At 49.8% G+C, this 69,291-nt stretch overlaps 2 protein-coding genes and 1 long non-coding RNA gene across 5 annotated transcripts in view; 2 read left to right on the forward strand and 1 right to left on the reverse strand.

Moving 5' to 3' along the window:
- Nucleotides 1-1,659: 1,659 nt before the first annotated feature.
- LOC308353849 lies at nt 1,660-3,960 on the reverse strand. Its single transcript, XR_013967817.1, has 3 exons — nt 3,912-3,960; nt 2,494-2,561; nt 1,660-1,792 (listed from the first exon to the last, which is right to left on the reverse strand). It is a non-coding gene; the product is annotated as an uncharacterized lncRNA (long non-coding RNA).
- Nucleotides 3,961-4,382: 422 nt separating this feature from the next.
- Nucleotides 4,383-58,623, forward strand: AP1B1 (adaptor related protein complex 1 subunit beta 1). 3 transcript variants are annotated; one of them, XM_080820951.1, is made up of 22 exons: nt 4,383-4,539; nt 23,471-23,533; nt 26,716-26,821; nt 29,225-29,360; nt 30,115-30,360; nt 31,569-31,759; nt 32,554-32,775; nt 35,414-35,534; nt 35,993-36,088; nt 37,082-37,197; nt 37,530-37,695; nt 43,311-43,409; nt 43,929-44,188; nt 45,435-45,636; nt 46,385-46,405; nt 46,954-47,097; nt 52,497-52,642; nt 54,448-54,577; nt 54,874-54,958; nt 55,677-55,763; nt 55,872-56,026; nt 57,597-58,623. In XM_080820951.1, the coding sequence occupies exons 2-22, from the start codon at nt 23,497-23,499 to the stop codon at nt 57,669-57,671; spliced, it is 2,841 nt and encodes a 946-aa protein (XP_080677077.1). In that variant the 5' UTR covers nt 4,383-4,539; nt 23,471-23,496; the 3' UTR covers nt 57,672-58,623. The 3 variants fall into 3 exon arrangements, with proteins under 3 accessions (XP_080677077.1, XP_080677078.1, XP_080677079.1); XM_080820952.1 differs by lacking the exon at nt 46,385-46,405; XM_080820953.1 differs by lacking the exon at nt 46,385-46,405 and having other exon boundaries at nt 4,402-4,543.
- A 10,327-nt stretch (nt 58,624-68,950) lies between these two features.
- RASL10A (RAS like family 10 member A) overlaps nt 68,951-69,291 on the forward strand; it is a 2,919-nt gene continuing 2,578 nt past the window's right edge. The window contains exon 1 of the mRNA XM_080821725.1: nt 68,951-69,291. This exon is cut by the window's right edge and continues 478 nt beyond it. The gene's annotated coding sequence lies outside the window, so the exon portion shown is untranslated.

The raw sequence follows: 69,291 nt of genomic DNA on the forward strand, positions 1-69,291 counted from the left end.
AGGCGGGCAGAGAGAGGAAGGGAAGCAGGCTCCCTGCTGAGCAGAGGTCAGAGGTCAGAGGTCCTGGGATCGTGACCTGAGCCAAAGGCAGAGGCTTTAACCCACTGAGCCACCCAGGCGCCCCAGAACTGTGAATTTCTAATGAGATATGTTATAAGAGTTTGTTGTCTTGCTAGGTGCTGTTACAGGCGTGGGGAAGGAGCATTAAAGAACTGTTCTAATTGCTATTGGCCCCGCGCAGATTTCAGCCCAGAGGGATCCTATGCCAAATTAGGATTTAATTGTTCTTTAGCAGAAAGAGAAACCAAATGATGAAAATGTTCAAAACATTAGTGGATTATTTTAAGAAATGACATTCTAAAATGGGCCCGTGCACTGGTAAATTCCAGGTACATTTCAAGTTCTTGGATAAAAAAGACATACTGCTCTTTGCAATAATCATTCCAAATAAAAATGTTGGTGTTTTGAAACAGACTAAGAAACTAAGCACCTTCACACTTTCAGTATCATAATTCCTTAGAAGAGCATCAGGTAAATATATTTTTTTTCCTTTGGTAAATTAGGTACATCTAGGGGCGCCCGGGTGGCTCAGTGGGTTGGGCCTCTGCCTTCGGCTCGGGTCATGGTCCCGGGGTCCTGGGATCAGGCCCTGAGTCGGGCTCTCTGCTCGGCGGGGAGCCTGCTTCCCCCCCCCTCTCTGCCTGCCTCTCTGCCTGCTTGTGATCTCTGTCAAATAAATAAATAAAATATTTAAAAAAATTAGGTACATCTAAGAGAATATTAGAAATTATCGTATTCAATTGTACTTTGCTATCTACTGGAAGTGATCATTCTTTTTTATTATTTTATTTTTTAAAAAATATTTTATTTATTTATTTGCCAGAGAGAGACATAGTGAGAGGAGAACACAAGCAGGGGGAGTGGGAGAGGGAAAAGCAAGCTTCCCTCTGAGCAGGAAGCCCAATGTAGGACTAGAGCCCGACCTGAGACCACGACCTGGGCCGAAGGCAGATGCTTAAAGCCTGAGCCACCCAGGCACCCCGGAAGTGATAATTCTCAATTCTTAAGTAATGATTCAATTTACAAACAGGCCAATCAAATCATACAGAAGCAAACTATACACATATGCCATATACTTCTCTCTCATCTTGACAAAAGCTTCAGGTAACTTAACAGCTTGGGTTAGCAAAGCAGAGACTCAAAAGCCTTTATCTTACCATTTTAAAAAATCGTATCTTTGGTGCACCTGGCTGGCTTGGTTGGTGGAGCATGAGACTCTTGATCTCAGGGTTGTAAGTTTGAGTCCTACCTTGGGTGTAGAGATTACTTAAAAATAAAGTCTTAGGGGAGCCTGGGTGGCTCAGTCAGTTGAGCACCTGCCTTTGGCTCCGGTTGTGATCCCGGGGTACTGGGATTGAGCCCCACAGTGGGCTCCCTCCTCAGCAGAAGGTCTGCTTCTCCCTCTCCCGCTGCCTCTTCCTACTGCTTGTGCTCTCTCTCTCAAATAAATAGAGTTTGGGGAAGAAAAAAAGCTTAAAAATAAAATCTTAAAAAATGTATCTTTTACTATCACCTTGTTAATCAGACTACATGCCACAAAGATAAGCAAAATAAAGGTCAAACATACCTTAAGAAATCATGTCAGTCGAGGGACACCTGGATGGCTCAGTCGGTTAAGTGTCTGCCTTCCGCTCAGGTCATCATCCCAGGTCCTGGGAGCAAGCCCTGTATAGGGCTCCTTGCTCCATGGGGAGCCTGTTTCTCTCTCTGCTTGGGCTCTCCCTCTCTCTCTCTGGCAAATAAATAATTAAATCTTTTTTAAAATTATTTTTTAAATATCTTATTTATTTATTTGACACAGAGAGTGAGATCACAAGTAGGCAAAGAGGCAGGCAGAGAGAGAGGAGGAAACAGGCTCCCCGCTGAGCAGAGAGCCCAATGCAGGGCTCCATCCCAGGACCCTGAGATCATGACCTGGGCCAAAGGCAGAGGCTTAACCCACTGAGCCACCCAGGCGCCCCAATAATTAAATCTTTTAAAAAAAGAAAAGAAATGTCAATCACGATACAAAGGAACCCATGATTGGCTTTTTAATATCCAATATTTAAGCCATGTGAAAAACATAAGCAAAGGCAAAGCAAACAAGCATTGCCGTTACTCATGTTTCCATATTTTCTTTTTTTTTTTTTAATTTATTTGACAGATGGAGATCACAAGTAGGCAGAGAAGCAGGCTCCCCGCTGAGCAGAGAGCCCAACGTGGGGTTGATCCCAGGACCCTGGGATCATGACCTGAGCCAAAGGCAGAGGCTTTAACCCACTGAGCCACCTAGGCACCCTAATATTTTCTTTTTTTTTTTAAGATTTTATTTATTTATTTGAGAGTGAGAGAGCACAAGCTGGGGTGGGGGGAGTGGAGGAGCAAAGGGAGAGGGAGAAGCAGACTGCCCGCAGAGCAGAGAGCCTAATGCAGGGCTCAATCCCAGATCGTTACCTGAGCCAAAGGCGCACGATTAACCGACAGCCACCGAGGAACCCCATCATCAGGTTTTCATATTTTCACTAGCAAAAAATTTTCATTAGGTTAATGTTTAACTACATCCTTCCCCTGGAGTTGAATTAACACATATTTCAAATTTCATATTTACTTATATAATCTAGAGGATGAAACTATTTCTTTTTCTTATTTATATTTGACTTATAACCTGGTGATAGTGATAATATCTAAAAGCAATGGTTTCTGGGGCACCTGGGTGGCTCAGTGGGTTAAAGCCTCTGTCTTCGGCTGGGGTCCTGGTCTCAGGGTCCTGGGATTGAGCCCCGCATGGGGCTCTCTGCTCAGCGGGGAGCCTGCTTCCTCCTCTCTCTCTGCCTGACTCTGCCTATTTGTGATCTCTGTCAAATAAATAAATAAAATCTTAAAAAAATATTAAAAAAATAAAAGCAATGGTGTCTAATGCTTAGGTAAATAATGTAAGAAAGAGTGTGAAGCCCAAGCCAATTTTAAGAGTAGTGCCTTACACAAATGAAGCACTCACTAAATTTATAATTATAAAAAAACCCTGTACAAGTACTCAAAAACAACACAAATAGGTCTTTATCTAACCAGAGTGGTTTAAAACATTAGAAATAACACTTTCCAGCTATACATATTTATAGTTCATATATATATTTATAGTTCATAATTGAAATACTTCCTCCCCACATGCAAAAAGAAGATGTTCTTTACTTTTCCTGTAAAGAATTGAGGAAGCAGTAAAGTCACCTTTTACATAGAAGAAACGGGAAAATGTTTAGACTTCTAAATCATTTTTATTTTTTAAGTTTTTTTTTTTTTTTTTGGTCAGAGAGAGAGAGAGAGCGAGCACGCACAGCAGAGTGGCAGACAGAGGCAGAGAGGGAAGCAGGCTCCCTACTGAGGAAGGAGCTGGATGCGAAACTGGATCCCAGGGGATCCATGACCCCAGCCAAAGGCAGCAGCTCAACCGACTGAGCCAACCAGGCGTCCCTTAAGGAATTTATTTTTAAGTAATCTCTATACCCAAAAGTGGGGCTTGAATTCACTGCTCCAAGACAAAGAATTGCATGCTCTACTGGCTGAACCAGCCAGGGGCCCCTAGTAATAAGCAACTTTTTTAAAAAAATAGGCGTTCTTTTCTCAACCTGAAGTTTAGTTTACAAACTTTAATTATTATCTTTGCTGAAACACCTTTGACAGAGGTGACATTCATACCTGATTACAAATGTGTAATGAAATCACTATCAGAGCAAGAAGAAAAAGCCCTAAGAGTTAGAATATGAGCTTGTCATAGTTAAACTCATTCCCAGTAAGACCTTTTTAAAGAGCAGTGACGAAATACTGTTTTAAGGGGGATGATCAGAAATTATCTATAAGGAGAAAGTTAATAGTACCAGAGTCGGGAGTGAGGGGATTATAGGAATCAAAGACGTCCTGGCAGACCCAGCAAAAGGAAAATGGGATATTATGAAGTTCCTCTTGGATCAAAGTTCCTTGCAGGCACTTGGGTTTAACCCTTCCAGTCGGAATTTCCAAAGGGCAGCAAGTGCTAGACTGGATTTACAGTTCTGGTTTTGACTCTAACATTCATAAGGTAAGTGATCTTGAGCAAAACCCTGCCTTTCTCAGAGTCTCAGTTTTCCCGTCTGTAACACAGAAGGAAGAGATGGCCTTTAAAGTCATCATCTTAAGTTACTTAAATTACTTAGCTAATTTTTTAGCGCTCGGTAGGACGCAGCGGCGGGGTACGCCGCGGCTGGGGAGGGGTTAATTCCGTTTGCCCCGCCCCTTCCTGGCCCCGCCCCGCGGGCACCACCCCCGCCCGGTTTCCACCCTTGACCCCGCCCCCAGACCGTGCGTCCGCCGGAAGTGCCCGGGCAGCTCACTTCCGCCCGGCAGGTGACAGCCGCGGGGCTCCAAGCGGCCGGCAGCACGGACTCACCGGGGGAGCGGGAGGACGAGGCCGCGGACATTTTGCTGAGGAGCCGAGCCGCGCCGTGGCGCCGGGAGCCGTCCGGACCGGTGGGTGAGGAAGCGGGGAGTCCGGCGAGGCAGGAGAAGGAGTGGGGCCGGGAGGCGGTGGTCTGAGGTGAGAGGGGTTTGTGGGGTCAGAGGTCACAGAGAGGACGGGGCGCTAGAGGGGCGTGAGTGGCTTCCCAAGCCACGACGTGAGAGAAGGACTGCGGGTTCATTCATTCGTGCCCACTTGGCCGCCGGCCTGAATCCCAGCCACCCCAGCCCGCAGTCCCTCTTGGGGCGTCGTCCGGAGAGACTCCTAGACTTAGGCCCTGCGGAGTCCGTCCCTCGCCAGGGGGGAAACTCCTCTCCCCGTCCTGGTTTCCCCCTTCACATGCTGAGGCCTCCCAGTCATTCGGGGCCTTATCTCTTTGCCAAGGTTCAAAAAGAAAAAAAAAAAAAATCAAGAACCGGCCCTTTGCGCCTGCCCCGCGGTAGGCTTGGGCTTGGTCTATCCGTCCGGCGTTTCATGGACAGGTTATCTGGGGACACCTGGCTGTGATCATGCTAAAAATACTGACGAAATGCTAGCTACTAGTTATTGAGCTCCTACTGTGTGCTAGACACTGCCAAGCACCGCAGGTACAGTGCCGTATGTAAACTTCACAACAACCCTTGTGGGGTAGCTGTTGTTGATACCCTGTTTTATCTACAAGGAAACCAAGGCACAGAGAGGTTGAATCACGCATTAGGTAAGGTCAGTCTGTGATATAGGCAGAGGCAGGGTTCTTACCTAGGCTTTCAGGGGTCTACAAAGTGCAGAGACAGAAGAGGCTGGAGCAAGGTTGGGGTGTAGGGGCTGTTAGATTTCTTTAGCTGCTGTTGTATTTATTCAAAGCTATGTAAAGATGTAGCCTTATTACTTTGCGTCTGCTCCTCATAAGGGCCATTTAATTCACATGGTTAGGGTGAAACAATCCTGCAGGCTATTGTTAGAAGTAATTACCTTTCAGGGCAAAAGTGGAAGTTTTTCCTGACTATTGAGAACTGTGAGACACAAAACAGGCTATTCATGAAGCTAATTTAAGAATATTCAGACCCTCTTGGGGCGCCTGGGTGGCTCAGTGGGTTAAAGCCTCTGCCTTCGGCTCAGGTCATGATCCCAGGGTCCTGGGATCGAGCCCCGCATTGGGCTCTCTCTGCTCGGCAGGGAGCCTGCTTCCCCCTCTCTCTCTGCCTGCCTCTCTGCCTCTTGTAATCTCTGTCTGATTGTGATCTCTGTCTGTGAAATAAATTAAAAAAAAAAAAAGTGTTCAAGGAGGAAGGAGGCTTAATTTATCGTTCACTTTAAAAAAAAAAAAAAAAGAATATTCAGACCCTCACTTAAGAGTGGTTGAACTGCATTCCTTTTGGAATAAAGAGAGGAAGCACATGACCCCTAGGGGATCTTTTGGCCCTAGGTTCTTGAAGAACGTTCTCAAGGGAAGGGTCTCTGTCTCAGAAAAGTACAGGTCCCTTGGCTTCTTGGCTGGGGAGTGCACATCTCGCTTGGAAGAGGGTGAAGTCGTTTGATGGCTGGAGGACTAGACTCTGTGAGTCTGAGCCTTATTCCTTTGCAGACATTCACTTGCTCCAATTCTTCCTCAGTTTCCCTGGTAGCAGCAGGTGGAAGACGTGCTGCCTTCCTATCCAGTCCTGGGTGTTACAAGCCTTAAAGAACCCATGAAGGTTTTCACATGCGTCTGAAGAAAGCTGTGATATAAATATTACCATAGTACCTTTTTTTAAACTCTGTGATCTGTTCTCCTAGTTCCATTGAATTCACAGAAACTTAATATTGTCACCTTATCCCCATTCTTCCAAGGGAGGATTTGAGATGAAGTGACTTGTCAGACAGATGGTGGGAACATGAGCAAAACTCAGAGCATCTGGCTCCCTGTCCTGAGTTGAGCCCACCAGCCTCCTCCAGCCGCTTAAAAACTGTCATAAAGAGTAGCCTCAGTAGTTCTCAAAGAATCAGATCCCTCAGAGATTGTGGAGAGGTTATCTATTGAGGACAGGTTGAGCAGAGGCTTCATCCTGAGTGGCCTGAAGGGCTCAGAGGTATAGTGGAAAAAGCACTGCCGGACTCCCCACCAGTCAGCCCTGGGTTCTGACCCCAGCTCAGCACCTTCCTGGACAACTTACTTAGGCTTGGTCTCCTTTACTTCAGCTCTAAAATAATACTGACCCCCACCTCCTCCCCATCCCCCCCAACACTGGTGTGTGTGGGGATTAGATAAGGAAATTTGTGCAGAGACTGTTACTGTGGTTGGGTGCCTTGACCCTAGGCAGTTGATGCCTACCGGGAGCCTCTGAGGAAGGCTGTCCACCCTGGTTTGTGGGGTATTACTTCCTTCTGCAAACAGAGACTTTACATACACAGCACTGCTCCCACCCTTCTCGTTTCACTTCCCAAAAGTGTTTCAGAACAACTTTAATCTGTTGGTTCTACTGGCTTTGGGCTTGGACTTTCATGTATTTCTGGTCATCATCTGAAATTGTTGCATGTCTTGACTGCTCACTTCCCAGAAAACCTCCATGCCTGGCACCAGAGCCTGACATGCTGACAGTGAGCAAACATGGCTTAGGTATGGGTTCTACATTTTGGTATAATAATGAAAGCTTTAGAGGCATCTGTTACATGTAGGTGTTTCTTTTTCTGAACAGGTTTCTTCTGTCTGAGATAGGTTACTGATACATGATCACAGCCCAGAAATGGTTTTAGTGTTTTGTTTTTTCCTCTTCACACAGAGAAGGAACAATTAACACCAGAGAGAAAATATCACGTGAGCACTTGGGGAATCCTTTAAAAAAATAATCCTGCTTGAATATCCATCAGTGACTCCTTTTTGCCCTCAGGCTAAAATTCACATTCCTTATCATGGCCTTCAAGGCCTTTTGGGGTGACTCCTGCCTGGCTCTCCTGCCTTATCTCTCCTACTCCCCACTTCCATCTTTTCCCAACCACCAGTCAAACTCAGCTGATTGCCACTTCTGCAAACCCCAACTCTTTTTACCTCTGTGTCTTTGCTTTGTGATGTCCTCTGCCTGAACACTATTTCCTGTCACACATGACTCTTTCTTTGCTGGACCACTGCTTGGAGCTTCCCATCTAATTATCTCTCTCACCTTGTAGGCCTGAACCTCCTCAGTGTCCTGTGGCACTGCTCATAAGGGTTTGTCATTATTCACTTGGCTGTCTTCTAAGTAAACGGCTCTTAATCCTTGGGGAGGACTTGTCTTAACTGTGTCTCTAGCACTTAGTGAAATGTCTGGCACATAGGTGCCCAGTAAATGTTCAGTGAATGAAAGAATATTGCATTGACTTGTTAGGATTATTTGATTCCTAGGAAATTCAAAGCACTTTCCAAATGATCTCCTGTCCATCCTCGTTATCAGTCTGGCAGGATAGGGAGAAGTCTGACCAGTGATAGGATTAACTACTCCCCTGTTTTGTTGCTAACGCCCAGCCAGCCACCAGAGTGACATTGTCCCGGGAAAGAGCCTTCCAGGCCTAAGATAGTGAAGAGTAGGAGCGTCCCTGGCTTGTTTGAGAAACAGCAGGGAAGCTAAGTGAGCAATGAGCAGGCAGTGGGTTATGAGGTCAGAGGAGAATGGAGGGGGCTTCCAGGTCAAGGTGAGAACCCTGGCTTTTACTCTGAGGGAGGTGGGAGCTGGGAGCTGCTAGAGAGTTTTGAGCAGGAGTTCTGAGATCTGACTTACATTTCAACAGGCACCACCACAGTGCTTCAGAGCCTCCAGAGACCTGGGGTTGGGGAACAGCGAGGAGGTGCTGGTGGTAACCACTCTCCCTGTTTAGTAGTCATAGTGGCCAGCCTATAGCAATAGGCTACTTGGTGGGCTGGGCACTGCTGAAGACTTTGTATGTACTGACCTGTTTTTTGTTTTTTGTTTTTTAATTTTATTTATTTAAGAGAGTGAGAGAGAGAGAGCACAAGAGGGGGGAGGCTCAGAGGGAGAAGCAGACTCCTTGTTGAGCAGGGAGCCCGACTCGGGGCTCGATCCCAGGATTCCAGGATCATGACCTGAGTCAAAGGCAGAGCTTGACTGACTGAGCCATGCAGGTGCCCCTGTGTTGTCCTGATTTAGCCTCACAAATCCCTTAGGTATATGACATTGCAATTCTCATTTTATAGGCTTGTGCCTGTTAAGTTGTGTAGACCCTTGGAGAGCCCCTGTCACACATGCTGTGACCTCCTTCCCATTCCCAACCCCTCGTTCTTGGATTGTCTCGTTATTTAGTGTTGCTGAGGAGTGGCTTTGCTGTGGTTTTAGACTTTCAAGCCTCATGTTTTTTGGGTCTTTAGCCTTGGGCTTGACCTCTAACCTCCATTAAGAGGGTCTCCCCAAAGTTGGGAGACCTTTTCTTGATAAGGTAAGAAGCTGGTTGAGTCCAGAATGCCCAGAGTCCATCAGCAGCCAGAATGCCTGCCTCAGTGACTTTTTTCCCAGGTTTACCATCTCCTCTGTGGGCTTGAGCTGGAAGATAATAGGTTTGGAAGTCAGGTCTCAAAGCTTTAAAACCAGTCCTTCATTGTTCATTTTCAGTACTGAAAACATTTGTTAAAGCAGAGCTCTGTAAAGGAATAGACTTGGGTGACGTATAGTTTTTGCCACACCTAATTGTTTTTAGGGTCTTAAGCATATTGAGAGTGGAATGACAAAATTTAATTTGGGGTGAGTCGGCTTCTATGGCCTTCATTCTCTGAATGAAGCTGAGTGTGGCTAGACGTTGAGACAGTGCCACCTGTCACCCTCTCAAGGTGGCCACCTGGTTAAATTTTAACCTCCTTTCCTCCCCTCCTCCACATTCCCTAGCCTCCTTCCCTGTTTTCTCTTTCTCCATAGCATTGATCACCATCTCAGATAGTATATATTGTACTTATTTATCTTGCCTGTGGTCCCTGTCTGCCATTGGGATGTATGCTCCATGAAGGGAAGGATCTTTGTCTGGCTTGTTCACAGCTGCATCCCTAGCATGTAGACCTGTTTATGGCACACGGGAGGTGCTCAGCAAACATATGAATAGGAATGGGGGTGCGGGTGAGGACAGGAAAATATGTACTTAGTACAGGGATGGTATCTTTGTGGGTTGTTGTTGTTTTTTAAGATTTTATTTATTTGAGAGAGAGAGTACAGAAGAAAGCACGAGTTGGGGTGAAGTGCAAAAGCAGAGAAGAGCTTGACAAAGGAACACAGAAGACCTGTAGGTCTAGAGGATTATAGGCAGAGGGAAGAGCCTGCTTGTGTTCCCATCATAGCTGTGTCATAGCCCCTTGCCCCCAGCATTTGCATCCCCACCTTCCAGCAGCCCTAGTCTCTGAGCTGATGCCTGTGGGAGTAGGGGATGGTGATCTGGCCTCACTGAAGGAGGTGGCCTGGACCTTTCTCCCATCAGAGATGTTGCCATCTGACCTTCTGCCCTTTGCCGTTTTCTTTTTTCTTTATTTACTTGTCTTCCATTTATTTATTGGCTCTAAAATGGGCTAGGGGGTCTGATATTTTCAACTTCAGTTTTATCAAAATAGCTTGACAACCAGAGCAGATGCGTGTCTGATGCTAGGAAACCCTGTGAATGGAACATGGGGAAGCTGGTCTCCAGTTGAGGTTGGTTTACAAAACTTGAAATTTCCCCAGGAAGAGAGTTGAGCACTAATCGTTCAGACATTTATTGAGCACCTAGTATTTGTCAGGTAACAGTCTAGGAGCTAGGGATGCAGTACTAAATAAGATGGATAAAACCTTTGTCCTCATGGAGCACATTACAAAGGGAGAAAAAAATATACAATATAAGTATATTTTATAGTACGTTGGTGACAAGTACCTTGAAGGAATACAAAAGGAGAAGTAAAAGATAGGGAGTTGGGGGGATTGGTTGGAAATGTATAGAATTTTAAATGAAGTGGTCAGAAAAGGTGACATTTTAGTGAAATTTGAAAGAAGTGAGGGACTGAGCCATGACACTGTCTGGAGAAAGAGCCTCCCTGGCCATGTGAATAGCATGTGCAAAGGCCCTGAAGTGGAAACATGCCTGTTGTGTTCAAGGATCAGCAAAGAGGCTCCATATGGCTGGAACTGAGGGAATGATAGAGAAAACAGTGAGAGGAGAGTTTGAAGAAGTAACAGGTGGTGTGTATGTGTGTGAAAGACAGAAGGGGTATGTGTCTCATATGAGCCTGTAGTCCATGAGGCCCTGGTAGAGATTTTGGCTTTTATTCTGAGGTGAGACAGGGAACCATTGGACGATTTTGGACCAGAGTACCACTGTCTAACTTAGACTGTAATGGGATCATTCTGCCTGTTGCTGAATTGGGTTGTTGAGCGCAGTGTGGAAGCAGCATTGGTAGCAATTGCAATAAGAAGTGATAGTGGGGGGCACTTGGGTGGCTCAGTCGTGAAGTGTCTGCCTTCAGCTCAGGTCCTGCTGGGGATAGAGCCCCGCATCAGGCTCCCTGCTCAGCAGGAAGCTTGATTTCTCCCTCTCCCACTCCCCCTGCTTGTGTTCTCTCTCTCTTTCTCTCTCTCTCTCTCTGTCAAATTAAAAAAAAAAAAAGTGATGGTGGCTTGGGGCCTGGTGGAAGTGATGGCACTGGTGAATAGCCGCTTTATGAATTCTGGATTCATTTGGAAGGTAAATCCCATAGGATCTGCTGTTAGATTAGATGTGGAATATGAGTGTGTGTGTGTTGTCAAGAGTAACTGAGGTTTTGGGCCTGAAACCCTGTTAAAGATATTGATAATGAACTAGATAATGAAAACTGCAGATGAGTCAGTTGCAGGATGGGGGGAAACAGAAGGTCAGTTTTTATCATGTTAAGTTTGAGCTGCCTGTTAGGTGTATAGACATTCAAGTTCAGATATTGGTTAGGCATTTTGGATATATGAGCTGAGAGTTCACTGGAGAGGTTGAGCCTTGGGGGTATAAACTTGTGAGTTGTCAGCATGTAGATGGTACTTAAAGCCTTGAAACTGGATGAACTCACCAAAGAGGTGAGATAGCATGGGGAGGGGGAGGTACCAGGTCCAACCTTGGGGCCCCCCAGTCATAAAGGAAAGGGAGAGGAGGAAGAACCAACAAAGGAGACTGAGATGGAGCAGGCAGGGGAGTAGAGGGGAAAGCAGAGTGCATGGCATCCTGGAATCCAGGGGAAGAAAGTGTTTCAAGGAAGAGGGAGTGATGAACAGTATCAAATGCTTGTCAGAGTGAGACTTGTATTTGACAGCATCACTGCATCTTCTGCCAGCAGGACCTAACATGCTCAGGCATCCAAGACCATCGCTGAATCCCATCCTTCCTTGCCTAACTTCATCTGCTCCTTTCCCTTCCAAGTCCTTGCCTTTAGCCAGGTAGGGGTTCTTACAAACTCCTGAACACGCCTGCTTGTTTTGGCTTTGGGTAACTCACCCTTCTCTCAGCATCTTTAATTTCTTATTTATAAATGGATTACCTGGAGAATTAAATGAGGGGGGCTGTAAACCATTTAGCACAGAGCCTGCACCCCAGTCAGTGTTGCTGGTGATTTAGTCTCGATCTGCTCCCTGTTATGCTGGCATCTTGTGGGTCTTCTCCAGGTTACCCTCAGTCCTTCCTTTCCAAATGTGACCCATCTTTTCCCATCCAGAAAGCATTTCTTCATCTTCCCTATACGTTCCCCCAAGTCTCAGAACCCTCTTCTGAGCAGTGGTGGTACTTACGTGGAAGGCATGATTGCTCTGTTGTTCACCTGCCCTCCTTTACTTGGTCTCTGCGTCTGTGCAAGCCCAGCGGGAAGACTATCCTTTGTCTCCTGTGGGCATGCTGCTGTGGGGGCCACAGTCCCGGTCCCAGAGTTGACGGTTCCTCACATTGTTACACATGATGAATGGATGACTCCAACACTTGACAGAGCTTCAGAAAGTGTTTCCATGGTATAGATGGGAAAACTGAGATCTCAGGGGGCCTCGTTCTAGTCTTTGGCCTCATTCTCTTCCTGATTAATTTAAATATTATTCAGAAGAAACACCTGTTACTTTCCTTTTTCAAGTCCATAGGAACTTTTCTTTCTCTTGACAGCAGATATTTCCAAGCATTACTTTCTGTAGATAGTTGAGAACTGGCATATGATTCTAGAATTAGTTTCTAAAGACTCAGTGCTAATAGAAGAACATTTGCATGTGGCATGTGCCTGCTTTTACTTCTTTTTCATTTTGAGGCTTTAATTGTTAGTGGGTCTCAGGAGATTGATTTTGGCTAACTACTTTTCATCCAAATCCCAGGAGACCCATAACTCGGCAAGCTCATCCAAACAGGCTTTCATTAGGCATGTTACCAAACTTGACATTCCTGTTGTCCAAACTGGATGGACTGGTCCTAAAATAACCTGTAATTCAATGTTTGAGGGACCCTGCAGGGATATGGGGCAACACATTTCATATATCCTTTCGCTTGGAGTATGTGTGATTCTGCCAGGGCTTCATTCAGAGGAGAAGTTGCGTTGCTGGACTGAGTGGGACCTGTGGGATCTCAGTATGGGGCAAGAGTAGAAAGTGTCATGCTACCATTTTCTAGCTGTTTGACTCCAGAGAAATGCCTTGGTCTCTCTGGACTTTACTTTTCTCATCTGTAAACTTATGGTATTATCAATACCTTTTCCACAGATTATTGTTTGGATTAAATGTGAAGTTTTTTACATAGTGTCTGGCCCATAGAGCATATCTGTCTGCCATTACTGCTGCCACTGCCACCTTTGTTCTGAATTTCATGCCAAGCCCAAAGAAGAGCACAGCTTATTTTCTCATAGTTATTACACCAATTTGAAAGAGCCTGTCTGACTTTGGTGACCAGGTTGTCTCAGAGAGAAAGTCTGAAGTCTGGTTTCTCTACTGCTGAGTCACCTTTTAAGTCTTCAAGTTGGCCTCACTTATTTCCCTGTCTATAAAGTGAACTTTAGGACTTACCTATGCGGACCTTTTCCTTTTTAAAAGAAGACTGTCAGACAGGTGAGTGGTGGTGAGTAATTGCTGGGTGGTGAATAGAATCATTGTCTCGATTATAAACTCTAAGCTTCATGGGGCAGGGACACAATCCAGAGCATGGCACAGAGTAGGGGAATATTTGTGAATGAATCAACCTATGCCTTTGAAACAGAACTGAAACTGCCAAACGTGGGGTGATTAAAGTTCCGCTTTTCTGTTCTAAATGAAGAAGAAACAGTTGCACCACCCTAATCCCTTTTATTCACTTTTTTTTTTAAAAGATTTTATTTATTTATTCATGAGAGACAGAGAGGCAGAGGGAGAAGCAAGCCCAGTGTGGGATTGTTTCCCAGGACCCTGGGATCATGACCTGAGCCAAAGGCAGATACTTAACCAACTGAGCCGCCCAGGCACCTGCTTACTAACTTATCCTTAACTGTTCTTGAGCTAACATGTGCCTGGAGCAGGTTTCTGAACAGCTCTTCATCAGGCAAGAGTTTAACAGTGACAGCTTTATAATTTTTTTTTTTTTTAAGATTTAATTTATCTGAGGGGCACCTGGGTGGCTCAGTGGGTTAAAGCCTTTGCCTTCAGCTCGGGCCATGATCCCGGGATCCTGGGATCGAGCCCCGAGTTGGGCTCTCTGCTCAGCGGGGAGCCTGCTTCCTCCTCTCTCTCTGCCTGCCTCTCTGCCTGCTTGTGATCTCTCTCTGTCAAGTAAATAAATAAAATCTTAAAAAAAAAAAAAGATATAATTTATCTGAGAGAGAGCATTGTGTGCATGTCAGCACCAGCGGGGGAGGGGCAGAAAGAGAAGGAAAAGCAGACTCCCCGCTGAGCAGAGAGCCCAATGCAGGGTTGCATCCCAAGACCCTGAGATCATGACCTGAGCCAAAGGCAGATGCTTAACCACCTGAGCCACCCAGGTGTCCAGCAGTGATGGTTTTAAACAGCACTGAAGTTGGAAGCCACCAACAGACTTTCAGGGCTCATTTTTCCCTGCCCAGATGTCCTTGAATTCAGAGATGAGTCTTGACAGCTGCATCAGACCTTGCCAAATGTCTTCTTCCCCTTTTCCTTCCCTAAAACTGCTTCTCTGGCTGATCTCACAATACCAATTGTCTCCCTTGGTAACTCACTGAGTGCCAGCGGTATGCAGTGCATTGTGCTAGCGCCACCAACTTCGTGCCTCTCAACCGAGTGCAGAGCCTGGGTTGCTCTGGCATGAATCACTGCCCTGAGACTAGAAACGTCCTTTCCTTGGCGGTTGGCAGGCCACTTGGGGAATTGTTTGGCTTGTTACTGTTTTCCTTCCTACTGAAGACCTAATAAGGTTTGGTAGTCCTGGCTGCATTCTGAATTTGTTTTGTCTTTTCTCTTGGAAATGTCTTTTGTCATTCTCAGAGAATGATCATGCTCCATTTCCTCTTGTTTGATACCCTGGAAGAACACTCATTGGTGGGGAAATGGATTTCTCATCTATTAGAGAATCATAGAAGGTGAGATGTGGGAGGGAGTTTATCTGTCATTTAATAGACTGGAACTGTTGTCCTGTGGAACTGTGGGTTGTCTGAAGGGCCCCTGGTGAAGAGCGGGACTTGGGCATAGTGGAGTGAGCTAGGCCCTAAGTCCTCCACTCTTATGTCAACCAAGTAATTCTGGTTTTGTTTTAAACAGTTTGAAAGTGAGAAGAGGCTTGAAAAGCCATAGACCTGGTTGAATTCTCTTGTTTGACAATTAGAAAAAAGTAAAGCCCAGAGATAGAGGGATTTACCCTGCATCACACAGCTGTTGGTAGCAAAGCTAGATTCCTGGCAGCTGTCTGGAAGTTGGATCAGCCTTACTTTCAACTTTGTTGAAAGTTAGCCACGGAGGCTTATGTCCCTGTTCTGCCCCATTGTCACTCTCTGGTCTCATCAAGGAGTCCTCTTACCTTGATCTGTTATAGGCCCTGGCTATTTTAGCTTCTCTGGGAACCTGAGTCTTCATCCACAGTCAGTACGGAATCTGCTTCAGATTCTCTTTCTGCCCTCCCTCTGCTCATAGCTTTCTCTCTTCCAAATAAATAAATAAAATCTTAAAGAAAAAAAAGAATAAATTCTTAGAAGCCGAGTTACTGGGTCAAAGGGTCAGCACCTTTGCAATTCTGGTGGCTGTTGCCAAATTGGTGTAGAAGTTGTAGCAATTTAGACTCTCATTAGCATGACATCAGGGTATCTCTTTTCCCACATCAGCACCAACATGGAACGTCATCAGACTTTTGGGCTTTACCAGTCCAGTAGCTAATGGATGGTATTTCATTGTAGTATCAATTTCTCTTATTATTTCTCTTATATCTCTTAAAGCTTGAACCATCCATCTTCATTTTCTGTAACACACCACATCCTTTGCCATTCTCCTATTTTTAGGTACTTTTTATGTATTTTTAAAAAAAATTTATTTATCCATTTGTGTGAGAGAGAGAGAGCACGAGCAGGGGGAGGGGAAGAGGGAGAGGGAGAAGCAGGCTCCCTGGATGTAGGACTCGATCCCAGGACCCTGGGATCATGACCTAAGCTGAAGGCAGCCGCTTAACCCACTGAGCTATCCAGGAGTCCCATAGGTACTTTTTATGTATTAAGGAAAATAGGCTTCTGTCTGAGATGTGATGGAAATTTATGTGTGTGTCTATCATATGTCTTTTTTTAAAAGATTTTATTTATTTACTTGAGAGAGAGAGAGAATGAGAGAGAGCATGAGAAGAGAGGGAGAAGCAGACTCCCCACTGAGCAGGGAGCCCATGCAGGACCCAATCCCAGGACTCCAGGATCATGACCTGAGCCAAAGGCAGTCGCCCAACCAACTGAGCCACCAGTCACCCTTGTCTTTTGTTTTTTATTATGTTTTTGGCCATACAGGAAAAACTTAATTTTTATGTAATCAGACTCACAGATTTTTAAAGACTTCTTGATTTAATGTCATACTCAGAAAGGCTTTGTTTCCTCCGGATTATATAGTTTTCCATTTTTCTTCTTCAGCATTGAGTTAATTTTTTTTAAAAATTCAATTACTTGAATTTTTCAGTGGCTCAGTCAGTTAAGCATCTGCCTTCAGCCAAAGTCATGATCCCAGGGTCTCACAGAGCAGGGAGCCTGCTTCTCCCTCTTCCTCTGCCTGCTATTGCCCCTGCTTGTATGTGCATGGTCTCTCTGTCGAATAAAAAAAAAAATCTTAAAAAAAAATAGATAAAAATGAAAAAATTTTTAATATTTGTGTGACTTACACCAAGGGATATGTGAGCTCTTAAGTGTACCAGTCTGGCCAGAATCTGCATCAAGATGCAGATCATGGGGCGCCTGGGTGGCTCAGTGGGTTAAGCGTCTGCCTTCGGCTCAGGTCATGATCTCAGGGTCCTGGTATGGAGCCCCATGTGGGGCTCTCTGCTCAGCCGGGAGCCTGCTTCCTCCCCCCACCTCTGCCTGCCTCTCTGCCTACTTGTGGTCTCTCTCTCTGTCAAATAAATAAATAAAATCTTTTTTTTTTAATATTTTATTTATTTATTTGACAGATAGAGATTACAAGTAGACAGAGAGGCAGGCAGAGAGAGGAAGGGAAGCAGGCTCCCGGCTGAGCAGAGAGCCCGATGCGGGGCTTGATCCCAGGACTCTGGGATCATGACCCAAGCCGAAGGCAGAGGCTTTAACCCACTGAGCCACCCAAGCGCCCCAAATAAATAAAATCTTAAGAAAAAAAAAAAAAGATGCAGATCATTTCCATCACCACTAGAGTTCTTTTGTGCCCCATTCAGTCCTTCTCAGATGCATCCACTGATCTGACTTCTACCTCTTCTTCTTATCCTAGAATTTCATGTAAATGGAACCCCACAATATTTTTTTTTTGAAGATTTATTTATTTATTTCACAGACAGAGCACAAGCAGGGGGAGCAGCAGGGAGAGGGAGGAACAGGCTCTCCACTGAGCAGAGAGCCTGATGCTGGCCTAGATCCCAGGACCCTGGGACCACGACCTGAGCCAAAGGCAGATGCCTATCCCACTGAGCCACCCAGGGGCCCCGGAACTCCATGATGTTTATACTGTCAGCATGCTTTCATTCCCACATTGTCTCCTATCAGAAGAAATAAGTGAGCTAAGTAAAGAGCAAGTGCTGCTGTCCCATTTTCAAGAGAGGAATTCGATCATAGAGATGAAGTAAACCAACAGCAGTTCAGTATTCTTTCCTTTAAAATTATTATTGTTAGGGCACCTGCTGGCTCAGTTGGTAGAGTATGCAACTCTTCATCTCAGGGTTTTGAGTTCAAGCCCCACATTGGGCATGAACCCTATCTAAAAGATAAAAATGATAAAAATAAAATAATTATTGTTATCACTAGCAATTTTGAGGTCTTGGAGAAAAGTTGAAATATATTCAGTATTTATTTTCTTAATGTATTTTTTATAGATTTAAATTCAGTTTATTTGTTTAAAACACAGAGATTCTTTATCTCTTGTTCATAGAACTACATTTAGATACAAATTTAAAAAGTGTTGAGGACTTTATTTCCTTACGTCTAACTAACTCCAGTAGCTAAAATTCAAAGTCTTTAGCTGGGGATATTTTTATGATTTTTTTCCCCTTCCATTATCTTCCTAGGACCCCATTTTTCCACTCTTAGATTACATTACATCTTTGTCCTAGCCAGTGTGTCAGTGATTCTCACTAGGGGCTTCTTTATAATTCTAGAAAACATAAAACTACTCTATTTCCGGCTTATTACTCGGTTTCTTTACTTTAAGCCTAGTGGCAGGGGAAAGCAGGAGCATCAGTAGGATTTTTTTTTTTTTAAAGATTTTATTTATTTATTTGACAGACGGAGATCACAGGTAGGCAGAGAAGCAGGCAGAGAGTGAGGAAGGGAAGCAGGCTCCCCGCGGAGCAGATAGCCTGATGCAGAGAGGCAGGCAGAGAGGGAGAGGGGGAAGCAGGCGCCCTTTTTTTTTTTTTTTTTTTTTTTTAGTAAGATTAATAGGGGGTGCCTGGGTGGCTCAGTCGTTGGGCATCTTCCTTCGGCTCAGGTCATGATCCCAGGGTCCTGGGATTGAACCCTGCATCAGGCTCCCTGCGCGGCAAGAAGCCTGCTTCTCCCTCTCCCTCCCCCCTGCTTCTGTTCCCTCTCTCACTGTATCTCTCTCTGTCAAATAAATAAATAAAATCTTTTTTTAAAAAAAAATCTTTAAGGGGTACCTGGGTGGCTCAGTGGGTTAAAGCCTCTGCCTTCAGCTCAGGTCATGATCCCGAGGTCCTGGGATCGAGCCCCGCGTCGGGCTCCCTGCTTGGCGGGGAGCCTGCTTCCCCCTCTCCCTCTCTGCCTGCTCTCTGCCTACTTGTGATCTCTGTCTGTCAAATAAATAAAATTAAAAAATAAAAAAATAAAAATAAATCTTTAAAATAAAAATAAAGTAAGATTAATAGGGACTGGTCCTGGGATTATAAAATCAAAGTGGGAAGGTAGATTTAAATTAAGGACAGCATCAGTGGCTCATCAGAGACAAAACCAGTCCTTCCAGGTGTGGGTTTTAATTTAGACTCTCCCTCCCCCTGAGGCAATCCTTAGCCCGTAAATGCTGAAAGTGAGGAGTATCCCAGCCCAGAATGCTGTCTCCTTAGCAAAAGTGACTTATCACATTGGCCAGAGCAGTTTCCAGACCAAAAATTCCCCAATTGTTCCTTTTTAGAATGTGTCCCGTCACTTCCGAAGATGGAATCCAAACCCTAGGCTTTTTCTTGCCTGAACTGGTTGCATGCTTCCAGGTGTGGCTCATGTATACAATTAGATTCATCAAACAAGGTCTTAGCCCCTTTGGCCTCCATTAGTGGGCACGCAGTGTATGGCGATAGCCGAGCAGTGCCAGGGAAAGCATCCATCTTTCCTATGGCATCCTTTAAGTCTGATCCTTTAGACTGAACTGTAGGTTTTTTTTCACTCCTGCAGAGAGGATGAAACATCTCTTGCACTAACCAAGAGTAACTTCAGAGAAAGGACGCAGGAGATAGCCACCCGGGGCAGGTCACCCAGGTGCAGTTGATCTTCCACGGTGTAATGAGGTTTTTAAAATCTGTGCTCTGGGTGGCTTGGCAAAAGCATTTTCACTTCTCCCTAGTTCCCCTTCCTCCTCCACTTTAATTTCCTATATGTGAAACAGCTTCAGAAGGATACGATTTCTGCATCATCAGTCCCATTGGGCCCTCTGCAGAGGTATGTGAGATAGATACTGCAGAGAAAAGAAGCAGCCAGTGCTCACGCTGGGTAGCAGTGTAAGTTGTGAGCAGTTGCTTAGCATCTGTAAAAGGAAGAGTGTCATCAAAGCTTAACGCTATAGGTGTATCAGCAGCTGTGGTGGTCTAATTAGCTGACCCTGCTCTGTTGCTTTTTTAAATCTCCCCAAAAGAAGCTTCCCACCCTTTCTTCCACCTGGGCAGGTACATACATCTCAAATCTGTCCCCAGGAGGTTGTGTTCTGGGAATTTAGGACCCCCGGATATTGTATTGTGCCTGCAGATAAGGGCAAACCTCTGACAGCCTCCACTATTGGAGAAGGAATAATCTCTGGGCGGCATTGAAGTTAGACATCTAAGGTAGTTTTTTCCTTTTTTTTCCGCTTCGATTTCCTTCTAGGTTTAACAATAGAGGGGTTTATATGTTACTGTGATCCTTTTGGTTTAAAATTTTTAGCCCCTTTTGTTTTCTTGATCCCTCTTCTTAGGCTAAACTTATCTTTGAGAAATGGCGTACTTCTATTTTGGATACCCCTTCCAGTTGTGCTGTCACACCTATGACTCCTGAAGTCATACAGCCTTTTATTGTGTAGCAGACATCCTGTTATCTTGTTGATCTGCTCGTTCACAGCACTCCAGAAAGAACCTCTAGGTTGGGGAGATTTCTCTGAGAAAATGGCTCTATGTGTACTCAAAAGAAAATGATTTTCACTGTAAGTGAACTCCTTTAGGAAACAAATGCTGAAGAGTTATGTAACAGAGCTGTCAGCAAGCCGAGACTCCCCGGGATGGTCATTGGTCCCTTTTCATTTCTTTTAACAACTATCAACTCAACACTGGCCATGTGCAGAACCCTAGGCCAGTTACGAAGGGGGAGGATGGACAGAGCCATGGACTAGGCTAACGTGGGTTCTCCCTTTGTGGATCTGTCCACAGGCTTGACTCTTGCTGCCAGGCCCTGCAAGATAGAGTTCCTACCGTGGGTCTGTCATCATCAGACACAGCAGTCTCTTCTTTTTCCTGCATCTCCCACAGAAAAGTGCCATCATCCCTTTTCAACCTTGCAAAGCAAAGGAAAGTAAAATTGTGTCTTTTCCTTTGTACTGTTCTGTCAGTGAAGCCTTTATTCCTCTAGTCCAGTGGGATCCACAAAGGATTTAAGGCAGCCCCAAGACAGCACGTACTTGTTTCCCATTGATCACTGAGACAGAATCTATTGGGTGTCTCAGTTGGGGAACAGCCTCTTTGCCATCTTGCTGTGAATACCAGCTTAGTCTGGAGAATTCATTTGGGCTAGAGAGGAGCCATGTCAGTTTTGTTTCCAGAGACTTTTTTTTTTAAAGATTTTATTTATTTATTTGTCAGAGAGAGAGAGAGAGAGAGAGAGAGCACACACACAAGCAGGCAGAGTGCCAAACAGAGCAGGCAGAGGGAGAAGCAGGCTTCCGGATGAGCAAGGAGCCAGATTTAGGACTCGATCCCAGGACTCTGGGATCATGAGCTGAGCCGAAGGCAGCTCCTTAACCTACTGAGTCACTCAAGTGCCCTTCCAGAGACTTTTGGAATGATCCTTGACCTCTCACATCCGTCCCACCAGTAATCTCCATCTTGCTCCCACCTAGTAATGTATTGAAAGAAGATGTTAACAGGTTCTGTGGGGGTTTAAATTAATTAATTAGTTCCAAGGTTTTATTTAAATTCTAGTTAGCATACAGTGTAATATTGTTTTCAGGAGTAGAATTTAATGATTCATCGCTTACATATAACACCTAGTGCTCATCACAAGTGCCCTCGATGGGTTCTATGTTTCAGTCTCTTCAATGGAGGCAACAGAAGAGACAAAAGTGAGTTTTTCCATTCAAATGTCTGTTTTTTTGGATTGTTTGGTTTTCTGTACCATGTGAGACTACAGGTAGGACTGGGTAGTTATCATTGAAAGTCTTACGGTTTTTATGCTGAGTCCTTAGGCACTATCAGGGCTCGTCCTCCCTTTCAGATGGGAGAAGCAGAATTCCTTTGTTAATAGAATACAATTGCTGAGGTCAGGCAGCCTTGAGATGGTCTCTCAGTCTAACCATTTACAAGTCATGTGACTATGGGCAAGTTACTTAACCCTGAGCCTCAGTTTCCTCATCTGTAAAATATTCTTAAAACCAGCCACCTGATTAGTGGGATTAAATGAGATAATGTTTATAAACCCCCTGGCTGTAATAGGGACTCAGTAAATGTAACTTTTTTTTAAAGATTTTATTTATTTATTTGACAGAGAGATAGCGAGAACAAGTAGGCAGAGCGGCAGGCAGGGGGAGAGGAAGGAGCAGGTCCCAGGACTCTGGGATCATGACCTGAGCCAAAGGCAGATGCTTAACGACAGAGCCACCCAGGTGTTCCAGTAAGTGATAACTTCTTTAATGTTAGAACCACCCCTGGAGCCTCTGCCATGTATCCAGGGTACTCGGCCCCTGTGGAGCTTCTTTAATCTTTCATCAGTTGGTCAGGAGGAACTACTGAAGGTATGTACTGGATGCTCTGTAAACGGTGAATGAATGAAGGGGCCTTGGTACTTTCTTTGTTCTGTTGCCTTAGAACAGCACTTCACACTGTGACTTTTGCGCTGGGAGATGTCCCGAGAGATGCTTTGAGGAAACTGGACAGTTAGATTTGGGGAATGCTATAGAGTCTACAGTATGTAGATGGATTCTAGCCTTCTCTAGAGATGAATAGTGCATATCGCTATTAGAAAAGTTTGGAAAAGTTGGGGAGAGAAGAAACCTCCCTGGCTTTCCAAATTTGGCCTTTCCCAAGCTCATTTGACTATATGGGGTAATGATAGTACCTCCGTGAGGCTGTGATGAGGCTGTAATGGGGTAACTTGCACGAAGCACTTAGAACAGTGCTGGGTGGGGGCGCCTGGGTGGCTCAGTGGGTTAAAGCCTCTGCCTTCGGCTCGGGTAGTGATCTCAGAGTCCTGGGATCGAGCCCCGCATCGGGCTCTCTGCTTGGTGGGGAGCCTGCCTCCCTTCCTCTCTCTCTGCCTGCCTCTCTGCCTACCTGTGATCTCTGTCTGTCAAATAAATAAATAAAATCTTAAAAAAAAAAAAAAAAAAAGAACAGTGCTGGGTGGAGTAAGCACACAAAGGGTTGACTGTAACTAAGTGCTTTTTAATCTGTGGACTTTGCAGAGTATCTAGCCATTCCCTTATATATTTTTTAAGACTTTATTTATCCATTTGACAGAGAGAGAGCACAAGCAGGGGGAGCAGTAGACGGAGGGGGAGAAGCAGACTTCCCGTGGAGCAGGGAGCCTGATGCGGGGCTGCATTGCAGGACCCTGGGATCATGACCCGAGCCGAAGGCACACGCTCAACCGACTGAGCCACCCAGGTGCCCCATTATTAATGGGCATTTAAGTTATTTCCAATGGTGTATTGTTATGGACAGTGCTGTAGGAAAACCCTACCATCTGTACCTGTATTTCTGTGGGAGAGAGTCCTACAAGTAGAACTGCTGGGTCAAAGGATATGCACATTCAAAAATTTGGTGGATCCCTCAGAATTACCTTCCAAGAGCTGATCAGCTATTATTTAACAGCTCATTTGCCACATAGAGAGATAAGAAGCTATCTTCCCATACCACGTGTGTGCTGGATCCTGCCTTCGTCCTGTGCCCCGTGACTGAAAATGGAGCTGACACAACAGAAAGTCACCCCTCTCTTCTGTCTTGCAGAGTCCGGCCACAGATAAGGGACCAAAATGACTGACTCAAAGTATTTCACCACGACCAAGAAAGGTACTCTTTGTTTCATTGTGGGGTCCTGTCCTACCCTTTCCTGGCTCCATCCTTCTGCCTTCTCCCTGCCAGGGTGGGCTTTGGGGGCAGGGGTGGCGGCCTGGGAGCAAGTGATGGAAATTACCCAGAGCATCTTTAACCTTGTGGATCCAGAACATTGAAGAGTTGATGGTATGAGAAATTGACTACTACTTTTTAGAACCCAGGAAGGGAAGAACATTAGCTCCAAATGGAGAGGGGGGCAGCCCCCTTTTGTTCTGAATGGCCTAACTTTTTAAATATGTTTTTTCCTGGAGTAAAGAAAGCACACAATCCTATCAGTAACCCCACAGTGTCGTGTGTGTGTATGTCTGGTCTTTATCCACAGGCACATGTTTTACATGGTCAGAGTCAGATTTTATATCCTGTTTTTCATTTGACATTATCTTAAATATTTCCCCACAGTTGTAACTACTCAGTGTTAGTCTGCTGAGTTGGTGCACTGAAATTTGCTCAGCTCGTCTTCTGTTGTAGGGCATTGTGGTTGTTTCTGCTTTCTGGGAAGCAGAGGTGGTTGTAGTGGCTGATAAATGTGCTTTAACCCTGTAAGCGTCTTCCTGACCAGCCCTCCCTCCTCCCTCCTTCCTTCCTTCCAAGCGAGATCGACACAGGCCTGCTGACCAGATGAAAAGAGGCTATTGAGGCAGCTGAACCAGGACCTACAATCTCCTCTTCCTCCTCTTATTGAGCAGCACATCTTTATTGTTCCAGCTTTCTTGCAGTTAAGCAGAGAAGACAGTCTGTTAAATAGTAATCACACTAAAGGTGGTGGGTGCTATGGTAAGGGAAGCGCAGGGGGCCTTGGGCAGACCTTGGGTGGAGCTAGCTGGTTAAGAAGGGGAAGGGTAGAGGGGCGCCTGGGTGGCTCAGTGAGTTAAAGCCTCTGCCTTCGGCTCAGGTCATGATCCCAGGGTCCTGGGATGGAGCCCCACGTGGGGCTCTCTGCTCAGCGGGGAGCCTGCTTCCCTTCCTCTCTCTCTGCCTGCCTCTCTCCTTACTTGTGATCTCTATCTGTCAAATAAATAAATTTAAAAAAAAAAAAAAAGAAGAAGGGGAAGGGTAGAAAGGGGAGCAGAGCACTTACTCTGCCCAGGGTATGCCCAGGGAAAGGAAGGCACCTGGGCACAAGTTACTGAAGAGTGTAATAGAAGGAGAGTTGGAGAGTGCAGGACTGGAAGGGGTGAACCTGGTGCTAAGTGAGTTGAGGTGTCAGTGGTGGGGTTTTTGTGGGTTTTCTTTTGAGGAGAATGTCTGTAGAGGGATGCCTGAGTCCAAATCAGACATCGGTGATGGTTTTAAGCAAGAGAAAATCCAAGTCAGTTTCTAGTAAAGAATTGAAAAGGGTGAAGATTGGGGGGAGGCAAAGGGACCAGTACCACAGCTCCCATGAGAGATGATGGTGTCTGAGCTGGGGGAGAGGGGTGGGGTAGGGTGTAGCATTGTGGGTAGAGTAAATCGGATGCTTTATATGAGATTGAGGATGTAGGCTTGGTGAATGATTTGATTTGGGGCCCATTAGAGGAAAGAGACATTTTGGAAACAGGCAGATCCCAGGTTTACCTCATCAGTCTTAGAACTGAAGTGACTCCCATCAATTGATGGTCAGTTGTATTGAATCTGACCAAACACTTTGGGCAAAGCCCTGCAACAGGACCCAGGGTCAAAGTCATCATGGTCTGTTAGATCTTGCAGCAGGGAGACATGGCTTCCTCAGTCTCTTGGAGGGGAAGGGCATGTGTTCCTCTAGTCCTGCAGAAGTCAAGAGTCTGAACTGCAAGGTCTGCAGATTCCTCTTGGCTCTGTTGAGCAATATCCTCACGATGGTCTTGCCCTGGGCCGTACTGTGTGATTGTTCTTAATTAACTTTGTTTGCTCTCTGTCATCTCAAGTTCTTTCCCAACACATTGTTCAGTCATGATAAAAACCTGCAAGTTTTCTTTTTCTCACTGTAAATCCATCTAGAACTTCCTCAGCACTTCCTCCCCTACAGGACAGTCTTTGCTTTATTCCCACCCCAAATAACTTGAGAGGGAAGCTGGGGACCCTTTCTGTAAAAGAGTAATCCAAGCCAAGGGTCCCATGGCAAATTAATAACAGTAGCAGTCACCTTTAATGCAGGCCACTGAGTGCCAGGCACTGAGATGAGCATTTTACAACTGAGTGTTAAATGAGAGAATTCACTGCCCCAGTTAAGGTAGAGAGAGTACAGATGAAACCAGTTCAGAGAAGCAAAGTGATATCCTTTGTTGGCATGAGCATATGGGCTTTGAAGCTGACAGATGTGAATTTGAGTCTTGGCCCTACCTGCTACTAACAGTGCGTTCTTGGGCAAGTCACAGCCTCCATTTGTTCATCTGTAAAATGGGAGGAAATGCAGAGTTGTCATGAGGATGAAATGAGAAATGGGGGAAAGTGTGGCACCTGCCTTAGAAAAAGGCTCAGGAAATCCTGGCGGCTCCTGTTTTGAGGGCAGGAGGCCTGTCTCATTCCAAAGTCTGCCCTTGTAACCTGTCATTGGGGTTATCTGGGCCCTGAACAACCCTATTTTCTTATTTGTTTTTTCCAGATCATCAAGTTCTTAAGAAAAGCATATTATGTGCTCAGGCCCTCGTGGGGCAGCTGAATTCCCATTTTCAGAGCTGAGCAACCACTTGTGGCTCAGGAAGTGAAACCCTGAGTGTGCTGTTTTAACTGGAGGTTCTAGGAAAACAGGAAAAGCCAAGTGTGGGAATCAAGCAAATCCTACCCTCTCCCTTCACATCTTCAGTCCCCAGATTCCATCACACACCGCCTTGAGGGCTTCGGTTGAGAGTGGTAGCTGAGGAGAATTTTGCTTTCCTCTCAATGTTTTTAACTGCTTGCTGAGCAGGACCTGTTCTCACACTTTTTGTCTGCCTCAGATCTTTTTTGCTTTTGTAGTTCCCTCTGTTCAGTCCAGCATGGCCTCCACACTGCCCTCCTCAGAGCTGTCCCCCTCTGCTACCTCTGTCACTGAGGCCAAGGACCTAACGCGGCCCTCAGCTGGCAGCACAGGGTGTCTTTACCTATCTCTCCCCTCCCCTCCCATTCTTCTGGAATTTGGGGACTGGGAATGGCCCCCTGGCAGGGTGGGGGTGATCACTCATGCCTGCCTCCTTTTTTAGGGGAGATCTTCGAGCTGAAGGCAGAGCTCAACAGTGACAAGAAGGAGAAGAAGAAGGAGGCGGTAAAGAAAGTGATTGCATCAATGACCGTGGGCAAAGATGTCAGGTGTGCAGGCGTAGGCTGGGTGGCAGCTGGAGCGGGGCTCCGTGGGTCTAGTTCACATCGCTCCTTGACGGTATCTCTAGGCACCCGTGTCTCCCCTTGCTATGGCTCCCTTCACGAGCCACCTTTCCACTCAGAAGGTTTCGTTTACATAGGGGTCCTGTGCTCAGATGCAGCGGAGCGAGTAGTGAAGTGGGCAAGGTCAAAAAGGCAGGAACCCTGTCAGAAATTCCAGAGGTTTGCTGCCAGCTGGGGAAACCGAACCCAGTAATGGGCAGGTGTGGCTTTTTAAAAGAATAAGAAATCTAGATTTTTTCATTTTGAATCTTATTTTTAAGACTGCCAGATGATATTAAACAAACATTGCAGTGACACTGACACACACCTGCGGATGGGATTCATCAGATCTGTTGCCAGTTCACAGCCTCTGGTTTGCATCTGACCACCAGAGCAGCATTGCCACCTCTCTGTTGCTCACGCTCTACCCCTGTGTAGACTGTCCCTTTCCCCTTTTCCATTTACAAGCTTGTTGCCCATCTCTGAAAACCCATTCAAGGTCTCCCTGTTGCCTTCCCTCGTCACTCCAGCCCACTGCCCTGAATGTGCAGCATTTGTTCTATGTTCCTGTCACCTGGCACTAATTCTAGACTGTCTTTTTCTGATGTGTACTTGTGTTCACCTGTCCACCATGTCATAAAGTCCCCAACGACAGGGACTAGATTTTGTAACAACCTAACAGTTGCATAATATTTGAGAGTATGCAGAAAACTTTCAGATATGTTTTCCAGCAGTTCCTTACAATTCCCACATTGTACCTAACAATGTGTTTACTGCCAAAGAAACCAGATAAAGAAGGGGTATAGGGACTGCCCCCAGTCACGTGGTTCATAGCAGAACTAGGACACAAGCCCAGCCCTTCTGAAATCCAAATCCAAGGTGTTTCCATGCATACCCCCTCCTCTGTGCCTGCATGGTGCCCAGCTCTATGCCTCATAGGCCTGGGCGCTGGTGTGGGGCAGCTCCTCATCTGGATTGTACTTCTCCAGACTTCTCCATGGATTGCCCTGTCCTCTTGCCACCTCAGCAAGGGACCTCCTGACAGCACCACAGCAGAGACAGTTCTGCAGAGAGACCTGCTGTAGACAGAGTGGCAAAAGGATCAGGCGTCCGCTGGAGAACTGGGCCTCCTCCCAAGTCACATCCTTTCCGGACAAAGCCACTCTTCTTCAAATAGAACACCACTGTCACCTCCTCACAGAGGAAGCATCTTTATTCTTCTGTCTCAAGTGAACTTGTTGTGCTGATGTGGCAGGCCCATCAGTGGTTCCTCCCCCACCGCCTTTCTTCCTGGTTCTTCATCTTCCAAGGTGATGCGTCAATGTCAGCATCAACTGGGTTCCTTCCTAAGAGAGCCCAGGGAGCTCACTTTGACCTCTTGAGTCTCTTTTACCATGTCTTTGACCATTAAGTCACAAGACTTGAGAGGGGAGGTGAAGATTCCAGAGAGAGAAAATTGACCTCTAAGCATATTTCACATCTCAACGGTGTTAGGACTCTGGGGTTCCATGTTGGGAAGGGTTCCACCCAGAATAACAGCAGTCATGAGCACAGGTTTTAGAGCCAGACCTGGCTCCTCAGGCAAGTTATTTGACATTTATGAGCCTCAATATTGTTTTCTGTAAAATGAGGATAACACACTGGCTTCTTGGGGCTGTTAATTGAGATCATGTATATAAAACCCTTAGTGCTAAGCCCAGCTATATAGTACATGCTCTGTACATGCTGGGCTAGTTTTTAGTGGGCAGCTGAGCTGGCCCTTGTGGTGAAAGGAGCATGGCCCATCCCTGCTTCCCTACAGCCTTCTGGAACCAGCAGCCCAAATATAAGGGAGCCACATTAAGTATGAGGGAAAGAAAAATTTGTTTTCATTTACTCAGCACCTCTCAGATCTCAAGGACCAGATACCTGAAATAAGTTGCCTTCTTTAATTATCACAAGGGCCCTGTGTAATGGGGTTTTGCTGCACCTTTCCTGCATTGAGCAAACTGAGACATGGTGGGGGATGAAGGAATTTTCCCAATTTCATATAGCTAGCAGGCGGCAGAGCTGGATTTGAGCCAGGTCTGATGGGCTGTAGAGTTGTATATGAATGAACTCTGTAAAAAGAACAGAGGACTTTGCTTTTCAAATCACCTTTTGGGTTACATTGCTACCCATAAGTGTTCATGGTAACAGAGCATAGCTGATGTCTTCCCTTTTACTAGGAAGTCCTGTTATTTTTTCTCCCCTCTTTCCCATCCACTGTCCCTATTTCCCCACCCCACCCCCAAACCACCCATTAACTCTCTGAAAAATCTTCTTCCTTTCTTCAGCCTTACCTACACTCATGCCATTTTGACTTTCCAGTGCCCTCTTCCCCGACGTGGTGAACTGTATGCAGACAGACAACCTGGAGCTGAAGAAGCTGGTGTATTTGTATTTGATGAACTACGCCAAGAGTCAGCCCGACATGGCCATCATGGCTGTCAACACCTTTGTGAAGGTGAGTAGGAGCTTGGTCGGAGGAAGGGCATGGGTGTTCACTGCCCCATCTTTCCTCTGTCTCGGGGTGGGAGACTATGGCCCTGAGTAAAAACACTCAGGGTCCTTTCCAGTCGCTCTGACTCCCAGCCTGAGGGCCTCCTAGTCCTCCAGCAGAGGGCTCCCACTCTCTCAGAAAATCAGTTGCTACAGACCCTGCTAACTCATTCCGAGTGAGGTAGCCTAAGGCCTGTGTTGATCCCCATGTCCCCCCTGGGATGCACCATTGTCCTGCATCCTTTGCCAGGGCAGGATTCAGCAAGCATCTGAGAGCTTCTATGTTCGCCTTCTAGACTTTGCCCCTTTCTGTGTTTTCCATCCAGGTTAAGGTGCAAACAGCTACTTGAATTGTCAGTTCTGTGTACCTTTAGAACTTTCCTAACTCCCCTCACCCTGTCGATGCTCAGATACAGGCACATGAGGGGTTCTGTGGGTTATGGTGCCGGATGAATGTGGGTCTGAATCATGGCTCTGCTATGTGACTGGGTGAGCTCCCAGTCTCCCTGGGGGCCTCGGCTGCTTCACCTGTAAAACAGAAACAGTACTGAATGCCTGCTGTGAGAATTAGAGTCAACAATACACAAAGCCCCAGCACAGTATCTGGCAAATGCTAGACGCCTGTACATGGCACTTTTGGTGCTGTCGGCCACAGTTGGTGGGTTGTCTGATATTGCTGAGCCTGCCCCTGTCCCTGGCCAATGGCTCATTCCCCTCAGGATTGTGAGGATCCCAATCCCCTGATCCGGGCCCTGGCTGTGCGGACCATGGGCTGCATCCGCGTTGACAAGATCACAGAGTACCTGTGTGAGCCACTCCGGAAGTGCCTGAAGGATGAGGACCCATACGTGCGCAAAACAGCAGCTGTGTGTGTCGCCAAGCTGCATGACATCAACGCCCAGCTGGTAGAGGACCAGGGCTTCCTGGACACCCTTAAAGACCTCATCTCTGACTCGAACCCCATGGTAAGCCGTTGCCGCCCACCATGCCACTTCCACCACCTCCTGGGTTGCTTGGGAATACCTTGGCTTCCTCCTCCACCAGGCACTCCCCAGTTCCTGAAAGTCAGAGCCTTGCTGGGTGGGCTAATTGTCCTCGTGCCTATGGTGGTTCAGACACCATCTTTGGAGGGAGTTAGAACTGGATTCCCCGCTTTGCGCCCTCTCTAACACGAGCTATACGTTCTTTGGTGGGATGCCTAACCTTCCAGAGCCCTCTTTTTTTCATTAGTAAGATGGATCTAACTCTCCGTGGCTGGCAGGAGTGCTGTGAGGCTTAAGCTGTGAAGGTAACACAGTGGGCATGCAACAAAGACTAGTGTGCTCCTTCACTTTCCAGTCACTGTCATTGTCACTGTCTTCTCACCGAGATCATCAGTGGGCTCTGAATGTGAGGTACTTTTCCCTCTCCCCACATCTTTGGGGTTGCAGGGCTGCAGAGGGTCATCCTTGAAGTAGCATAGCCTGGAGGGCAGGGCCTCAGGATGTCGCTGGGAGGGGAGCTCCTCTTTTCCCACGTGATAACAGTTTGGAGGGCAATTCACCAGCCTCTGTTTAAAGTGAAATGCACAGACCCCTCAGCCCAGCCATCCCACTCTGTCCTATGGAAACACTGACCAGGACCCTGAGTGGCCAATACAGGATTGGCCGTTGGAGTACTGTCTGTTATAGGGAAAAGTTGAAAACCCTGCAGAACACACATAAAAACAGCTGCTCTGGTAGAAATGGGTGGAGTTCCCAAGGCTTCACCTGACATCCCCTCTGGACTCCAGCCCCCGTCTGTTCCCGTGGCCTGCAGAGCTCTGCAAGAATCTTCTAGCTCCAAGAAGCACACTTGACATTCCCTGAAGTGAGCTCTTATAGCCAGTAGGCAGGGGCTGTGTGTTAGGTAGCTAGGAGTATTTTCTGTTGCCACGGATTTGGAGCTGGATCTTTCTTTTGTTTGTCCTCTTCCCCCCCCCCCCCCACTGGGGAAGGGGCCCTTAACATTCATTCTGGTTTACAGCTGAGTTAGTAGGGTGAGTGCTCAGAATGGGTCTCCATGCTGCAGGCCCTACCCATCGGATCCTGTCATTTCAGGATATTCAACCTCTGACCTGCCAGCATGATTAGTCCCAATGTCCCTTGGCCCGAGTAACGCCCCCAGCCTATATCCCTTCTACCCTCTCAAACAGGTGGTGGCAAACGCAGTGGCTGCCCTCTCAGAGATTGCTGAGTCTCACCCCAGCAGCAACCTGCTTGATCTGAACCCGCAGTCCATTAATAAGCTGCTTACAGCCCTGAATGAGTGCACTGAGTGGGGCCAGATCTTCATCCTGGACTGCCTGGCCAACTATACACCCAAGGATGACCGGGAGGCCCAGAGGTGAGCAGGCTGCTCCTTGCTTGCCAACCCAGTGGGACCTGGTCCTTGGAGAGCTCCAGCCATGAGCTGGGCCTCAGACCTCTGCTGGGCCCTTTGCCAGGGCCTTGCCCCAGAGACCATCCTCAAGGGAAGCCAGAGCCAGGCAGTCACTTCTCTGCTCAGCATGGTACAGACAGAACAGAAGCCAGAGTCCGATCTGGTTGTTGACAAGAGACCCCAGTCACCTTGGGCTGAGTAAAGGAGGTGGATAGCACCAGAGTCACCATTCGTTGGATTCTTCCTGGGTGGCTGGGGCTCTGCCGAGTGCTTCCTATCCATTAGATGCTCCTTAAAGCACCTCTGTGAAAGCTGCCCCATCCTTGCCCACATTTTACAGGTAAGGAAAGACTGGTTTAGAAGGCGGATGAACTCATGCAGGTCACCCGGCTGGGACTCCCTGACCTTTGGTCATAACCAACAGAATACCTTGCCCCTTTTGAATGCCCTTCCAGCGGGGGGGAGGTGGGGGGAGGGCCTTGATACTGACCCAGTATTTATTAACTACTGTACATGGTGCTTAGGGCTTTATATGCATTGTCTCATGCAAGCCTTCAGCAACCCTGGGAAGATGGCACCATCATCTCTGTCTTCTAGAAGAGAAAACTGAGACTTAGAGTGGTTTTAACCTGTTGGGGTCAATTAGCACCAAAAGCAGAATCTAGGTTTTCTTACAGAAAACATGCTCTCTCAATAACTAAAAACAGGGTGTTACCCTTGTCTTTCTCTCCTATTTTCCCCCTTGGAATGGACCCCAGCATCTGCGAGCGGGTCACCCCCAGGCTCTCCCATGCCAACTCTGCTGTGGTGCTGTCTGCTGTGAAGGTGCTGATGAAGTTCATGGAGATGTTGTCCAAGGACCTGGACTACTATGGCACGCTGCTCAAGAAGCTGGCCCCGCCCCTGGTCACGCTGCTGTCAGCGGAGCCGGAGCTGCAGTACGTGGCCCTGCGCAACATCAACCTCATCGTGCAGAAAAGGTATCCGGATTGCCACGTGCACGCACGGTGCCCCTGGTGTGGCGGGGAGGAGGGATGGGTCCTCCTGGGAGCAGGACACTAAAGGGAAAGTGACCCGTCGCCGTGTAGGAAGTCTCAGGAGCTTAACCCAGAAGTCTTAACCACAGGCAGCTTTGTCCCCCGGGGGACATTTGGAAATGTCTGGAGACATTTTTGGTTGTCCAACTTTGGGGGTGCTACTGGCACCTCATGGGCAGAGGCCAAGGGTGCTGCCCAACATCCCACAGCACGCAGGACAGCCTTCACCCCCAGAGACCGTCCTGCCCAAACTGTCAATAGTGCTGAGGGTGAGAAACCGTGGCTTAGCCTGCCAAGGTAGCAGATGAGGTAAAGAGCAGCGTCGTGCTTCTTAACCGCAAACAAGGGATGGCTCCACAGTCCACAGAACCTCCTGAAGCAGGGTGTAAGATTCTGTGTGTGTATTTTTCCTCAGGACTATAGCATTAGTCAAATTCTCTGAGGTCAGAGGACTCCAGAGTGGTGAGGTGCGGCGGACTTCTCATTGGCCTTGGACCTGAGGAGGAGTATAAGAGAGACATTCAGATGCCCGTATCTGGCGGCACCGGGGTGGATAAGTCAGTTAAGCACCTGACGCTTGATCTCAGTTCAGGTCTTGATCTCAGGGTCGTGAGTTCAAGCCCCGCATTGGGCTCCACACTGGGCATAGACCCTACTTTAAAAAAAAAAAAAAAAAAGGGAAGCCCATTTCTACTGGCCCCATGGGAACAGCCACAGCTATAAGCCACTGCTCCTAAGAGAAGGTGCCTGATACCCAGGATGGGTAGAGTTGAAAAACAGCAGTGTCAGTCTGAGGGGCCCAGGATAGGAGGGGTTCTCTGGAACAGTCCAGAAAACAGAGTGGGGCTGGTCTCTGGAGTTTTCCTCCCAGCCTTTTTGGTCAGATGGCTCGCTCAGCAACCAACTCCCCCTTGCTGGGCGCAGAGAACAGGGCCTCTTGTAGACATTCTTTCTTGGAAGACGGCACTTCTCCCTGTCCTTGTAGCATCATTCTGGTTCTTAGGGCACTCCTGGGGGCCCAGAAATTTCAGTGGAGTCCTAGCAGTTGTGAAGGTTTGGGAGGTAAATTTGGGAAAGCTTTTTGAGTGCCTAAGCAGAGCCATGAGACTAGGGATTCATTCGTGGTTGCGGGTGGGATTTAATAAGGTGTAGTGACCTGTAGATCCCGATCAGTGCAAAGGGCTCCCTGTGCTATATTTAACATGGCAAATCTCTTAAGAAGTTGACCGTGTTGCCCAGGCACCATCTGGCCCAGTCCCCACATGGTTGGGCAGCTTTTGCCGGGTCCTGATTGCAGAAACCATGTCTCCCCCGCCCCCCGGCTTGGGAACTTGTCTCCCCCACCAGGCACAGCAAAGGCTCCTTGCTTTGCCGGGACCTCCCTGCAGCTTGCACGGCAGCACTGAGTCCTGCCCAAGTAGGATCTCTCCTTTTTCTCTGCTGTGTCTTCTCCCCTCCTCACCGCCTACCCTCATTCTTTTCCTTTCTTCAGTTCTAGAAAGGGCAGAGAAGCAGGAGTTGAGGGTGATGACTCTCGATTCCACCCTTATTAGCACTAGATGTGTGACCTGGTGCAAGGCCCTCCACCTTCAGCTTTCCTCATCTAAGAAAAACGAGGTAGACGGTACCAGCCACGGAAGGAGCAGCAACACTGGTGACAGCACCACATAGCAGGTGCCTTCCCTGAGGCAGGCCTCGATCCTACTAGCTGCTTCTCATCCTAACTCTTACGACAGCCCTGTGATGTAGACATCTTTTGGGGTCCCCGGTACAACTCCCACGCTCAGAGATTCACTAGAAGGGCTCGTGGGAGTCAGCATATAGTTGTTTTCACGGCTTAGATTTAGTATGGCTATAGTAACACAGGTAGAGTCGAGGAATCCATGTACAGGCTTCCTTATGGACCGTCCTCCCCATGAAGGGGGTCACACAGAGCGCAGTCATCCCCAAGCAGCAAGGTGCAACAACATGTGTGTAATTTTTCTGCCCAGGGATGCGTATTGGAGACTCTCAGCACCCTGGGTTTTTATTGGGGGCTGATCACATAGTCACCTTCCAGAATTTCAGACTCCTAGAAGGAAAGCAGATACTCAACTTAGATCATACAAACAGTTTAGGCATAGTTAGCCACCTTTATCATTTAGGGAACAGTGAGAACACTCCCGAAAACAGAGTTCCCAGATGCCAGGCCTTTCTAAGACTGGAGACTGAGCCCTCCAGTGATAACACTTCCTACATGGTGTCATTCTAATTGCATGAGTGAGGAAGCAGAGGCCTGAGGTCACAAGCTGGGACTGGCATGGAGGTCTGATTCCCATGCCCGTTACCTGCTGCCTGCTCCCTCTCAAATATGAACACTGTCTTGACCGTATTCCCTCTTCCCATCCTGGGATATGGTTGGACATACAATGGCAAGTCCGTGGACCCTCGCCCAGGAATGTTCAGCCATGGCAGTGACTGCCTTCACAGGTGTCAGGATCTACCTCGGACCCCAGAAATGCCCCAGTAAACATGGAAGGGGTTTTCTCACAGGGCTTATGCTTTGCTTTTTGCTCTTTGGACAATCCTATCTTGCCACCAGGCCTGAGATCCTGAAGCACGAAATGAAGGTCTTCTTTGTGAAATACAATGACCCCATCTACGTGAAGCTGGAGAAGCTGGACATCATGATCCGTCTGGCCTCCCAGGCCAACATCGCCCAGGTCAGCAGAGGGCTGTATCCAGGGCCATGAGCTTTGGTGTTGGGCAGCAACACTACCACCAAGCTGTGGTCTCTGAGCGGCCTGACAGTTCATCTCGCGAGGAGTGCTTAGCACAGGGCTCTGTAAGCAAGCACTCAACAAATCTTAACTGATATTTTTATGATTAAAGCCTTTGTTCTCTCTACTATTACTTATTATCCATCCACTGAAAAGTAGTAGTTAGGTAGCCGTGCTAGCTAGCTCAGCCTAAACAGATGTTGTCCAGTCCTGCTAACTAGTTCTTCCTTGATTTCCTCTTGGGGCACCTGATAGCTCTCTCCTTCCCTTGGCCCTTCTTCCTTGAGCAGGAGGCAGAATCCCATCCTTCTAGGGGTCTGTGCGTACCCATTGTCCAGGCATGTTGGTTACCCTGGGAGATCCACTCCTCCCCAACCTCATCTTCTCTGTTTGGGCCACAGGTCCTGGCGGAGCTGAAAGAGTATGCAACAGAGGTGGATGTGGACTTCGTACGGAAGGCTGTGCGAGCCATTGGGCGCTGTGCCATCAAGGTGGAGGTGAGGCTCTGGGACTCTGTCCTGTGTAGGGGGAGAGGGAGGAAAAGGAAGCTGAAACCAGGAAACCAGTCTGATTCTAGCAGAATATGCCGGCTACTCCTGCTCCAGGAAGGCCTGAGAGTCACCGCTAGAGGCCCCGAGGCACCCATTTTGCAGATCTGATTGGGTTCCTTTTCTCTCTGTGATCACTTTAGGCCTTCAAGTTGTTGCAGATGAAAAAACCCACCTGTAACCATGGGTTCTCCTGCAGCCCCAGCTGCTGGTGGCCCTGGTAGACTTAGCTTTCACTTCATGGGGTTTTGGAGCAGGGTTCTCTGCCTGCTGAACATTTTAGCAATAATCATGATTTAGCTGTCCATATGGCCTTTTGTCCAAGCTCCCAAGGCTATCCAGACCCCTGTGTCCTGGCATTTCATCCCTCCTATTCCCTGCCTATGGTGACATTCCTTGACCACTGAGCTGACTTTCTTTTAAGTTAGTCCACTGAGGACTGGGAGATCCTCGGACAGCTGGTCACCCCAGCCCAGCCCCTTGAGGCATTTTCCCCTTATGATGGCATCCTGAGAATCTCTCCCACAAGGGCCTTAGAGCAGCATACTGGAATAAGGGGTGGGGAGTGGTGGTCCAAGTAGAGACTTTCTGGTTTTGGTCATAGGGACCCATTTTGGGAAACTAGTAGAAGTGAAGTGGTGCTGGGCTGAAGCACAGTCACTGCCCTCAAGGTTTGGCCTAGAGGCACTTCAGATATCCTCCCCACTCTCAGGAGCTCTCCTGGCCTTCTCGGTCTAATTCTGTCTCTCTGCATCTCTGCCATCCCCAGGCTGTCCTTTTGTACTCATTCTCTCGCTTGTTATCTGGGGAGAGTGTTCTCTTGTTTTCCCTCTGAGGCAAGGAAGGGGGTAAGACATGACTGAGCCCTTGGCCAAAACATGGTCATCAGAAGTTCTTTTGGAAGTGGTTGCAAGGCCCTTGCCCACATTCCTCTTCCCACAGCAATCTGCAGAGCGCTGTGTGAGCACGCTGCTCGATCTCATCCAGACCAAGGTCAACTACGTGGTCCAGGAAGCCATTGTGGTCATCAAGGACATCTTCCGCAAGTACCCCAACAAGTACGTGCCCATCCCTCCCCGTGTGAGGGTGATGTGGCTCTGCTGGGGACAGGCATGTGGGGGGAGGAAAAGCAACAAGGAGCCTCTCCTTTTTCCTTATTTCTCTGCCACAAATAGCATTCTCAAAAGAAACCTATTGTTTTTTCTTATTTCTCTTAAGAAATAAGCTAAATAAGCACTAAAATGTAACAGATAAACTCAAATCCCATTGCTCACCACCCTCTCAGGATCTTGTGGGGCAGCTTCCTGTCTCTCTCGGCCCCTGCTGGGCCTCTTCTGGGTTGCCTGGGCTCCTTCACTGCTCACATGCTGGCTGTGTGCTCGTCTCTTAGGTATGAGAGCGTGATCGCCACACTGTGTGAGAACCTGGACTCCCTGGATGAGCCTGAGGCCCGGGCCGCCATGATTTGGATTGTGGGCGAGTACGCCGAGCGAATTGACAACGCCGATGAGCTGCTGGAGAGCTTCCTGGAGGGCTTCCATGATGAGAGCACCCAGGTGAGCCACCAGGTGGGGTGACTTGGGCCAGGGTGTGGGTTGTGACTGGCAGCTTGGTACTGGTGCAGTCCATCCCACCCTGAAACCCTCCCCTCAGCCAGCAGGCCTCAGGCCCAGCCCTTCGTGATACAGCACTGACAGTGTGGACAGATAGTGGGGCTGACAGGGGTGGCCCCTTTTCCTCTCACCCTGCATTAGCTATGGGGGAATGTGGGGACAGTCTGTGATGGTGGACACTGAAGGCAGGCAGAAATTTCCAGCTTTCATTTCATATTTATCTTTGGATAAGTAAGACATTCAATTAGTTCAAAATTGAAAAAATACAAACGAGTATATGGTGAAACGTCTCCTTCCTACCAGTTTCCTGGTGACCCAGTTCTGCTCACAAAGATCATCAATGTCATTTATTGGTTTCTTGGAGATACTTCCAGGGACAGTCTAAGAATACACACCCCCTACATGCAAGTAAACATACACGTATATAGTTGGTTCTCGTTATTTGTGGTAATTATTTTCTATGAAGTCACTGCAAATGCTGAATTAGCGAGTACTAGACCATTGTTCCTACAAGCCTCTGATCACAACATTTTTGTTAATCAATTTATTATCTTGTTTTTTGTGTATTTCTTATTTAATATATATTATTGATTCATTCACATTGAACTCATGGCCACCAGCGCTATAACTCATGCCTGCACAAAGCTTCTCTAACACACTATTTTCTCCATAAGGCCCATCACCTCCTCGCGCTAGTGTTCGCTAGCCAGTACTTCAGCCTGACCCTTGGGGCGGGGGCTATCATTAACAGTGAATCATCAACAAAAAGCAGAACGTGAAAGATGTGGCAGGTAAATAGATTGTGAAGAGGACACTTGTTTATGGTATGAGGGCAGAAGCAACAAGGCAGAGTGTCAGCTCCTTTGACCTCCACTGGGAGTGTGTACCTCAGGAAGCTTGAACTTTTCACTGCTCTGCACTTCATTGTGAAAGATCACGAAAGCTCCCCAAACATTGATTTTGGGGTTACAAGTACGTTTTAGGAACTAGGCAAATTCCAAATACGGGCTCTGCGGATAATGAGGGTCCACCGTGTATATGTCACCTCTCATTTATTTATTTATTTATTTATTTTTAAGTAGTCTCCACGGGCGGCATGGAACCCAGTGCGGGGTTTGAACTCGTGACCCTGAAATCGAGACCTGAGCTGAGATCCAAGAGTCAGACATTCAACCAACTGAGCTACCCAGGCATTCCACCTCTTGAACTGTGGGGCGCGTGGCTGGCTTTGTCGGTATAGCATGTGACTTTGGATCTCGAGGCTGTGAGTTTGAGCCCATCGTTAAGTGTAGAGATTACTTAAAAATAAGCGCTACTGGTAGCGCACTATACACATTCAAATTGTACAGCACCGTGCCTTTTTTCCTTAAGATTGTGTCTGAAGGCGCTGTTGTAACTAACTGATAGGACTCTTCACGGCTGCATAGTGCCATGTTTATTTAACCAGCCTCCCCTGATGGATATGTAGGTGTTAGTCTTCTGCTCTTTTAATCAATACTGCTATGAATAATCTATGTAGGGCGCATGTGTGAGTCTAGCTGGGGGATAAATTGTGAGATAAATTCTTTCTGGTGAAGGGGACTATGTACTGGAGACGTGGGAAGCCGTTCCCCATTTCCTTTGGTGTAGGGACTGTTGTGGTTTATAGTCAAATCTCAGAGGTAGCATAGCCCTCCCCTTACCTCCTTGTCAACCTAATACATTCATAGACTGTTTTTGCCAATCTGATGAACAACAAGATGTACCTTGGTTGGTTCTGTTTGCATTTCTGTTGAGTGGGGTTGAGCATCTTTTCATGTGTATTCCCTTTTCTGTGAGCCAGGCACTGCTCATGCAAGAGAGCTTTTAAATGTGTTTGTAAGCACAAAAATCTTTGCTGCCCAACGGGGGAATGTGATCTGTTGGGTCAGAGCATGAGCCTTGGACTAGGAGACCCCATTCTCCAAACCCTTCTTCTGTCCCTTCTTGGCTCTGTGGTTGTACACTAATTCTCTGCCTCTCTGAGCCTCGGTTTCCTCATTTATAAAATGAGGTTCATAAGACTGTGCCTGATCCTGTTGCTCTGAAAGTTATATAGAATGCTTTGTGCAATGTCCTTAATGGGCGTGCAGGCCATGATAAGCACTCGTGAGTGGTAGTATTGGTGTTGATCAGAATTGGTTTAAAAGTAAACTTGTCCATGGGGCGCCTGGGCTCAGTCATTAAGCGTCTGCCTTCAGCTCAGGTCATGATCCCCGGGTCCTGGGATTGAGCCCTGCATCGAGCTCCTTGCTCAGTGGGGAGCCTGTTTCTTCCTCTCCCTCTGTAGCTCCCCCTGCTTATTCTGTCTGTCAAACAAATGTTTTTAAAAAATAAATAAATAAAAGTAAACTGGTCCAGGCAACAAACCCCTGGGGACCTACTGTTTTCCCGTAGCTGGTAAGTTCCGGGAGTGTGTTCTCTTCCGGCATTCTCGGATGAGGATGCCCAGACGGCGGCAGCAGGGCTGTGTCTGTCTCTCCGGGGTGGTTTCTCCTTTAGGAAGACTCCCAGAATTAGGGTCTCTTTGGGGTCAGTAGTTCCAGGCTATGACCTGTAACAGCCTGGTGACTTCCTTAACTCCCTTCCCCCTGGTAGTTCCAGCAGTGGTCCAGTTTGCATCAGCCTGAGCCAATTGCCATGATTCCAATTGGCCGAGTTTGTCAGACTTCTTTCCCAGTCTCCATCAGGCAGAGAGGAGGATGATTCTCTGAAGGAAAGCCAGTATTTCTGTTAACCAGAAGACAGACTAGATGCTAGATGGGCAAAAGCAACAGATGTCCATCACAGAATAATAGTCTTAACTCCTACCATCACCCACTCCCACTGCCACCTGCCAAGTCTGCTATTATCCTGCCCTGGGCTGCTTTTACTTTCACCATACTAGCCTCCTCACTTGCTTGTCTCTGAGAGAAGCAGAGCCTGACTTGGGACCCCTTCTGCCCCCCACCATCAAGTCCTGCCTGGGATTAGTGCAGAGGACGTCCTCTGCGGGGTGTTTCTGCAAAACTAAAGTAAATCTTTTGTAGCCCCTTCCCCATTGGGCAAAGTCTGCTGGAGAGCCCAGCTTAGAGAAATCAGCAAGGGAAGCTAGAGCAGGAGCCTGGGTTGGGGAAACGAATCTAATCTATGCTCCTCCCCTACCCCCACTTTGGGTGGCCTGGAGCAAGTTAAACTTGCCAAGCCAGTTTCTTCTTCTCTAGCACAGAGTTGCTGCAAAGCTGATTGGATGATGTGTATAGACTGGGCACTTCAGTGTGGCTGGGTGGTGGTGATGGCGCTTTTAATTAACGGGCCAATTGCCTTTGCTTCCTGGGTTCACAACACCATTCAAGTTTTTATAAGCATACTTGTTTAGTGCCTTGCAGTTTGGGAACTTATTTAATTTATTATATTTATTTATATTTTAGCTAAATTTTTAAAAATATTTTATTTATTTATTTGACAGACAGAGATCACACATAGGCAGAGAGGTAGGCAGAGAGTAGTGGGGGAAGCAGGCTCCCTGCTGAGAAGAGAGCCCAATGCGGGGCTCGATCCCAGGACTCTGGGATCCTGACCTGAGCTGAGGGCAGAGGCTTTAACCCACTGAGCCACCCAGGTGCCCCTATTTTAGTTAATTTTTTGTATATGTTTATTATTATATTTATTGGGCGTGGAGCCAAACACAGGGCTTGAATTTACAACCTGGAGATCAAGACCTGAGCCAAGATCAAGAGTTGTATGCTCAACCGACTGAGCCACACAGGCACCCCAGGGAACTTATTTTAGATTGTCTCTTTGAGCCTCCTTGTCCTGGGCTCCTAAGCCTCTCCAGCCATGGACAGGGAGCTCAGAAAGTCTTACCTGGGGTGGTGTGTCAGTCCAGCCTGTGTCTTGCCCCTGTCTGGATGGCAGGGGCAGTGACATCATTGCAGGATGGTTGCCCTGAACATGCAGGCTGACATGTGAGGTATCAGCATGTTAGTGAGGCTGGGAGGCCTCAGGCTAGTGGTCAGAGTTCGTAGGCAGTGTAGCAGACCTGACAGTGACGAATGATGCCAGGCAGCCCAGCTGACCTGGGCTGAGGAGAACTCGGTAAAAATCCCTGTATGCTGGCTGCGGTGATGTTGATGACCGTGGTGACAGGCGTTGTGTATTGAGCAAAGTATGCGATAGGTTATTTACATTCCTTATCTCATGGGCTCTTCCATTAATCCTGTCAGGAGTTTACACTAACATTATAGGTGAGGAAGCAGACTCAGAAGTTGTAGGACTTGTCCAGAGTCACATTCAAATGAGGTGTGATACAACTCTAGCTTCAAAGCGGTCATAAATTGCAGTTTTGTGAGCTCACAAGAACCCCCTGAAGCAGGCCACCCTTCTCCCCACCAAATGAGGATAAATGGCTTCCCCTGGACTACCTGGCCAGGAGCTGTAGCCAGGTTCTAGAAGCCAGTCTCTGGGCTGCCTCCTACCTTGACAACTGCCAGCCCACCGCTCCTCTGCTCTTGGCCCATGTGTAACCAAATGACAAGGACTCTGGATTGCTTAATTCCAGAAATGGATCGCGTCTCCTCCGTCCTGCCACCTGCTATTAGCCCATTCTGTGTACCCTCCATTTTGCCAACCACACCCAGAAGGTGCTGTCAGCCTTGTTCCCTCCCTCCTGCCACAGGCCTGTCCCTGGCACAGCCCTGGCTCAGGAGCCTCAGGCTGCCCTCTTATCTCAGGACTGGCAGAAGTGAGATGTGGCTAAGGAAGGACTATGTGCAGAGAATTGTTCTTTCAAGAGATGTTTTTTGAGTTAGCAAGTTTTTCTTAAGTGCCTGCTGTGCGCCGGACAATGATAGAGCAATAACCAGGGATACAACTGTGATAGCCATGATCTCTGTCCATAGGACAAGCCAGTGGCTGGAAAGCATTCTAATAGTGTGGGGGAGTACTGATGAGGGAGTGCAGGAGGCTGCAGAAGCGTGGGGGTGCTGGGGCAGCATGAGCTGCAAAGGGTGAGAAGATGTTGGCCAGGCTGAGGGCATGATCAGGTGAAGGTAGCAGCAGCAGGGTGAGAACTGAGAGAGGGCTGGGCCGGGGTGGTTCATACCTTCTTGTAGACGCCCTGCTCCTTAATGACAGGCTGACTCTGTGGGCCCTCCTGGCCCAGTCCGTCAGTGGTACCATCTCTCCTTGTTGACAGATAGTCCCTTTAAGAAGCACACCAGCTACACATGTTGCCTTTTTAAGCTGCAAACTCCTTAAGGCATTGTGAGGCTGGGAGCCCTGACAGGTTCCTGGGACCCTAGGGTAGGGTTGCCAGATAGTAGTGGCCATCTCCTTCCTGAATGGTAATGCCAACGTCCAGGCTATTCAGCACTACTGTGACAACCGCCTGGCCTTAGTCTGTGCTCTGTGGCCAACTCCAAACCTGGGAAATCTGCTCTCAGCTTCCAGGGCCTTTGAAAAATACCCTTCTCCGTCTTTGAGGCCCTAATTTGGTTTCCTTCCATCCCTACATGAAGCCCTCACTACTTGTTCCTTGTCACCTTTCTGTCTTCCCGCAGGTCCAGCTACAGCTACTAACAGCCATTGTGAAACTCTTTCTGAAGAAGCCGACAGAGACCCAGGAGCTGGTGCAGCAGGTCCTCAGCTTGGCCACTCAGGTCAGTGCCCCAGCCTCTGCTGCGCCCAGTGCAGGTCTCACTCCACAGGGGGCGCTGTGGTCTAAGGAGCCCGCCAGACCTTGGTGCCAAGGTTCTTCCCCTAAGGCTGGCATCACTAGAGGGGTTGGCCCTAGAGTAATCCAGGACCCCTGCTCAGGGAGCTCAGTCACAGATAAATCAAGATGGAGTGGGTCAGGTGAGGAAGTCGAGACAGACTGCAAACAAAAGAGGGGAGGGAGGTCCAGAAGAACCAGAGGGTTTGTAGGACAGGGAGGACAAATTTTGGAGTGGAGCGAGGAGTGGGGACAGGAGTGGGAATGCCCTGTTTAACACTGGGCTAGGGAAGGAAATCGAGGGGCCAGGCCATGTTTAGGGACAGGTTAATGGGACTGCTCAGGATCAGTGTTCAGCACTGTGACCATGCCCGGGTCATGGGATTTGGGGAGGAGCTCCTTCCTTCCCAGCTGGTTGCTCTGCTATGAATTTAATATGCTTCTTGTCACCTCCCCACTGCTCAAGGACTCTGATAACCCAGACTTGCGGGACCGTGGCTACATCTATTGGCGTCTGCTCTCCACGGACCCAGTGGCTGCCAAGGAGGTGGTGTTGGCTGAGAAGCCACTCATCTCTGAAGAGACGGACCTCATTGAGCCCACACTGCTGGACGAGCTCATCTGCTACATTGGCACCCTGGCCTCCGTCTACCATAAGCCTCCCAGCGCCTTTGTGGAGGGGGGCCGGGGTGTTGTGCACAAGAGCCTGCCACCACGCACTGCCTCGTGAGTGAAGCTGGCCAGTCTCCAGGCTGAGCCTCCCTACCTGGTTTTCCGGTTCATTAGCCTAGGCATTCAGGCCTATTGTGGTAACCCTGGCCAGGCCTGAGTCTGAGGGAGATTACCATTCTAGTGACATTTTTATTTTTACTTTTTAAAGATTTTATTTATTTATTTGACGGACAGAGATCACAAGTAGGCAGAGAGGCAGACAGGGGGTGGGGGAGAAGCAGACTCCCTGCTGAGCAGAGAGCCCGATGTGGGGCTCGATCCCAGGACCCTCAGATCATGACCTGAGCTGAAGGCAGAGGCTTAACACACTGAGCCACACAGGCAGCCCAAGTGACTTTTTTTTAGAGAGAGAGCGTGTGAGCCAGGGGTGGGGCAGAGGGAGAGAGAATCTCAAGCAGACTTCACACTGAGTGTGGAGCTTGATCCCATGACCTGAGATCATGATCTGAGCTAAAAACAAGAGTCGGACGCTTAACCTATTGAGCCACCCAGACACCCCCATCCTAATGACTTTTTAATGGATATTTACCACAGAGGCGCCTGGGTGGCTCAGTCATTAAGTGTCTGCCTTCAGCTCAGTCATGATCCCAGGGTTCTGGGATCAAGCCCCTCATTGGGCTGCCTGCCCAGCCGGGAGACTGCTTCTCCCTCTTCCACCCCCTCCGCTTGTGTTCCCTCTCTCGCTATGTCTCTCTCTGTCAAATAAAGAAATAAAATCTTAAAAAAAAAAAAAAAGAAAAAATGTTTACTACATATAGGGTGACCTTATTTGATCTTTACAACAGCTCAAAGAGGTATCCCCATTTAATGGACGAGGACAACAGGAGAGAGAGCTTGAGGGCCTGGTGTGGCGTCCCACAGCCAGCACAGCTAGTCTCAGACTTGATTCTAATTCCAGAGCCCTGTTCTTCTCACCCTCCTCTGCCACCCCCTGGTGGTTTGTTTGGCCTGCGTGCCCAGTCCTCCAGGGCAGGCATCCAGTCTTTAGGGTGCGCTGAGTGGTGGAAATAGACAGCCCCTCCCTTCACTCACCCCCATGATGCGGATCTCTTGGAGAGCCAAAAAGATGGATCAGGCGTGGGAAGGGGGAAGAGGAGGGGCCATGTACATAGCCCTTCTGGAACAGTGTGGAGATCCAGGTGCCTGTGCTGGGGGAGGATCCTGGAGACTGAGGACTCTGACCTCCCTGAAACAGCCCAGCACCCACCCCACTGACCCTCTCCCTCCTATGTCATCACAGAAGTGAGAGCACAGAGAGCCCTGAGACGGCCCCTGCCGGAGCACCCTCTGGTGAGCAGCCGGATGTCATCCCCACCCAGGGCGACCTGCTGGGTGACCTCCTCAACTTGGACCTCGGCCCCCCAGTGAGTGGCCCACCCCTGGCCACCTCCTCAGTGCAGATGGGAGCCGTGGACCTTCTTGGTGGAGGCCTCGACAGCCTGGTATGTCCTGGGGCCCTCTGTGGATAACATTAATAATGACCTTCAGAGTAGTCATTGAGCGTCTGGTCTGTGCCATTCACCAACCGAGGGCCTCAGGGTACACTTGTCTGCGAAGGTGACTATGTCACTCCCTCCTTAGAGGGGAGGAAACTGAGGCTTCAAGAGTTCAGGTGAACTTCCCTCTAGGAGTGCACAAAATGTTGCAGACACGGGATTTAGTCCCTTGCCGGGCCGCTAGATCTGGATCCTGTGGGCTAGAGGAGCCACAGCAGTGTTCACTTACTCCCACACCCTCCACCAGCTTGGTGCAACAGCCCAGGAGGCCTGAGAGGCCCATGAGGGGTCAGGGACAGTCCCTCCTCCCCTGTAGAAAGGGGGTGGTGAGACTGGACTGGTTATCTTCCTGGGACTTGTTCAGGCAGCAGGTAGAGCCAGGAGGAGGGGTAGCAGAGCCCCTGTCACCTGGCCATGTCTGGCTCAGGTCCCCAAGGCATGACACAGGAAAGGGTAGGAAGGGCCATGGCACCAGACGTGGGTGGTAGAGTGAAGCCCTGGAAGTAGTGCCCTTCATAAAGATAGTCTGGGTCCCCCTTAAGCGTGGCACAGTCTCACCCCAGACTCCTCTCGGGAACAGCAGTGACTAATCTATTCCCTCTTTCCCTCTCTCTCTTGTCTCTGTCTTCTTTCCTGGCTTTTCTCTCTGCATGTGGCTGCCTGTTCTCTTCACCCTGCCTGCTTCTGCTTGGAGATGGGGGATGAGCCTGAAGGGGTATGGTTCAACCCTTGCGCCACCAAGCCTTTGTCTCTGCTCTTCCTGAGTGCTGGCCCAGCATCCCAAGGGGTGGATGATGTCAAAGCAGTCCTCCCTGCTGAGCCGTGGCCTTTTATTGAATGTCCCATCTCAGTACCCTTAGACAAAGTTTCCTTGTCATCCCGAGGATCACCTGCTCTCTCAGTTTCCATGGGCCCTCTGTGACAATCTAAAGGGTGTGGTCCTGTCAGCTTAGCACAGCCTCACCGCAGAGTACTCCTTTTATCGGTGGGCTGCGGCTTAGTTTACACATGTCCCAGCCCTTTCCCAAGGTCACTCACCCCTAAGGCTGGAGGCTTGCAGGTCATGGAGGGCACAGTGTTTGTTTCTTCTCCACCCCCTCACCCTGTCTTGTCTCTGCAACTTAGAGCTGGTGTGCCAACAGCCCTGCAGCCCCCCTCCTGCCCCGTCCCATTTTCTAAAGTGCCAGGTTGTTCCACTCATGCCGGGCCCTTGAGGTCCCCACTTCTAATGCCTGCCTCTGACCCCTTTCCCTTCCCTTCCAGATTGGGGGCCCCAATTTTGTGGCACCCCCAGCAGCAGCAGTCCCACCCAACCTAGGAACATCCATGGGCAGTGGCCTGAGTGACCTCTTCGACCTGACCAGTGGCGTGGGCACACTGTCGGGATCGTATGTGGCCCCCAAAGCAGTAAGTACCGCACCTCCTTCCATGGCAGGAGCAGAGGGAAGTTAGATACTGACTGATGTTCCTTAAATGGCCCGTTCTGTGGAATCAGCTCAGGCCAACAGGAATGGGTGCCAGGGTCTGTGGGAGCACAGGGAAGAGATGCTAGGCCAGCCCTGGGGGCTTGGGAAGACCTCCCAGGGCAGGGCTACTGGAGCTCAGGCCTGTAAATCAAGTCAGAATTAGGTGAAAGTGGAGAGAAGGCTCCAGGTGGCTGTTACAGCCTGTGGTCAGGCCTGGAGTGGAGGGAGAGCCCGCACCTGCCAGAGCACTGGCAGAGGTCCCATCTAGCTGGAGCGGCAGTTCTCAGGGCTGTCTCCCACCCGGTGCCCCTTTCTGATGACAGATGTTGTCTAAGGCGTCCTTTATTTCCTGTGCTCAAATGTGTCTAGACTACAGCCTACCTATACATGTCACTTCAAAATTAGTAAGACGCTAGCACTTCTTTTTTTTTTTTTTTTCTTTTCAGCGTAACAGTATTCATTGTTTTTTTCACCACACCCAGTGCTCCATGCAATCCGTGCCCTCCCTAGTACCCACTACCTGGTTCCCCCAACCTCCCATCCTTCTTTTTTTTTTTTTTTTTTAAAGATCTTATTTATTTGAAAACAGATCACAAGTAGGCAGAGGCAGGCAGAGAGAAAGGAAGGGAAGCAGACTCCCTGCTGAGCAGAGAGCCTGACGCAGGACTTGATCCCGGGACCCCAAGATCATGATCTGAGCTGAAGGCAGAGGCCCAACCCACTGAGCCACCTAGGCGCCCCAAGATGCTAGGACCTCTTAAAGGAGACAGAAAGGGAAGAGAATAAAATGATATATTTCCATATCGTAAAGGCTTGGCTACGACCACCCCGGAAGTTCTGATGAAGCTGTCAGGTGTTGGTGGCTGTGTAGAGTCACCACGACGGCCACAGGTAGTGTTTGTAGCTCAGGTGCTGTGAACCATGTGGTTAGTGGTATCCTTAGTTCCTGAAATGGTGACTGACTCCCAGTAAAGTCTCCGTAAAACAAAGAACAGGCTTTCTTTGATTTTCACTGTAATTGGGTTCCCAGCAATTTCAGGATATGTTGAAACCATGCAAAACATACTGCAGGGATACAGACAGTTGCTCATTGAGGGGACAGTTGTCCTCCCAGCATTATGTCCAGCATCCCTGACCCGGCTTTTGTGCCACCTGCAGATGCCCCATAGATGCCCACCATGCTACCAAGGCCTGGTACTCCCCAGGACTCCCACCTAGACTAGCGATTAGGGAGGGAAGAAGCTGGCAAGGTCCACATTGCCAGGCCGTGAGGGTCTCTCTCAGTCCTGGTGCAGCAGAGCCGTTAGAAGGTTTTAAGCAGAGATGAAATGTATTTACACTGGAGGGAGATTGCTTTGGCTACGCTGTGGCAGGCAGTTTGGAAGGGCTAGGACAGAAGATGCCAAGTGAGGAGACCGGCAGGAACTGCTGTGTGCTCATGGTGCCTAGACAAGGGCAGCTTTGAAGGCAGAGGCAAAAGGCTGCCCTGGAGAGCTCCTCAGGAGGTGGGACTGGCAGGATGTGGGGGCTGGCGGGGAGGGAAGGATGCTGGCTCCAGAACTGGGATGAGGGATGTGCTGTTTGCAGAGCCGGGGGCGAGGGAGAGGAAGGAGTGCTGGGTTTGCGAGGCAGGAACACGTGGGCCTGGCTCTGAGGACAGCGAGGTGTGGGCCACACCCTCAGCATCAAGGAAGCTGCCAGGGGGTTCAGACCTGACCTGACCCCCTCACAACGCTCAGGGCAGGCCCTGTGTCTGCCACTTTGTTCCAGCCAGAGCCCCTCTCTCTCTTCCAAGGTCCCCTCCCCAGACCAGGACCGAGCTGGGCTTTAGGGGTGAGGTGAGCTCTCGGTTGTGCCTGGGGAGCTGTGAGCCAGCGCCTGCTTCGACCTCACCAGGAGTGGCGGCCGTGCTGCAGCGGTGGTGGCCAGAGCCCCCAGTAGAGAGCAGGTTTCGTGCAGGCCCGTCGCAAACCCCCCGCCCCGCTGAATCCCACCAGAAGCCTTATGGTACTGTCCTTCCTGTTCCACAGTCGACAAATCTCAGTGCTTTTGCCTAAGGTCACATAGCAGCTAAGCCACAGTCTGAAACTGAATGCACGGTGCTTGCACCAAAGTCCCTGTTCCTGATCCTGATATGATCATGCCCCACCGTGTTTGAGAATGTCCTATGTGTCTTAGTGTCCTAGGCTGTCAGAATAACTAATTACTGTCCAGAGTAGCTACCTCAGTGTGTGAGACCAACACATATGTGTTAAAAGCCCAATGTAGGGGCGCCTGAGTGGCTCAGTCGTTGAGCTTCTGTCTTTGGCTCAGGTCATGATCTTAGTGTCCTGGGATGGAGCTCCACGTTGGGCTCCCTGCTCAGCAGGAAGCCTCTTCAGCTCCCCCTGCTTGTGTTCCCTCTCTAGTTGTCTCTCTTTGTCAAATAAATAAATAAAATCTTTAAAAAAAAAAAAAAAGCCCAATGTGACAGGCATAAGGCAGGATCAAATGACAGAAGAGCAGCAAAGACTCCTGAAATCCTGTGGGTGCCAGGCCTTGCCAGGACTGCCGAGCTGCCAGAAATGTGAAGTCCAGAGCTGGCTCTGTGTGTGTGTGTTCATTTTAATGGATGGTATGACTGCTTTTTCTTAGTGGAGGCCCAGATGGGTGGACCAACAGTGAGTGCTGGAAAGGAGATGTTAGGGAATCACTCCATCAGAGGAATTTAGGGCAAGCTGCCTGGAAGAGGAGTCCTTACAACACAGGACTTTTCCCATTATCTTAGACACAGGAGTCTCTGGGGTCTGGATGTGTTCTTCCTTCAGAAGCAGTAGGTGTGTCATCTGTGTTTTCCCAACAGCCATGTGACTGCCTAGAATGGTTTGTCCTATGGGCATTCTCCCTGCCACACCTGTGGGGGTAAATACGTTCTACAGTAACCTTCCCAGTCAAGGGAATGAGGCTTTCTCTGCACAATAACTTGGGAGTTCCTGAAGCATTTGGACAAGTGGATGGTGATGTTTCCTTGGGTCCTTCAGCAAATATTGAGAATTAGTTTAGTTTAATTTAGATTAAATTAAACTAAGTCTAAACTAATTAGTCTAAACTAATTTAGACTAATTTAGATTAGTTCCGTTGTAGCACCTGTGCTAGATTCCGTGAAGCCACATGACCAAGAGAAATGCGGTTCCCACAGGCAGCAGCCAGTCCCAGGTGACAGAGGCAGTTCTGCAAGAGCTGTGAAAGGTGGCCTGTGAAAGGTGGGGCCCCGGGAAGCTGCTCTGGGGGCTTGCGGGGGGCTCAAGAGCTCTCTGCTTGCCTGTCTCAGCTGAGGCTGAAGCCGTGTGATTCTGCCCTCACACCTTTGTCCTGGAGAAACAAAGGATGATTATGTTAGCAAGTGTGGTGGGGTGGGCCTGCCTCCAGCCTTTCCAGACTGGAGGGGTGGGGGGGACAGAGGCAGAGGAGCAGGTTCAGTCGAAGCCTGGCAGAGGGGGGCCCCAGGACATGGAGGCCGTGGGCAGTGGAAGTGCTGCAGCGTTGGAGGGGTTTTTGCCATGATCAGATTCGCATCTTTTTTTAAAGTTCTATTTATTTAAGTAATCTCTCTGGCCCCATGTGGGGCTCAAAATTATGACCCCAAGCTCCAGAGTCAGCCAGGTGCCTCCAGATTTGCACTTTAGAAGATGATTCAGGTGCTGCAGAGAGGGGGGTGGGATTGAGGCACCGCAAGGGCTGCTGTCTTACCTGGTGGACTCTGACTGTGGTTCAGATGCACATGCTGCTTGCTGAGGGGAGCAGAGGCCCTGGCTGCAGATGGAAGAGGTAGTGGTGACAGGGTCCGGGCTGCAGGGACCGTGGTGTAGGGCTTGGGGTTGGCTGAGGGTGGGGACCCAGATGGCGTTGAGGTTCCTGGTGGTGACACCTTGAGAGACAGTGAGATGTTGACACAGCACACCTTGGGGCAGCTCTTGAGGAAGCCTGGGTCTTTTGACCTCGGGGCTGGGCAGGGGGTTGGGGGATGCTGAGAATAGGGCCCTCAAAGGCATTTGTACTGCCCTGGATGACGCCTACAGATGTCCTTCCTGGTTGGGGCTTTAATTCAAGCTGTTTCGCCCTGCAAATGCTGCCAAAATGCAAATGGCCCAGCAAGCTCTAAGCCAAGGACGTAAAAAAGAAAAGCAGAGGGGCGCCTGGGTGGCTCAGTGGGTTAAGCCTCTGCCTTCGGCTCAGGTCATGATCCCGGGGTCCTGGGATCGAGCCCCACATCGGGCTCTCTGCTCTGCGGGGAGCCTGCTTCCTCCTCTCTCTCTGCCTGCCTCTCTGCCTACTTGTGAGCTCTGTCTGTCAAATAAATAAATAAAATCTTTAAAAAAAAATTAAAAAAAAAATTAAAAAAAAAAAAAAGAAAAGCAGAGCCCTTTCCTCAAAGAGCTGACTGGGTCCAGGTGAGACAGACACACAGGGTCACATTCATCTGCTAACTTGTCATGGTAGCATGGATGTAGGGAAGGAACCTAGGTGTGGGCTTCCCAAAGGAGGCAGCTCTTGAGCTGACACTCCTATGACAGCCAAGCAGCAGAGGGCCTGCCAGGAGAGAGGTCCTCTTAGGTACGGCCCTTGGTCAGCCCAGTTTCTACAATTAAAAGGCCAGCCTTGCCTCCTGTGAGGAAGGACAGCCTGTGACGGCCAGGGAGGCCTCGAGCTCTGGCTGAGGCCCTGGATGTCCTTGGGCTCTTCTTCTTCTTCTTCTTCTTTTTTTTTTTTTTAATATTTTATTTATTTATTTCACAGAGAGCGAGTGAGAGAGGGAATACAAGCAGGGGGAGTGGGAGAGGGAGAAGCAGGCTTCCTGCCAAGCAGGGAGCCCGATGTGGGGCTCGATCCCAGAACCCTGGGATCATGACCTGAGCCGAAGGCAGACGCTCAATGACTGAGCCACCCAGGCGACCCTGCCTTGGGCTCTTCTTGTCTCTGCTCGGCCCTTCAGGAGGCTGGCAGGGCCCACTTTTCTCTTCACCTCTCTCAGCCTCCTTACTGAGTGTTCCTTCTTGGACCTCTGAAGACTCAGGTCAGCCCTTGGGCACATCAAGCACCAGCCTACCCCACGCTGCTCTGATACACAGCCACGCTGTCCTGGTGGCCCTGGGATCCCTGCAGGATTGTTCCTCTCATTCCAGGATCCCCACGGCCATTGCCTGGTGGTAAAGGCAGGTGTGGTCAATCTGCGAGGCCCCTAAGGGAGAGGGAGAGACCGTAAAGGAGAAGAGTCAGGTTGGGGGTGGGTAGCCTCAGGTGGGCTGTTAACTTTTAGGGAAGTGGCAAACATGAGCCTCCTGTCTACTCCCTTGCCTGTAGGTGTGGCTCCCGGCCATGAAGGCCAAGGGGTTGGAGATTTCAGGTACCTTCACCCGCCAGGTGGGTTCCATCTCCATGGACCTGCAGCTGACCAACAAGGCCCTACAGGTCATGACCGACTTTGCCATCCAGTTCAACCGCAACAGGTACGTTCCCAAGGCCAGTGTGACGAGAGCCCTTGCTGGTGATTGCAGGCAGGGGTGGAGAGCTCTGAGGGATCTGGTGCCTCATGGGTGCATCTCAGGCCAAAACTCTCTAAAGCAATGACTTTTTTCCCTTCCCCACGACCTCTTTATGTGGACTGCAAAGTACCAGGCAGAGGGGTAGGTCGTTTCCCCTTATTTTTGCCTTCTTCCACTGCTCAAAGAGTGTTTGCTGACGAAAACCCCCAGCTCCAGACCAGGAGCCCACCTTTGGCAAACGCTCCACATGACAGGATGGAGCCTTCTCTCCAGGCCTAAGTCACTGCCACCGCAGGGCCCAGCTGTAAGAAGGCTGACAGGGAGCGGATTTGCCTCCCAGCCAGCCCCTTGTGGCACAGGTTTAAACCATCAGACGGGGCCTCTGGGAGTGGTGGCTGTGCCGGGCCCCTCACCCAACTAGGTCCCCTGTACTGGAGGTCCTGGGGAAGGTTTCCTCTCTGGCACCATTGGGGTCTTCATGGACCAGGCCAGCTAGGCCAGGGCTCTCCTGGGGACCCAAGCAGCCTCTCCTGATGATTCTTCTTCCTGAGCGGCTCTAGTGATGAGCAAACTGAGCCTCTAAGAAGTTGACTGAAGGGGCTGCTTCCTCAGGGAGAGCCCATAGGCCAGTGGGTCCTGACCCTCTCTCAGCTCAGATGGCCCTAGAGTTCAAAGAATCACTCCAGATTCCACGGGAAAGTCTCGATGATTGCTCACAACGGACTTAACAGCGTGCTGACAATGCCCTGGGTGGCAGGCCCTATGCGAGGACTTTAGAAGTATTATCTTACTTTGAGCTACTTGACAGCCCAGTGAGGTCAATGCCATTGTCCCCTTTTCAGTAAATAATGACACTTGGGCTCAGAGAAGACCAGTGCCTTGCCCAGGATCACACAGCAGGCTGTGGGGGATCTTCCAGGAAAGCCTGAAGAGTGGGCCACCACAGAGGCCTGGGGTTCCCCACATCATCTCCCACCGTATCCCAGGCAGGTCTGATTGCCGTCATGGGTGGAGTGCAGGCAAGGTCTGGCAGGTTAAGCTCTGGATCTCAGCAGTGCTACTTAGCCCATAGTGTGTGAGCACAGGCCTGCCCCTCCCTGAGTTTCCATGTCTTGGAAGATGAGAGAATGTGTATCTCTTGCTGTTTTTATGAGAGTAGGAGTTGGTATAATATCAAATGCCCAGCCTGGGCATAGTGAGCTGTCACTGCATGGTCCCATGTCTCACACTCTTGGGGATCGTCCCCGCCTCATTTACCTATGTGATGCTTTGCTAAGAAGTAGAGCTTTCCTGAATCTCTCTCTGGCTAGTTCTAGCCCTGACAGCAAAACCTGGTGTCTTGCTTGGGATGGTCACATCCTTCTTGGAAGGTAGGGATTGGTAGCAGAAACTTGGGCAGTCAGAGTCTTCAGTTAGAAGCAGCTTATAGTTCAGGCCTCTGGTGTTAGGTGGAACTAACTCCTCAAGTGCAGGACAGAGCAAGGCCATGTTCACCTGGGCCTGCTCCACACGTAGCCCAGAGAAGAAAGTGGAGCCCAGATGGGAGTTAAGCCTGCAGCTGGCCCAGGGCTCATTCCTCCTGTCCACACAGCCATTGAGAGTGGGGGTCATGAACATGAACTCTCCTGGGCCCAGAGCTGAGGTGAAACCAGCTTACTGGACAGGCTTCTTGCCACCCACTGCCCTAGCTCTGGAGCCTGAGGAGCCTGCCCATCCCACGTCAGCACCTGTTCCCCCTGCCATTCCCGCGGGGGCTTCTCTCTCCCCAGCTTCGGCCTGGCCCCTGCTGCCCCCCTCCAGGTCCACGCACCACTCAGCCCCAACCAGACTGTGGAGATATCCCTGCCTCTCAACACGGTGGGCTCGGTCATGAAGATGGAGCCTCTGAACAATCTCCAGGTGTGTTCCAGGCAGGGCTAAGCACCCCACTCCTTACCTGCCCACCTACCACAGGGGAGGAGCCTGGTGGAGAGGTCTGGGGCCTCGCCTTTGTTGGCTAAGGGGTGTGTCTGTGGAGTTGTGCTCTTTGCCAAAGATCTGACAAGGGAGACCTGATCCGAGGGGACGAAGGGGCATGGTTACCAGGGAAGGTGTGTGAGGGGACCTGGTGAGGTGGAGGCACAGGGAGCAGGCCCTTCCTGGGGCCTCAGAGGGCGTATCAAGCACATGGGACCAATCGGTGGCCTTGTTCCTAGGTGGCCGTGAAGAACAACATTGACGTCTTCTACTTCAGCACTTTGTACCCACTGCACATTCTCTTTGTGGAGGATGGGAAGATGGGTGAGTCCTGAGGGTGCCCTGAGAGTCCCTGGAATATAATGATTGGCTTGGCCCCACAATGGAGTCTGTGAGTTGCCGGCTCCTCTGCAGAGCCTGAGGCGAGGGTCACGCCTCCATCAAGGCCCGCTGAGTGTTGTCTGGCCAGCTCTTTCCCTCAGTGGGGGCAGGAGTTGTCTCCTGAGTTCTGCTCTGCCCGCCCCTCAGCTTTGCCCGTGGTCTCTAGACAGGCCTCCCATGGCCTCCTGAGCTGGGGAGCCCAGACCATGTCACACTGGATGTCCATCTCCTGTGCCCTGGCTGGAACCCCTAAGAAGACTCATCCCCATGCCAGGAGGGCTCACTGCCAGCTCAGAGCTGAGCAGAGGACTTTGCCCACGTCATCTCTCGGTCACCACAGAAGCCCTGTGACACAGGCTATGATTAACGACCAGGCTGCTTGGGGCCAGAGCAGGAGGGAGTGCATGTGTGGGTGCTGGGAAGGAGAGATTTAAGGCTCAAAAGGGAGGGGGAAGCCCAGGGTCTTTTGGGAGCAGCACTGGTGGCCACTGTCACAGAGCTAAAGGTTTGTTCAGGGAAGCAGGAGGGGGCTGTGGCAGAGCTCGTGCCTGTCTTCAGCTTCAAGTTTGCACCCCCAAAAAACCCATTTCCTGCTGGGTGTTATTAAGTGGGGCCCCAGGTTTATCAGGGTTCCATCTTCTACCTTTTCCCCCACCCCCAGACCGGCAGATGTTCCTGGCCACGTGGAAGGACATTCCCAATGAAAATGAAGCCCAGTTCCAGATCAGAGACTGCCCCCTCAATGCGGGTAGGACTTCTCAGCCCTCCCCCGCCTTCCCGCCCCATCCACACTGCCCCTTACCTGTACCCCCAGCCCTCCCCCACCACTGACTGGGGGCCCTCTTCTCACTCACAGAGGCTGTGAGCAGCAGACTACAGAGCAGCAACATCTTTACGGTCGCCAAGAGGAATGTGGAGGGCCAGGACATGCTCTACCAGTCCCTGAAGCTGACCAACGGCATCTGGGTGCTGGCGGAGCTGCGCATCCAGCCGGGCAATCCCAACTTCACGGTGAGGGTCCCTGCTCCTTCCCTGCCAGCCCCAGGGTGTCTACCTCCATGTTCCAGGCAGCCTCTCCTTCTCTCGCTGCTTCCCAGACCAGGGGTCAGTCTGAGAAGGTGCGCTCTAGCCCAGCTAGGCTGGGGTCCCTCTGAACCTGACATGAATGAGCCTCAGAATTCTGACCCTAGCTTCCAACTCAGTCCCATCAGATTACTAAATAAGACACTAAATTGTGTCACCAGTGATTTGGTCTTGAAGATTCTATATAGTTGGGCCCCTTGAGGGGGCACAGTTGGCCTCAGGCCCACCTGACTGGGAAATGGCACTGCTGGGCCCAGGTGCTGGCCCTCCTCCCACTCTTCCTTGCCCAAGGGCCCACCTGGGAGGGCACTGATAGCAATTTGCCCTTCTTGAGCTATGTCATGTCAGACCCCAGTCAGGACATGGCTTCCACGGAGTGTGTCGTTGCCCTGGAGGCCATGCTGCTGTTCCAGGCCCCAGAGAGCACCAGGCTTTGCTTCTCACCCTGAGCCCCCGTCTCTGGCAGGCATAGCCCTGCAGACGTGGCTCCCCGGGCCCCGCTGGCGGTGCTGGCACTATGGTTGGGTGGGGGCTGCAGCAGTAGCTTCGGTGGTGGTAATTTCCATCTCCCTGTGTTTGGTTGCTGCATGCCCACCTTCCCTGCTGGTGCCCGTGTTGCAGGACTTGGAGGTTAGCAGACTGCTTTTCTCTTCCTCTTTCCCCTCCATTCTCCTCAGCCACACCTCGCACAGCCTGTCTCCTGGCCTGGCTCCAGTGCACCCTGCCTCTCCTAGCCTCGCCTCACCCTGCTGCTCCCCAAAGCCGGGCAGACGTGCATGCAGGCACGGGGCACCCCAAAGCTTCCCAACCAGGTGAACCTGACTGAGGAGCTGGTACCCCCACTTCCCAGCACGCAGAGCATGCACAGAGCCCTGCAGAGAAGATCAAGGCCCCACAGGGCCACCACTGCTGGCATCCAGAGCTCCGTTTGCTCCCCCCTTCCTCGTCGCACCCTTCAGTGGCAGCGACTTTGGCAGAAGTGCTGGTGGCACTTGCTTCTCTTCTGCCTACTCTCCAGCTCCCATGGTGGCAGAGCTGCCTGTGCTGGAGCCCAGGAAGACTCCCCAGCGACCCCCACCACTGCCGCTCTCTCCAAATGGAGACCTCCTTCGCAGCCCCCACACCTTGTCGGAGACCTCAGCCCTTCACGGGCAGTGATGGGCCCCAGCAGCTCTGTGGGGCAGGGGCTGGGTCCTCCCTGCCAGCCACCAGCTCATGATTCACTCTGGTTGGGCCGCAGCGGCTGGGCTGACAGCAGGTGTGTGGGCTGCACGTATATTTGGTCCGCACCCAGCTGGCTGCCGCAGCCGCCCCCTCCACTCCCTCCGCTTTACTACACATCTGCCCCAGCCGTGCTGCCACCAGGCCACGTGTGCACACCACACTCTTCCATCTGGCTCTTGCGCTCTCTCCCTCCCTGTGTTCCCTCCCAGCCCCTGAGAGGAGCCCGGGGAATTCTGAGCTCTCTCCATCCCCTGATCTCTCTCTCCCCCTGCAGCTGTCCCTGAAATGTCGAGCACCAGAGGTGTCCCAACACGTGTACCAGGCCTACGAGACCATCCTCAAGAACTGAGGCCCCATCCAGTGCCCACCCCGGCCTTCTGCCAGCCCCAACAAGGAGCCCCCTGGGAGTGGCAGCACCTCCTTCCTGGAGAGGCTGAGCAAGGCTCTTGGACACCACGGAGTTCCCTGGTCCTGACTGCCGGGCCCACCTGGGTCCTCAGGGCAGGTTAGCATTCCTCCTGGAGTGAAATCTCAGCATACCCCTGTGCTCGGGGACTCCCCTCTTCCGTTGCTGCTGACAGTTAGGGTCAGGTGAGGAGGGGACCAAAGGAAACAGAGCCAGAGAGGCCACAGAAGCTGATCAGGCAGACCCAGGGTTTTCTCTTCCTTTTCCTGACCAGTGCCTGAAGGACAAGTGTGTGGCTCCCTCTTCAGGCTCCTGGCCTGGGAAGCCCCTGCCCCTCAGTCTCTCTTGGGTCAGTGTTAGAGGGCCTCCTCGTTGCCCACTCTCAGGCCAGGCTGTCCTGGTATGTGTGGAGGGTCCTTTGGTGTGCCCAGAGAGCTCCTCTGTCAGGGGTCTGGGGTTCCCGGGGGCCTACACCCCTACCTTTCCTCTCTGCATCCACCCAGGTGGGGCCCCCCTGGTTGTGCCCATCAGGCCTCAGCCTCCTGAGCACTGACCCACATGGGCAAGCCTGGGCAGAAACGTCCAAAGCCCCGGCCCAGGCTCCTGCCCCCCAGCAGTTGCACACATCGACTCACCCCACTCCTTTTCTTGCCCCGGAGGACGGTGACTGCCTACAATATAGTCCTTGGCATCCCCTGTGTTTCTGGAGCAGAGACAGGACTGAGGGATGGGGCACATGGGTGAGCAGGGTGCTTCCCATCTGGGGTTTCTTTGGGGTTTCTCCTTAGTGTCTGCTGCCCTCCCCCTGGCCTCCCAGATTTCCGTTGTGTCTGACAGAGCATTAGGTTTTCCTGTACTGCTGTTTAATAATAAAGAAAGATTCTGCTTTTGGCAATCACGGACACTTTTTTCCCCCTCCACTAATTGTCAGAATTGAAAATTGCCTCCCAGTGGTTGAGGATGGCTTTCTGAGCCCTGCACTAACTGTAATATTCATAGTATGTATACATACACATACATATACATAGATACGTATACTATAGTATACATAATATACATACACATATATATATAATGTATGTTTATTCTTATTTTCAAAAAGAGAAAATGAATAAAAATGATGACATCAAGTGTGTCCCTGGCCAGTGTGTCAGGTCCTGAGGCTCTTGTGGGTGGGGTCCTGGGTTCAGGATCAAGGGCTTGAACTGTGTGCCGAGCCCCTCCCCTGGCACTCTGAGGACAGGGCCTTTCCCTCTACCCTGTCCTTAAAAATGGACGTCTGAGGCCTGCTGATCTCCCTGGCACCGCTCCTGCCCTTGATCATAACCACCCAGCCGTCTCGCCTTTTGATGTTGGCTGGAGGGCTGTCTTCTGTTTTGGTTTTCCTCCTCTCCCTGCCATCGTGAAGGCTCCCAGGAGCCACGGAGAGGTGCTCTGGTGGTGGCAGGAGAGAGGGAACGGTCAGGTAGGCGGGGCACCAGGCCTGTCTGGGCAGGCTTTTCCCCCACCCTGCATCCGCAGCGGGCAGGGGGGCGCCCACCCAGCTGCCACCAAGGACATCCCATGTGACCCTAGTGCTGGGATTGGCCTGGATCCCAAGGGAGGGCAGCCAGACCAAGGGCAGGGCCCCAGTGGCAAAGCTGCTTGTGGTTCTCAGTGCCTGGTGGCCTGGAGGCCTTCAGTCTGCCTCTAAGGGAGGAGCAGCCTGGGTGCCCTCACCCCATTTCAGCCCACCATTCCCTGCACTGCCCACTTCTGACCCGCCTTCCCGGCGCTGGGAGGCTGAAAGAAGAGCACGTCAGCAGGAGTTCCTGGCCTTCCACTGCCCCATGTCTGACCCCTCGGGCTGAAAAGTCTAGCGCTGACCAATTTCTTTGATCACACAGTCCAGTTCTCAGTTTACCTGAAAGTCCAGAGCTCAGAAGACCCTACACCGATGCGGCTGGAGTACCCCCGGCTGTGGGCTAGAAGAGAGGGTTGGGAGCCCTTGAGGAGACTTTGGCCCTGGCCTGCAGTGTCGCCTGCTGCTCCTGGCTGCTTGAGGGCCTGGCTCCCACCCAGGATCCCGTGTGTGCGCTGCCAGTCATGGCTCCCCACCCATCTGCCACGGAGGGCAGATGTGAAGTGCAGGGTAGCTGTCCGCAGCAGAGTGGTGTTGGGTGAGCAAGTCCAAGGACCATGTACGGGGGTGAGGAGAAAGGCTGGCCTGCTGGAATGGAACACCTGGGACCGTCATCAAACACTTGGGGTTTGCGCTCGTGTATAAAGCTGTGCTCGGGCCTCAAGCCATTTTGGGCAGGACCTGACTATGATTGTGCCTTTCTCCCACTCACATGGCACCTGGCATGATGGGACCCAGCAGAGTCTTAACATTTGCAGGGAGAGGTGCCTGGGAGGCTCAGTGGGTTAAAGCGTTTGTCTTAGGCTCAGGTCATGATCTCCAGGTCCTGGGATCGAGCCCCAGGTAATGCTTCCTACTCACAGCAAGGGAGCCTGCTTCTCCCTCTCCCTCTGCCCCTCCCCCTACTCATGCTCTTTCTCTCAAATAAATATATATATATATATATATATATATATATATATTTTTAGATTTTATCTGTCAGGGAGAGAAAGCACAAGCAGGGTGAGTGGCAGGCAGAGGAAGAAGCAGGCTCCCTAATAAGCAAGCAGCCCAATGCAGGGGCTCCATCCCGGGACCCTGGGATCATGACCTGAGCCAAAAGCAGATGCTTAACCGACTGAGCCACCCAGGTGTCCCTCAAATAAATAAAATATAAAACAAAACAAAACAAAAATTTGCAGGGAGAAACTGAGGCAGAGAGCATGCTCACTCCCAGTTCCCCAAGCCTGGACCTTCCCACATCTCTGCATCAGAAAAACAAGCACCCAGGGCCACCACTAGGACGTAGGCCTTTAGGAGAAGTGCTTTAGGGGATAGCCAGCCAGTCCCAACTCTGTGCCCTTTGGCTTACGCACCCTCCCCAACCTTACTAAGGACCCATCATGCGCCTCTTCACCCTCCTCTTCATCACACTGCCTGGCCCTGATGTGCTCAGGCCTGCCCCCTCTCCGGAGCCTTAGCATCCTGCCGGAGGTTCTGAGCCTTCCCAGCCAGTAGGGGAACTCAGCCAGGGGCCTGAGGGGTTCCCTGTGTGCCAGACACTGTGCTAAGGCCTGCAGGGTGACCTCATTTTCCTTATCTTCAGCTAGTGGTTTGCTTTTTTGTTTTATTTTATCCATGCAGAGGGCTAGATTCCGGACCATGGGTAAAAGATAAGCCATACAAAAGAGCCCTCCCACCCTTCCTCGGTTCTTAGTTTTGCTCCCAGGAGGCAAACTTTGTTGCTAGATTTGGGTTGTTCCCCACCCCCACCCCCACCCCCCCACCCCCGCCAGGAATATTCTGTACATGATTAGAAGCAAATCCACAGAGATATTTGCCAAACAAATGGCAGCACATTCCAGATACTACCAGCACTTTGCTTTTCTTAACCTATCAGTACTAACAGACCCACCCCAGAATTTCTTGGGTGAATGGGCTGCCATTAGCCGGAGCCTGCGGACGGACATTCAGGCAGTTTTCGTCTTCTGTGAGTCCGAGCAACAGTGCAGTCAATACCAGCCCACATACGGCCTTGCTCGCGGGCAGATGCAGCTGTGGGATCTAGCTCCAGAATTCCTCAGCCAGAGGGTATAGCATTTTCTGTTTTAAATTGTACTTCTTGGGGCGCCTGGGTGGCTCAGTGGGTTAAAGCCTCTGCCTTCGGCTCAGGTCATGATCCCAGGGTCCTGGGATCGAGCCTGGCATCAGGCTCTCGGCTCAGCAGGGAGCCTGCTTCCTCCTCTCTCTCTGCCTGCCTCTCTGCCTACTTGTGATCTCTCTGTCAAATAAATAAATAAAAATATTAAAAAAAAAAGAAAGAAAAAATAAATTGTACTTCTTGTTTTGAGAAGGCAATGTATTCACATGGCTCGAAATCCAAAAGGCAAAAAAAGAAGTGAAAAACCCTACTCCTCATTCTTCTCCGCAAAGAAACCAGTGTTATTCCAAAGTCACTCAAAGATGTCCAATATAGCTTTTTCCCCTTTTATACACAATGGGTAGCATGGAATAACCCCGATCTGCGCCATGCTCTATCTTGGAGACTTTTCCATTATCACCCCATTACAGAGAGGGTCCTCATGCCTTTTTATCACGGCTGTGTGCTTTTCCATTGAATGGAGGTGCTGTCCCAAGTCAGAAGCCCCACAATGCCCATTAAGTTGGCCTAGGGTGTTGTTAGTACAAGTGATACTGCAAAGAATATTCACTTTCATACGTGGACAAATTCGTCAGGCACAAGTTACTGGGTCAAAGGTAGGTGCGCTTATAATTTTGAGAGCTGTTGCTAAAAATTCTCCAGTTTACATTCCCACCAGCCAGGAATGAGATGCCTATGTCCCCCATACCGTCACAGACAACCCAGTGTATAGATGTGTGCCAAACTGAGGGTGAAGAGTGGTACCTTACCATGTTCTCAGTGTGCCTTTGTTCGTGTGTTTGCAAGCCACTTGCATGTCCCATTCTCTGGTTTTTTGTTTTTTGGGTTTTTTTAAGATTTTATTTATTTATTTGACAGAGAGAGACCACAAGTAGACAGAGAGGCAGGCAGAGCTCAACTTGGGACTTGATCCCAAGACCCTGAGACCATGACCCGAGCCAAAGGCAGCGGCTCAACCCACTGAGCCACCCAAGCACCCCCCCTTTTTTTTTAAGCCATTCTCTGGTTTTAAAGGGCTTTAAGGGTGCCTGGGTGGCTCGATGGTTTGGGCCTCTGCCTTCAGCTCAGGTTGTGATCTCAGGGTCCTGGGATCGAGCCCCACATCGGGCTCTCTGCTCAGTGGGGAGCATGCTTCACCCTCTCTCTGCCTGCCTCTCTGCCTACTTGTGATCTATCTCTCTCTCTCTGTCAAATAAATAAAAAATATATATTTTTTAAATAAAGGATTTTATTTAGGGCACCTGAGTGGCCTAGTTGGTTAAGCAACTGCCTTTGGCTCAGGTCATGATCCTGGAGTCCCAGGATGGAGTCCCACATCAGGCTCCCTGCTCAGCAGGGAGTCTGCTTCTCCCTCTCACCTTCCCCCTCTTGTGTTCTCTCTCAAGTAAATAAATAAAATCATTTAAAAGTTTTTTATTTACCGATTTATTTGAGAGAGAGAGTGCACATGCGCATTTTGAGGGGCAGAGGGAAAGGGAGAGAGACTCCAAGCAGACTGCGCAGAGTGCAGAGCCTGACGCAAGGGTTGATCTCACGGCCCTAAGATCATGAACTGAGCTGAAACTAAGAGTCAGATGCTTAACTGAGCCACCCAGGTGCTCCTGCATGTCCTGTTCTGTGAGCTGCTTCATATTTATATTTTTTGCTCATTTGTATAGTTATTGGTCCTTCTCTTACTGATTTGTCATTATTTCTCCCCATTTTGTTACTGTCTTTTACTTCACCATGTTGAAAGTGTTTTTGTATGCTGTCTTCCTTTAATCTCTTCTGTACTTGCCTGAGCTGGTGCTTGTCTGATCTTCATTTGTGCATTTCAATCCTGTTCCATCTGGGCTTTATGTTAGGGACAAGGTAGGGATCCAACTTTCTCTTTTCCCAGATGGTTACCCAGTTGTCTCAACACCATTCACTGAGTAATTCATCTTTTCCCCACAGAGCTGAAATGTCATTTGTAACATGTACTACATTTCCATATGTATATGAGTGCTTTTCTGGACCCTGCTCTGCAGCAGAAAATTTTGTCTACTCATTGGCCACTGTGTTTTTTTTTTAAATATTATACCTTTATATTTCCATATTTATAGTACCTGCTTATTCACCCTCTTTGTCCCAATTGAACTTTAAAACTATTTTTTTAAAGATTTTATTTACTTATTTTAGAGAGAATGAGAGAGAGAGAGCAAGCAGGGGTAGGGGCAGAGGCAGAGGGAGAAGCAGGTTCCCTGCTCAATTGACTAAGCCACATAGGCACCCCGAAACTACTTTGTTTTTTAAAAAATTTACTGTAGGGGTGCTTTGTGGCTCAGGTGGTTAAGTGTCTGCCTTTGGCTTGGGTCATGATCCCAGGATCCTGGAACCAGGCCCCACGTCAGGCTGCTGGCTCAGCGGGGCATCTATTTCTCTCTCTCTCTCAAATAAATAAATAAAATCTTTTTTAAAAAATTTACTCTAGATCCTTTTGTAGTTCATAAGCGAGATGACTGGGTGTTTACGCCCTTGTGTGACATATGCCTCCCTTAAACTGTGTTATGACCTCACACATTACCCATCTGACGTGAAAAAAAAAAATTAGCAGCAGCTCTTTCTGCCCACGGGTCCTGTCCCAGTGCTTTAATAAACCACCATTTTGCACACACACACACAAAAAATTGTATTAATTTTATTTGGACTATACCAAATGTTTATATTAACCTACAGAGAACTGACATCCTTATCATGATGTCAATAATAACATTTATATCAAAATATAGGAGTAGATGCTTCTCCACTGGTTCATGCTTTCCTTTATGTCTCTGTAATATTTTTAAAATATTTAAGATTTATTTATTTATTTATTTGACAGAGAGAGAAATCACAAGTAGACAGAGAGGCAGGCAGAAAGAGAGGGGGAAGCAGGTTCCCTGCTGAGCAGAGAGCCCAAAGCGGGGCTCAATCCCAGGACCCTGAGATCATGACCTGAGCGGAAGGCAGAGGCTTAACCCACTGGGCCACCCAGGCGCCCCAAATATTTTTATTTTCTTATTTTTTTATTTTTTAAATATTTTTATTTTTAAGTAATCTCTATACCCAGTGTGGGCCCTGAACCCACAACCCCAAGATCAAGAGTCCCACTGGTTCCCACTTAGTCCCACTAAGTTCCCAGTGGAACTTAGTTCCACTGACTAAGCTAACCAGGTGCCCCATGACTGTAATATTTTAAGTTTTCTTCATTCAAAAGTTCTTGCACACACATTTATTTTTACATAGATTCATGAGGGTTTTTTTTTTTTGGTTCCTTTTTGTAAATGGGCTCTTTTCCATTCTTTCCTATATATATATTTATTATGTAATATAGATTTAATATATAAACATAAGAATAATATAAATGTATAAAGTAACATAAGTTATGTAATAGAAAATCTGTAAACTAAACTCCAGACTTTATTCAGATTTGATTAGTTTCCCCACTCATGTCCTCATTCTGTTTCCAGATCCCACATTCCATGTGGTTATCATGTCTCCTCAGGCTCCTCTCATCTGTGACAGTTTCTCAGACTTTGTTTTTCATGACCTTGACAATTTTAAGGAGTACTGGGGGGTGTGTTGTAGACTATCCCTCAATTTTGGTCTGTTTTTCTCGTGGTTAGACGGGGTTGTGGGTTTTTAGGAAGAAGACCAGAGAGTGGCCCTTCTTTGTTACATCCAATCAGGGGCCCACAGCATCCGTCTCTCACTGTCACATTAGCCTGGATCACTTGGCCAAGGTCGTGTTCCCAGCTTTCTCCGCTGTAGAGTTCCTCTCTTCCCCTTTCCCTTAGTCTGTTCTTCAGAAGCAAGTCACTAAGTGCAGCCTACACTCAGGAAAGATTGTGGGGGCAGGGAGTAGCTACATAATGACTTGAAATTCTTCTGCTGGAAAGAACTGCTTTCTTCTCCCGTATTTATTTATTAATTCAGTCATAAATATCAGTCTGGACTCATGGATATTTATTTTCTCATTTGGGTTTAAGCCAAAAGTATATTATTTTATTGCATAAGTTGTTCCAGTTTGGCCATCGGGAGCCCTTTTGGGTAGACTCTGTGTCCCTTTGATATTACCCGTCCTTTCGTTACTTTGCGGCTTCCTTGCTTTCTGGCATTTCAAGATGTCCCAGGCTTATCTTGTATCTGTCCTGCCCTGACCCTAGCATCAGCCATTTCTCCAGGGAGCTGGTTCCTTTCACTGGCGAGTGGCCTTAGAAACCAAGATGTAAGTGCTGGGTGCCTTGGTTGTTCCTAGGGTAGCACTTATAGGCCACCTCAGCAGACGGAGCTAGGAAATATCTCTGTGCATACTTACCCATGTAGACACACATGGCCTTCTGTTGTTTTGTAACCAGTAGCTATTTGCATATAAAAAATGAAATTGTTTTATATGTATAAGTCTTGTCCCCTCCCACTTGCTAAACTGTCTTGTTTTTCTGTTTTATCTCATCTCCTCCCACAACTGTGTGAAGTCAAGACCACTGTTATCCCATCACAAAGAGGGAAAACAGGCTTAGAGAGTTCAAGTAACTTGTGCAGACTGCACAACCCCCGGGGAGGAGACCTCAAACAGCCCCACTCTATTCTGTGCGGCCTCCTCGCGTCCTGAGGGCTGCGAGAGGTTGACCACCACGCTCAGTGGGCAGCATTGTAAGGGTGACTGAGGACCCACTATATGCCAAGCATCTGAGAGAGGGGTACCCCCCCCATCCAGGGCTCAGGGGGTGAGTCACTGTTGGGACAAGTGGTATGGTGCTGTGATTAACAGTCAGGATAGACCACAATGGAAGATGAGGGAGGGCGCCAGAGCCAATGCCCCTGGGAGCTAGATGCAGTCCAGGGTGCTCAACCCCAGGGAAGGTCTAGAATCAGGCCATCTGGGGAAAAGCTGTGTGGGCACAGGGGGCAGGGAAGGGCGGTGCTCAGCAGGCTGGCATCAGGAGGCTGTGGACTCAGGATTCTCCTCCCAGGGACCTCCCAGCCCGCCCCACTTTCTGTGGCTTAACCCTTCAGGGTTCAGCTTAGGTGTGGCATCAGGCCTTTCCTGAGCCCCCAATCTTGGTAGGCTGGTCCTCCCCTGGGTCCCCTCAGCCCCCAGAGCCCCTAGGCCTTTCCATTCATCTGTCTGTGCCTGGGTGCTTGCCTGGCTCCTTCACAAGCCACAGAGAGCAGGCAGGAACCAGCTTGGCCACCGTGGGCCCAGCACCAGGTCCTACGGGCCACAGGAACAGACGTGTGGATGCTTGATGAGCGCTCTCTGTGGAGCCTAGGGCCTGCGGAGCTGCAGACAGCACCCTAACGGCCTCTCCTTGGGCAGGAAGTGAGGGGACCGCTGAGGGAAACTTTGAAATTCACATCCCAGCCCAACTTTTCTGGCTTGCTAGTCTTTGGGAAGCTTGGCACCTGGGTGGCCCACTCCGGTCCTAGCTCCCCTCAGTCCCCACGGATGAAGGGGGCTTCCTTAAAGTCCTTTCCTGCAGGGCCACACGCTCCGGCTGATCTCCTCCCGAAGGCCCTCTGGTCCCTAGGCTTCTCAGAAAGTCAGACCTGATGGTTGCAGTGCCCACGCCATCACTTTCCTGCTGGGCAATCTCAGGCAAACCTTTGCACCTCCCCAGGTCTCCCTAAGCATGCGGCTATGGGTCGGGGCGTGTCCTTCCTAAATGGGAACTGCTGCTAGGGGTGCTGGTGCTCGAGTTTCCTAGGGAATGGGTCACCCCTGTGCGGTCTGCTGGGCCTTGTAGCTTTAGGACAGAGGAGAGTCCTCCGTCATTCCCAAACCAGGCACCAAGAAAGCACACTGGGACCCAGAGATGCTCCCCGCCCACACACACACAGCCCTGTTTGCTGGTTCTGAAGAAGCCTTGCCTGCGAAGGCACTCTGTCCGAAAGTGAAGCAAGGAAGGTTTTCCAGAGGAAGGACATGCAGAACTAGCTCCCAAGGGTGGGAGAGAGGGTGCTCCAGAGATGTGGGTCCCACCCAGGGCCTCAAGGAAGACTGTCCTGATGTCAGCCCCAAACTCTCCTGAATGCCAAAAGGGAACAGGAGCTTAGTTTATTTATGCTCAGCCTTGTTCCCCAAAGGAACTGAGGCAGCTTACAAAACCCAGAAGTCTGAAATGTTACAAAGTGACAGGGGAAGTTCGGTGAAGGGAAAGGATCATGGCAGGAAAGGAAGATGATGAAGCCAGGAGTCCCCACTTACTGGGCTTGAAGACCCAGAACACCTTCCAGAGGTTAGCCACAAGTCTGGCTCTGAGCTCCCTAGTGGCTGAGGAGAAAAGTGAAAGAAGACCCAATTCCCTGACCTAATGTGGGAAGATGAAAACACAACCAGTGCTCTGGAGAAGCACCTTCTGTTGCCATCACCTGCTTCTCTGCCTCTTCTCACTTCAGGGCTAAGCTCCCCTCTCTCCTCCACTTCCCACACTATGCTCCTACAATTCCTGGATCCCGTGTGTTCTAGAACCTACTCTCCTAAGGTAAGATTTTTCCCTCTCCCCACCTCTCCAGTCCTGGTGAGCAGTAATACTAGGAATGCTTGTTGAGGAGATGCACAAGTGTGAAAAGCCTGGTCAGTGCAGAAACGTACAGGCATCCATACACTTCACCCAGTACCGGTGCATCTGGTCAGAGAAGTGGGAGAGCCCCACTCTGCAGGGAGGAGGCAAGCAGAAGCAGAGGATGGGGAGCAGACTCTCCCAGCTGTAATGGAGAAGGAGCTTCTCACCAGTATCACAGAGGGGGGAATTTGAGCTTCAATGGAAGCTATAGGGTACAGGTGGAGACAACATGGCCTTAGCAGTGACAGAGGTGGTGCTGACCAGTTTCTGGATCTTTCACCCTTGTTGGGACGGGGATTTGGGGCTGAGCTACTGTGACCCGGTGTGTAGCGGGCTCAGCACACTCTGTCCAGCCCCACCTGGGTGCGGGCCATCTGATACATTGTTTCACGCTGGACATTTACCTCTGTGTGCGGGACAAAAGTGGGAGAGCGCCTCAGAGGAGACCACAGGCTGTGCGACTGTCAGGGGGCACCCACTGGCACCCCCCACCTTGGAGGGTCGCCTCCCGGGCCTGTTTTTCTCTCTCAAAGGGAGATAACCAGGATAAGGCTGTAGATTCAGTAATCACTAAGCAACAGCTTAGTGAAGGGCCCAGCACGTAGTAGGGTCTCAACAAGGTGTCTGCGTTTGATGGATACGGAGCCCAGAGGCCCCGCAGTGCGGAGACTCGCCCAAGGTCACGCAGCTGGGGCTGTAGATCCGACCCGGGCGGCCCGACTCCCGCGGGCTGGGTTTGTCTGGAGCCAGCTTTCGGGAGCGGTGTTTGGAGGAGCGGACGTGGGCGTGGGCGGGAAGGGACTTCTATTTTGGAGCAGGTGAGAGGAGCGCGGGACACCGAAGGGGCTGGATCCCTCCCTCCGGCTCCCTGCGCCCCAGTCACCTTCCCGCGACCCTTCCCGGGAGGAGCATCCCGGGCGGGTAGTGGGGAGCTGGGGAGGGGCGGGCCGGTGGTTACCTCATCGCCGCCTCCGGGAAGCTCCGCTCGCCCGCTCGCTCCCTCGCTCGCTCGCGCCGCTGGCTGGGGCGGCGACTCAGGGCGCCGGAGCGACCGAAGGACAGCGGGACTGAGGCACCGAGAGGCAGCGCCGCCCCCGCGCCCGGACCCGCTGCGGGACCCGCTGCGGGACCCGCTGCGGGACCCGCGCGGCCAGGAGGTCCGACCCCGGCGCTCGCGCTGCCGGCGGCGCCTCCAGCTCGCGCTGCGGGGCGGAGGCGGTGTCTGCACCGCGCGCG

This window comes from Martes martes (assembly GCF_963455335.1).
Source record: "Martes martes genome assembly, chromosome: 13".
Classification (NCBI taxonomy): Eukaryota; Metazoa; Chordata; class Mammalia; order Carnivora; family Mustelidae; genus Martes; species Martes martes.

Coding starts and splice junctions, on each gene's coding strand:
- AP1B1 (XM_080820951.1), top strand. CDS start 23,497: ATGACTGACTCAAAGTATTTCACCACGACCAAGAAAG. Junction 55,764..55,871: donor AGACTGCCCCCTCAATGCGG/GTAGGACTTCTC, acceptor TCTCACTCACAG/AGGCTGTGAGCAGCAGACTA. Junction 56,027..57,596: donor CGGGCAATCCCAACTTCACG/GTGAGGGTCCCT, acceptor CTCCCCCTGCAG/CTGTCCCTGAAATGTCGAGC.